This window comes from Apodemus sylvaticus, chromosome 6 (assembly GCF_947179515.1).
Source record: "Apodemus sylvaticus chromosome 6, mApoSyl1.1, whole genome shotgun sequence".
NCBI classification, from domain to species: domain Eukaryota; kingdom Metazoa; phylum Chordata; class Mammalia; order Rodentia; family Muridae; genus Apodemus; species Apodemus sylvaticus.
Window position 1 is genome coordinate 132,081,903 of NC_067477.1, and position 72,089 is coordinate 132,153,991.

General features: G+C 51.2%; 1 long non-coding RNA gene across 1 annotated transcript; it reads right to left on the reverse strand.

The window, feature by feature from the left end:
• Nucleotides 1-29,052: 29,052 nt before the first annotated feature.
• On the reverse strand, nucleotides 29,053-58,129 carry LOC127687661 (uncharacterized). Its single transcript, XR_007978457.1, has 3 exons — nucleotides 57,985-58,129; nucleotides 29,537-29,770; nucleotides 29,053-29,447 (listed from the first exon to the last, which is right to left on the reverse strand). It is a non-coding gene; the product is annotated as an uncharacterized LOC127687661 (long non-coding RNA).
• Nucleotides 58,130-72,089: the final 13,960 nt, after the last annotated feature.

The window sequence follows — 72,089 nt, forward strand, 5'->3', positions numbered from 1 at the left end:
GCAGTTCCTGAGGACAGACTATATATGAGTCTGGGAGAGGAACTCAATCACTCACTGACCCAAAGGTTAGAGAAAAACAAATGAGTCTGGGGTCATGGCTGACAGTTCAGAGATATGGGACAAAGAACTGCTCCTGGGGACTGAGTAAAGGGCAGAGGGAACAGGCTACCCAGATGTGTCCCCTTGGGCCCCTCCTCTCACCCACCTGGAGATCCTTCAGCAAGGAGCCTGCTCTTTACCACCTTCATTTCCCTGACCCCACCCCTCGAGCTCACTGTTAGCCCTGGATCCTGGAGCTGGAGCACCACAGCCGGCTTTCCAAGGGTTCTCGCTAGAAGTCTAGAAGCAGAGGAAAGAAGAGCAGGAAGCCACGGCCTCTATTCCACCTGTCCCAAGGAGCTAAGAGCTTCCGGCCTAAAGGCAAAGGGCCAGGAGATGCCCTGGATCAGAGCCGGGGGAGACATGGATGGCAGTCGGGGAGGGGTAACCTCCAGATGGTTGGGCCAGGAGCCTCCTGTGTGGAAGAGAGCGAAGGCTCTCCCGTGCAGCTGGGGTGTGTGACTGATCACCACAGCCACTATTGCTCCAACTGGCTCAGACTGGGGAGCCCCCAGTTGGCCAGCTAAGTACCAACCTTCATATTAATGCACCACAACTAGAACGGATGAGACCTTTGTGTTGATGACCGGACATAGAGGCCCAGAGAACACAGAGGCTGAGCCAGAACCCATGCAATCACAGGGGTCCTGAACTTGGGCCGTGCACTTGAGCCTGACCGTCCCAGTTCATGCTGTCTGTGGCACTGCATAGGCCGGCATGTCTGCACAAGAATCCACAGTGCCACGGACTCTCCAAGGCCAGAGCTAAGCTTGCTGTTCTGCCATCTGCATGCCCACAGATAAGTTACTGCCCAGCCAGGGGGATGCGAGAGGGATTCTCAGCTTGGAAAACATCCAGAGAACTGGGACCAGCCATCCCCAGAGTCCTTCCCTCCAGGACTTGACGAGGAGCCGGCTGGCTTGGCACCCAGATGGCACAGGTAGCTTCTCTTATCTGGAACTAGGGGTAGGCAATGCCTTAGACACCCACAGGGGTGGGGGGGGGCTAGGCTCAAACCCCACAAATTGCCAGAGGAAAAAAGTGTGATCCATCTATCTATCCATCCATCCATCCATCCATCCAGTCATCATTAAGAAAATGATACCCTAAATCAAGGAAAATAAAACTAGGAAGGAAAATATCCCCTCTAAGTCAGCGAACATCATAAGAGTGCTTTCAGGGTAGGCTGGGCCTAGTCTCTCTGTTACCCTTGCTGACCTTGGTTGGGCTAGACGTTCCCAGATGAGGCAGCCTGCTCCCTCCCCATGGCCTTTCCTTCCCACCATTCTCTCTCTGGCCATCAAAGTTGTTTCCAGGGTGACACAAGGAGCAGAGGAGGGCTGGGACAGGAGGCTGAAGGCTCTGAAATCCTGAACTAGGCCAGGGCTGGGGCAGCATCTCAATGAAGCTGCTGAGAGATTCCAGGCCTCCCGCCAGCTACAGGCAAGGCCTACAAGGAGGACCTTCGCCCCCTCCCCGCTCCAAGAGCAGCTGAGGCTGAACTGCTTGAAGGGCCTGCAAGACAGAGCTGGTTGGCGCTGACTCTGAGTGCAGGGCTCCTTGTGCTCTATGGGGGGTCAGCAGTCACTACAGAAGCAGCTGACTGAGCCCAGCCTGGAGGGGGCTGGTCCTCTTGTGTCTGCCTGCTCTGGTCCTACCTGCTCAGCCCAGTACACCCTAGGACCGGGGTCCTGCCTGCCCTTTGGAATCATCTTGACCTTAAAAGCAGCCCTGTTGGGGCCTGGCACCCACTCTGCAGTAACTGCGCTGGGTCTGCCGTGGGCAGCCAGGGTGGGAAGTCATTGGACTGATTAACTGTTAGAGGAAAGGGCCTGATACGCACTGTGCTTGGACAGGCCTCATATAGCTCCTTGCTGATTCACAGGTTATAAAGCATCAAAGGCCCGGCAAACAAACAAAAACCTCTTTCCCGTGAAAACTGTTCAGGGGTGGGAGGGTGCACATGCGCAATGCTGCTCCTATTTTAATAAACAGAACTTAGAATTTTCCTGCCATCATCTCCATGGTAAATGGCAAAGCATGGACTCAGATTTGGGGTTCTCGCCACATGTGCCCCCAAAACAGACTAACTTCTGAGTTATATCCCCAGAAACTGGAGCCTGGGTCAGCTGGCCTCCTCGCACACACTCACCTGGCCATTCTCTAACTCTCCCTGAAGCCAGTCCCCTGTCCCACCCAGGGGCTGCCCCTCCTGCTGCCCAGGGAGGCTCCCATGCACCTCAGCTCTCTAGGTGTTCTTTCTTTCCAGTTCCAAATCCTACAGTCACTGAAGACCAAGGCCAGTAATACAGTTTCCCTAGCATGAAAAAGTGGGTCCTTCCTTCCAGGTCTAGGCAAGAGCTGCCAGAGGCTAGAAAAACATCTGCCTTTCAGAGGTCAGGGATTCATATGCCCCATCAAAGACCCTCACAGCCCAGGAGAACTTCAGGCCCTCCTTCAGTGCTCATCTTGGTTTGAAAAGCTCTAATTTGAGGTCACTGTGTCCCTGCAGGCCCTAGAGTTGGTGACACCTGAGTCCCGTGGTATAGCCGGATGCAAAGCACTTCTGAGTTCTCAGAACCTGTACAAAGACCTGTGGGAAAGTCCCACTGAGTACATTCACTTTTCTCTGGCCAAATCTAATTAAGATGAAACCCGAGTTTTCTCAAGAGCCATCCTATGTCATTGGACGCTTCTTAGAAAAGCTAAAGCTCTTGTTTCAGCAGCAAAAATCCATGTCTCCCCACGAGATAGAGGGGAAGACTTCTGTTTCCCAGTGAACCTAATAAGCAAGAATGGCCACGCCACCCCACAGCAGGGTCTCTCTCCACTGGGTCACCTGACATTCTTTCTCATTTCCTAAGAGTCCAGACAAAAGGAAGCCGGAGGGCCCAGGGGCCCAGACAACGTTCTGGGAGCAAACAAGGCCAATCTCACAGGCAAGCTTTGGCTCTGCAGGAAAGGCGATGGGAGCAAGGCAAGGGTCGTGTGATGCAGTGGAGGGCCCAGCAGGCCCACATCCCAGAACCCAGAAAGGCTGAGTTTGGCAGAGAGACCATGCACCTTCCTTGGTAATGGCTTAGAACAACTGCCATTCTCTCCGTTTTCCAGATGACTTAGCCAAGGCACAGAAACGCTAGCTAGCTTGCGGAGAATGGCACAGTTCATATCTGGTACAGTCAGGATCCGAACTCAGGCAATCTGGCTCCAGGCTCACTTCGCCACCACACTACACTTGAGCACACAGAGGCAACCAAAGCCGGTCATTGGACGTTCAGATTGCCCTGCAAAACTCAGTAGCTTGATGCATCTTTATCACCTCATGAATCTACATTGGGCAGGTCATGGTAAGAAAGTGTAATGGTTTGTATATGCTTGGCCCAGGGGTGGCACTATTAGAAGGTGTGGCCTGTTGGAGTAGGTGTGTCACTGTGGGTGTGGCTTTAAGACCCTCATCCTGGCTGCCTGGAAGCCAGTATTCTGTTAGCAGCCTTCAGATGAAGATGTAGAACTCTCAGTTCCTCCTGCACCATGCCTGCCTGGACACTGCCATGCTCCCACCTTGATGATAATGGACTGAATCTCTGAACCTGTAAGCTAGCCCCAATTAAATGCTGTCCTTATAAGAGTTGCCTTGGTCATGGTGTCTGCTCACAGCGTAGAACCCTAAGAAGGGTTTGTTTCTGCCCCACAAGATGGTGACTGTGGGCTACTCATCTGCAGATGGGAGGATCTATTTGCAAGATGGCTCACTGGTTAACAAGTGAAGACTGGCTGTCAAATGGGAACACACTAGACCTGAGAGCGGGAGACCTCGTCCTCTGCACACAGGCCTCTGGGCCTCCACCAGCTGTAGCTGATCACTTGGACTTCCTCTCAGCATGGCATCTTTGTGCCAAGGGTGAGAAATCCTACAAGACTGGAAGCAGAAGTTAACAATTTCTAGGACCGGGTGGTGAGGGCGCACGACTTTAATCCCAGCACTTGGAAGGCAGAGGCAGGTGGATTTCTGAGTTCGAAGCCAGCCTGGTCTACAAAGTGAGTTCCAGGACAGTGAAACCCTGTCTCGAAAAAACAAAAAACAAAAAAAAAAAAATTTCTAAAGCCTGGGTCTGCATACAGCATCGCTTTCCTGTGAGTGTACTGGTCAACACAGCCATAAACCCCGGACTCTACAGGAGAGGACGTGAGACCCGTCTTTAGATAGAAGGAATACCAGAATATTTCCTCACCCACTCCCCTCTAAATGTCCTCCCCAAACAGTGAAAGCCTCAAGACACCTTGTTCTGTGGCACCTCTTCTCAGGCACAGACCTCCTTCCTAGACACTGCCTCCATGGTTAGATTTCTTAACCCTGAATCTTCTTTGACCCTCCCTGAAACACTGTCAGAGCATGCCCCGGTTCCAGCCATCTCAACCATGAGCAGAGAACAGCATTCCCACAAGGCCCCCAGCTTTCTACATGCAATTTTTATTTTGGTATAGTTTTACATTTATGGGGAGCAGTCACAAAAAATGGTGATTTCCCATCTCTCTCCCCTCAGTGTCCCCTCAAACTGACAGGGGCTCATTTGTCACACCCCATAAGCCAATGTGGACGCATCCTGATCAGATGGGTGATCTTACAATCAGCGTTACTAAAGAATACATCCACTTCCTTCTGTCACCTCAGCTCCTACACTTAACATCCTTTCTGTTCTGAGAGACTCGCTACCCCGAGTCATCACATCTCCTGAACTGTGACAGCCTCTTGGACGTCCCTTGTCTGGACTGTTTAGAGTACTGTAGATCAACCTTCAGCTAGAACTTGTCTAATTTTTTTCTCATGACTAGACTGGGCTTCTGGGTTAGAAAGGAAGATCACAGAGATAAAGTGTCCTCTTATGAACATGAAGCATGGACATGGTTATGTCACATGGAGCATACATTGTCACCACCATGTTAGCTCTGACAACTGGCTGAGGGAGGCCATGCCTCTCTGCCAGGATAAAGGTCTTCCTTCATCTTTGAAATCTGTGCTGACTGGAAGTCACGTGCACAGCCAGTTCTGAGTATCTACCCCAATCATCTGCAATTCTTCTGCACCAAGGGTTTCTTTCTTTTCTCCAGTTTATTTAGTCTGTCCTTCCTCTACGCAAGCACAGATGCTCAGGTGTTCGGTCTGTGCTTTGGGTAACAATCTGGTGCTGCTGCATTTTTTGACCGTGCGCATGCGTCCAGCGTCAGTCAGGGGCACTTCCACGGGACTCCCTTGTTCCTTCCCACACTCCCACTGCTTGTGTGTTTGTAATTCCATAACATTCCGGTACTAGAAGATGCTCCAGATTGTGTTTCTGAATCACTAACTTCTCCAGGAAGCTCTGGTTCCCTTCACTGGAGAGGAAAATTGGGAGTTTCATGCCTCTACTGACTGAGCTAGCCCAGTATCCCAAGACTGAAATCAAGAACCAAGATATGGACACCAGTGTGTAATTGCTACTGTCAATCCTACTAACTCTCAGCTGACAGAGTTTGTGAGTGAAGTGAGCATGCTAATTACTCAGACATACACGAATCCATCACTGTTTCTGTAGCCGCCCACCTGTGTGGGTGTTAAAGAAGCCCTGATCACAAGTGCTTCCACAGTTCTAAGTCATCGTCCTGGGAATCAGGATAGCCTGGGGCATTTACTTGCCAGCAGCCTGTCACTTCCACAGTGAGAGACCTGGCACCTACCACTCCCCATCCACTCGCCTGATTATTCAGTCCTATAGTCCTGCACACTGGCTTTTGACGATTTAATGCTTGCTCCAAGGGAAAGTCTTAACACATTTCACTCATTTTTGAGGTTATTTAAATCAGAATTCCCCCTCCACCCGACTCCACAAACACATTCACTTCTATACTTCTATGAAGCTGCCTCAAATGTGTGTGTGTGTGTGTGTGTGTGTGTGTGAAGTTAGTTCTATTCATTTCTGCAAACAATAATGGCATCATCTAACCATCTTAGTGGTTCTTGAAATTTGCACTCCTTGTGCTACAAAATACTGTGGGTTTTTTAAAAATTCACTTCATTTTTTTTTTTTATGTACCATGTGTGCTGGGAGGAGGGTTTGCGCCTGTGTGGAGGGTAGGAGTCGGTTCCCTCCTTCCACCATGTTAGTCCTGGGGATTATACTCAGGTCATCACGCTTCATGACAAATATTTTTGAGCCAATGAGCCACTGAGACAGCCTGATGCTGTGGGTTTTCACAGATGTTAGCAAGCATGAACAAGTGTCACATATCTACCAGGGCAAGATCCCTGGCCGCTGGAGAAATCCCTAACCTTCCTCTTCCCTCCTATACATTTGAACATATATTTCAGAGCCCTTCCTGTGTACAAAGTCTCGTGTGATCCTTAAAGCAGCCACAGCTGTTGGGAAAGCAAAGAGGCCTGGTCCAGAGAGGAGGTAACGGAGGGCCTGAAGTGCGGCAGGCTTGCCTCGTGCCACTTAGCCAGGAGCTCTCAGACCAAGCCTGCTGGGACATCTGAGCCCTCTCACGCTTGCTCTGGCATAGATTGACCGAGCAGCTATGAATTAAGCACTTCCCTTGGCTGGCTGTCTTGTTCCTGTGAGACACGGCGCTTCATAAGGCCAGATTCGTGTCTAGCTGGTAATGTCTTGCTTTTGGCATGGTGTTGACTTAGCAAGGAGATCTATCTGAAGAGACTCACCGGTAGGGAAGATGACTGGAGAAGTTGGGCTCAAGCACCTGTCAGGACCTGCAGGAGCAGGTCCGAGCCAGGTCAGTGGTGGGCTGCCCGCAGAGGAAGTGCTCGGTCTATATTTTCAGTGAAAACCAGAATGAAATTCTGCTGATCATGCTGCACACCTTTAATCCCAGCACTCAGGAGGCAGAGAAGGTGAAACCCTGAGTTCGAGGCCAGCCTAGTCTACAGAGCAAGTTCCAGGACAGCCAGGGATACAGAAAAACCTTGTGTGTGGTGATGGCAATGAAGGATTCTTGGGTCCTAAAATTTCTAGAAGTAACCAACTCATGACTTACCCAGGATTCTTTGAACATGGTCTCCCATTGAGGTCTAAACAATGTCCAGATTCGATAGTGGCTAGAACAGACTCAGACATCAGGCCCTCTCCTTGGCCACCCTAACTGAGGCTGACAGATTCCCTCAAGGCTGGGAATTGGCCACCCGACACAGACCCTCCAGGGGCTCTCAGCTAGCCTGTGCTCAGATGCTGCTGTGGAAGTCTGTGTGCATGCACACACCCTCCCAGCCCAGCCTGCTCACCTCAAATGCTTCCTTCTAACTTGGAGCTCCCCTTGCTAGGTAGGGCCAAACCTTCACCCAAGGCCATTTTAGAAAGTTGCCACACCCCTTACCCCCCTCCCCCTGCACCCCTGCAAAATTAGCTTCCCTCCTTCCTTCCCTCCCTCTCATGCTGGGATTTGAACTCATAGACTTATGAATGTTACTATTTTGTATGCCCTAATTCTCCCCAGAGCTTTCCCAGTTTCCTTCCATTTAGGATGAATCAAATTTCGGTGGTCCTCTGCAGGGCCAGAGGAACACCTAAGGCTAGAGCAACTGAAAGTCAAAATGGTGGGGCCTTGAGAGTGGATGCCCAGATTGGGGAGGTTGATCCTGGCCTGAGAAAGATTCAGGGGACAGACACATTAAGCCTCAGAATAGATAGCTGTAGATATGGACACCTAGGAAAACATAGATCAGGGAATGAGTCGGTGAGACTCATAGATGGGGCAGGGGGAGGAAAAGAAAACATAGATGGAGAGAGTAAGAAAATGAGAGCGAGCAGTGCGTCGGCGCTCAGCCAGACAAGGACAGGCAGAGGTCGTCGGCAGAAGACACGGAGGCCCAGGGTGGCAGAAGACACTGAATCGCTCTCTTTCTTTGAGCCGCACTGAGGGGCTTTCTTCACGGCCGTGGGAAAGTGGTGGGCGAGCGGGAGCCCCGACTGCCCTGTGGACAGTAATTAGCTGGATTAGGGCGGGAGCTGGGGCCCTGCAGGCCTGGCCCCAGGAACAAAAGGCCCCTTTGCCTGTGCAAACATGGGTCATGAGGTCACAGGGCAGGGTCCCCTTAGGAACGGGGGCAAGGGGACGCCCGTCTGCAGAATAAGGTCTCTGTGCACCTGCAGGGGAGCATGCTGGGTGGGATCTCCTGAGGCGGCTGCGGCCCAGTGTGGGGTTCAGACTTGGGGACTGAGGACAGAAGAGAAGAAGAGACATATACAAATATTGTGCACAGAGGGCAGGGACCCAAGCCACCTGAGCAATAGCTATCACGCTGTCTGCAATTTGGATAACAATTTATACCAGGTGCCCAACCCCCACCCCCAGCCACACCCACACCCACACTCACACACCGCACACACACCTGTAGTCCCAGTGCTCCAGAATGGGAAGCAAGAGGACTGGGTGGTCCAGAGCAGCCTAGGCTACCAATGAGATGCCCATCTCAATGTGACTCTGTCGTAGCCATGGATTTTACAGATGATCGAGGTGGGGTACAAAGAGGTCTGGAGGAAGGAATGTCTCACACCGCCACTGACGCACGGGAGGCATCCAGCAAGTGTGTTGGGTGGGCTACAGGGTTGGCAGTATCTGGAAAGCACCAGGATACACAGCGCCCTCCCTGGTTACCTCTAACCTGTGAAGTTTGAGCAGCGGATGCTTCCAGCATACATAACGTCTACTTCCTTCCTGGACAGGAATGAATCAGTGTTTACACCCACCTGGGGCAACGCAGGGACACCAGAGTCAAGAGATGGGAGGTGAGAAACAGGAATGGTTTTCTTTACACCCCTACTATCAAAGTTCGATGTCTGCAGCCGTGGGAGACAGCCGGCCCAAAGCACGGATGTAGGGGTCAGAAGAGGAAGAACACAGCCTCCCCCTCCTCCACCCCACGACACCAGATCTAGGGACACTGCAGGAAGCAGCAAAACTTGTGAATGTTTTGGATGCTGTCCTCTAGCTGGCCGTGAATCTCTCCTCACAGAAGATGGCGTCAGGCACGAGCACACACCTGCCCGTGGTGGCAGGGAGGTGATGGGTGTGGGTGTGGTAGGGATGGACAGGTGGATATGTGGTAGGCGATGTGACTCTGAAGGGTGCCACGGGTCAGAGTGGTCAGATTTGAGCTTTCTCAGAGAAAGAAGAAATCTGACTTTCTCAGGTGAGATGCCCTAGCAGGAAGGATGGTGTGGGGGACACATGAGCATAGGCGAAGTTGAATGTGCCTCCTTCTGTATTCTGAGACCGTCCAGGGCGCTCCCCCTAAATGTCTCTCGCCCTTGTCGGTGAGTGAGAGAAGGGTGTTGAACTGTATGATGCTGGATGTCAAGTCCTGGCCAGGATTCCTGCGCCCTGCTCTAGGCTGTCCCCGTGCAGAGGACACTGTAAGGGTTTACATGGTGGAAGGGCTTTGATGGGTCTGGGTCAAGGTGTACAATACATTATCGTACCATGCAACAGACCTCATGCAAGAGATTTACTGAGGGGTGGGGAGCAAAAGGCCACCTCAGAGTGGGGAACAAGACAGACAGACAGACTGAGAGACAGGCAGAGAGACAGAGAAAGAGACAGAGAGAACTGGCTGTGATGGTGGAGGCCTTTTAAAGGTACACAGGCGGGCCACATGTGGCGCGGCTCTGAGGAGCTGAAGTCAAGCTAAGGCTAACACAGTACCTGCTCCGGGATCTACAGGCCAGACAGTGTCAGACAGAAGGTATCTAGGTCAAGAGGATCTAGATAACTAGGCTCGTAGCCAGGGGACAGAGATTCTGACACCCAGCTCAGCTGAGGAAGCTCAGTGAACCATGGAGTGAGGTCTGTCTCCTGGGAGAGCATCTCAGGCCTCACAAGCTTATCCACTGCCCAGCCTTCCTCACACGCCAGCCTCGCCTCTCCTCATTTGGTCCCTCCATGCGATCTCCTTTTCAGACCTACACGTCTCCCCTGGCAGCTCTCTCCTCTACCTCAGTGGTCCTCAACCTTCCTAATGCTTTGATCCTTTAATACAGTTCTTCATGCTGTGGTGACACACACACACACACATACACACACACACCAACCATAAAATTATTTTCGTTGCTACTTCATAAATGTGATTTTGCTACTGTTAAGAATTGTAATGTAAATGCCTGTGTGTTCTGATATCTGTGGAAGGATCATTTGACCCTCAGAGGGTCCCAACCGACAGGGCTAAGAACCCTCCCTCTGTATCTGACTGGGTTGGCCTTGGGCTAGCAGTGGCTGAGAGGTGGTGGTGATCTAGCCCAGAGTCTTCTCTTCAAGGAGCCAGAGGCCAATGAGAGGACTTAACTCCAGCTCGCCTCCCCTCAGAAAGGAAGTTCCCTCCCACCCTCCCACCATTCTCGACCTTCTCACCCCACAGTGAGGAGGAAGATTGGAAAACTGAGCCTGAACTCTGTAAAGAAAACTAACAGAGAGGCAGAAGGGGCTGGACCACTGCACCCAGCAGCTGGTGTAGCCTCTGGGAAGGACTCCCCATCTCTTGTGAGGGCTCCTCAACTCTTCACTTCTCTGTAGCCCTTGACACTTTCAAAGACAGCCAGATCTCTAGTCATGGTGAATGCTTGCTTCCTGTCCCAGGCCTAACCCACAAAGGTGGGTACAGGAGTTCTCCAGAGAATGTCTTCTGAGAATTGCCTCTGTCCCTGATTAAATTTCCGAACTCTGTTCCCAGCCAGGCCAGGAACAGGGACACAACAAAAGGAGTCATCCCTCCCACCCCCCACCCCAGACTTTATTTTGCAAACAACCAGCAGGTAGCTCAAGTTCCCACTCTAGAAGCCCCAGGCTGCAGCCCAGCCCTTTCCTCCCCTGGAAGGAAAAATTGTTTTCCAAGACTCATGAACTGTGAGCACTTACCCAAACCGCTAGAATAATTCCCCTCCCCCTCCAACCTATCCTTCACCTTCTGGGTCACAGGTATGTTCCCAAGTCCTGGCTTAGATACCCTAAGTGACGCTGTGGGTTCACCAGGACAGGCCTGAGTGTAAGGAGGGTGGGGGCAGAGAGATGCTGACTCATCTGTTACTGAGATGTTGCCCTTGGACCACCTGCTGGAAGTGTGCGTTCAAAGCACAGGAGGCAGCAAATTTAGGCGGATCCAAGTGACCAGAGTGTCCTGCTGACGGGACAAGGACACCAGGGTATGAGGCAGGTCTCCTAACTGAACTCAGCAAGCCCTTCAAATCTTCCTCCACAACCTGAAAAGTAGGAGCGGTCTCCACCCAACGCCTCAAGGGACAGTGTTCCAGTCCCCTAGCAGGGCTGTGATTCTGTGCAGCTGGTGGAAGGCTTGCCTAGTAGGCACAAAGCCCTGCCTTTGCTTCCCGCTGTGGTTTAGACTTGATGGTAGTGGTCCATGCCTGCCATCTTCACACTCAAGGGCATCTTCAGCTACATAGCAAATTCGAGGCTAGATGAAATTCATGGGCTACATGAAACCCTGCCTCAAAAACCTGGCAGTGGGTTAGAGAAACGGCTCGTGGGTTAGTGTGTGTACTCTGCTTTTGGAGAACCAGGGCATAATTCCCAGCACCCATGTAGTGTGACTCACAACTGCCTATGACTATGACTCCAGAGGATCTGACTGACCACCTCATCTGTTCTCTGAGGACACTATATTCACAGGTACGTACTGCCTCCAACACACACACACACACAGAGTCACACACATACACATACATAGTCATATACACACACTCACATATACACTCATACACATAAACTCACACACACATACACTCACACATGCATACACACATAGTAATATACACACACACATACACTCACACATGCACATACATATATACACATATACATAGAGAAACAGAGAGAGAACAAAACAGATGGGTTTAGGGATTTAGCCCAGGCTGGCTACGCCCATGCTGACTCTGCTATTAAAGGTTCCTGTTGTTTTAAAATATCAGGAATTGAAACCAAGCTCATTGAGGCAAGTTCTCTATCACCAATTTATATCCCCACAACCCCCACTTTTTAATATACATACATTTTTATTTTGCAACATGGTCTCACTTAAGTTACCCAGGCTGGTTTTAAACTCATTCTATAATCTAGACAGGCCTTGAATTTGCAGTCTTCCTGCCTCAGTTTTGTGAGTAGCTAGGATTACAGGTGCCTGCAACCATGCCTATCTTGTGTTCATTTTTTAACACATCTTCTGACCACCTACATTCCATGCCTGTGGGACTTGCAGTAAATTCAGAGTTCTGAGCCCCTCCATCCTACTCAGTGAAACCCAGTATATGCATTTTTAGTACAGTCTAACACGACTGTAGAAACACGCTCAGATCTCCTTCCATGCTAAGCCCTCTTGCTAGGGCCTGCCCCTCTCGCAGCAAAATAAGCCTGACAAAAAAAAGAAAGAAATGAAGAAATGAAGAAATGAAGAAAGGAAGAAAGGAAGAAAGAAAGAAAGAAAGAAAGAAAGAAAGAAAGAAAGAAAGAAAGAAAGAAAGAAAGAAAGAAAGAAAGAAAACCAACATCCCCCACTGTCCCAGCTCTCCTCCCATGGGCGAGGATCCTGCCCCTATAAATGGCCTTGTCAGAGAAGATTTTAGAAGATAAAGACAAGCTAGCTTATAGCAGAGCTGTGATGGGGGCACTGGGTGAGGACATAGCTGAACTTCCCAGACAAAGAACAAGGCTTAATCATATTGCCCAAGGGCTATGATCCAGCTCTGCCCAAAGCCTTGAAGAGACTGAGAAATAAGCCATTTGTTCCTCTGTGGCGTGGGAAGAGCTCTGGTTAGAGAGGCAGCCTGGTCTGAGCGTAAGGCTCAGTGCAGGCCTCCCAGCTGTATGACCCTGAACGCTGACTTCATCCTCTCTGGTGCTCAGCTCCCCCTCCCTCCCCACCCCTAGACAGAAAGCATTCCTCACACAGCCATTATGGAGAATAGACACAATAACATAAGGACCGCTCTGGGTTGTTGCTTGTTGAATCTGTGAATGGATAAATAAAAGAGAATAGTGGGGGCTGGGGAGATAGCTCACCAGTTAAGAGTACTTGCTAGTCTTGCAGAGGACCCCAGTTTGGTTCCCAGCACCTACATAACATAGTTCACTATAGTTCCAGGAGAGATCCAATGTCTTCTTCTGGCCTCCAAGGGCGCCAGGCATACATGTGGTACACATACATCCAGGCACTCACACACATAAAACAAAATTTGAAAAAGTAGATGGATGGATGGATGGATGAATGGATGGACAGATGGATGGACATATGGCTAGATAGATGGAATGATGGGTAAATGGATGGATAGATGGACAAATTGATGAATGGAGGGATGAATGGAGGGATGGACAGATGGACAGATGGACAGATGCATGGATAAATGGGTGGATAAATAGATGGATGAATGGATGGATAAATGGATGGATAAATGGATGGATGGATGGATGGATGGATGGATGGATGGATGGATGGACCATTCCTTCTTTCTTGCAGACCATCATCCTCTACCTCTGAATTGATTATTCCCACCTCAGCACAGTTCTCTGACATCTAGCAGATGTCAGATGTTCTAATTTGGGGTTCACAGCATACCCTTGGGAAAACTTTACCTCTTTCTCTGTTCCAGTTCCCCCAATGTCCCTCTCTAAGCCACCATGCTGATGCCAAGGCATTCTCCTATGGCACCAGGACTCCTCCATGCAGGGTACCCATATATCAGGACACAGCAACAAGCTACTGGCTCAATGTCTGTCCACAGGCCTGTGTGGGAAATCAGCTGTGTGGGTGGGGTCCAGATTTAGGTCTTGAGATTTGGAGTCTAGGAAGAAAAGGAGGAAAGAGTTAGCAGGTGGTCACTGTTAGCCAAGAGAAAGCAGTCCTATGTGGGGTATCTGGAGAAGATTCGTGAAGAGGTGACAGCTCAGTCTTCAAGAGCGGGTGGGTTTGGACACTTGAGTTGGAGCAAGACTGCTCCAAGGAGAGAGAACCATCTAAGGCAAAGGCAGGGAAGGGGAGGTGGGGGAGGTAGGAGCACAGGTAGGGACAGGAGTGCAAAGTGCTGTGACTTGGGGAGGCCACGGTGCACATGGAATCGTGAAAGCAAGAACTTCTGGATGAGGATTCAAGCAGAGCTCTGAGCCTCTCCCACTCCCTTCACATCTCAGACCACAGCCACTTTCAGATCCCTTTTCTCCCTTCCCAGCAGGCATCGGTGAGCCCTTGACTAAGTGGAAGGAGTTATTTGCTGGCTCTTCAGAAATTCAGAGCATTGGGTGGTCAGTGCTTTTGGTAGCCATTAGTGTTTATAAAGCTACATGGACGTCAGTGACTAGAAAGGAAGAGTTGGGAAGTCCAGGCCTGTGCACCACACCCCAGCGAGGGCCCTGCTGGTGTCCACGTAAGGGCAAGATTCTCTCAGGCATATGCAGTTTCTTCTCTGGCCACAGATTCCCTTACTTCCTGCAGCCTGCAAGTGGCAGGTCTCACCCGTCTGCACTTTGCCCGGCTAATCCAAGCCACACAGGTCACCACCAGCCGCCAGCCGCCAGCGGGTCTTATTTCCCCGGAATGTTGGCACCGAATGCAAGATCGGAAATGAACTCATTATCTGATTATTTTTATTTATGAAAATATAACTGCTCTGGGAGAGGCCTTTCTTGAATAGTTCTCTGAGTGGATGAGTAATCCCTTCCCTTCACAGACACACATTAAAAACTTCAACTATTCAGAGCCCTTTTCATACACACACATCTATACTCTTACACACATGAACAAGCACACACACACACACACACAGAGAGAGAGAGCAGCTTCATGTTGCAGCAAGAAGCTGTCTTCAGGTGTATAGGCATCACATGGAGATGTGTTCTGACATAAGATAATCTCCTTTGAGGTCTAGGACTTTGTCTCATTTATCCACTGTGGAAACCCCAGGGGTACATAATAGGCAATTAGTAAATACTTGCAGAATGAATGAACAAATAGCTAAGTAATAGATGTTTGTATACACAGAGACATTACTCAGACACACGCTTACAAGCACACCCAGCCTCTCTCCCTTCCAGGAACAAAGGCAGAGAACCCCTAATTCCACAGCCTGAAGTCTTCATACCATGAACACAGTTAAGAGCGAGCCATCCAAAATCTTCTAGTAAAGGCGTCCACTCTCAGTTGCTAGGAGGTCAGGATAGTGCTTCTCCTGAGTCAATAAGGTCTCTCTTCAAGCTCAGAGTCGTCCGTGAGCACCCCGGCCGAAGACCAAATGAGCCAGTCTTGCCAAAGAAAGCCTAAGGGGGTTGTAAGGGAAATGATTTTCCAGGAACGTACTGTGAGAACAGCCCGCTCTCGCCTGTGCATGGCCGGCTCACAGGCAAGTCTTGGCATGGGTCTCATGCAATGCCAGCCCCTGAGGCTCACGCTTACTCCCCCACCCCTGGACAGGGCCAGAGGAAGGGCTGGAGGCGAGGGAGGCATGGGAGACAAGCCTATAGAGGAGTTATCTGAAGGCTGATCTCAGAGAACAGCCATCTAGCTATCCCCAGATGCCTGCCCCATAAAGCCAGCTGAAAGATCTCTGGATGAGAAGGCTGACTTGAGGTGACATTCCTGTTGCTCACATGACTTCAGACATGTCAATGGCTCTGGAGCTCCAGCAGCCTTCAGTATCTGGGACAGTTCCGTCTTCCTGTCTAGGGTTCTTCCCCTTCCTAGACCCCACTGCTTTCTGACTTCCTTTTCATCCTAAAATTGAGGAAAAGAATGCACAACTCAGCAGGGCCCAGTGGCTTTAACCCAGCGCTAGGGAGACAGAAGCAGGCAGATCTCTGAGTTCAAGGCCAGACTGGTCTACAAAGCAAGTTCCTGGACAGCCAGCGCTAAACAGAGACAGAGAAACCCTGTCTTGAAAAAAGTAATAATAAAAATAAAATGAAATCCACAACTCCTCCTAGCATATTTCAACCCTTGTCTCATGGCCTGTTAAAAAGATGAGAGCACTCGGTCTTGTCATCCAGTTCTTCACATCTGTCAGTGAGAGACTGCTACTTGACTGACCAAGAAGCTACACCTAGTGGACACTGAGGACAGTGCCAACTTGTTTTTCTAACACCACTCTGTCCCTAAGTTGAGCTAGCAAGAAGAATTCTGCTCTACATGTCCTGTACCCACAAGAAACACATGCATCCCCAAGTAGGTGTGGACACAAATGTTTTAATCATGGAGGTTCAAACTGGAACATCCCAAATACCTGTGCGCAGTGGGTGGTTGAACCAACTTCAATGCACCCATACACTGGAACACTCAACAGTGATTACAACAACAGAAAGCATCAGCCAGGGAGACTCTCAAAGGCACTGTGTTGAATAAAATAAACCAGACACCAAGCCACCCTGTGATACCATCTGTAGGAAGGTCAACAGCCTATGATGATAAAAGTCAGACACCGGGGTGGTCTTCTCTGGAGAAGAGCATGAGGTGGTCTTGAAATATTTAATACCTTTGTCTGTGCTTATACTGGCACAGACACATGAATGACAACCTAGCAGATGTGCAGCTAAGTTCAATAAACTCAATTGCATATAACTTACCATGAGGAATGGACCCGGTCACAACGGCTCTAACTCAAGCAGAACAGAGTTCTGGATTAAGGAGAAGAAGAGACAAGAGAAGCAGACAGTGGGAGAGCTAAGGCCCAGAACTGGTGGGCAGCACAGCACGGGGCTGGCCGTGCAGCTTACAGCCTAGAAGGCAAGGAGCTGCCAGAAGGACCTGGTTAAGTACCGTCAGTGGGTCTCCTACACAGGGCTGGCATCTTGGGAGCCAAGGTAGTACCTAGCTTCCAAGCACACTGTCTGCCCAGCTCCTTTTTTTCCTTCTTACAGCCGTGGAACAAAGAAGAGACTGTGTCCCGTGTCTGTCTTTTGTTCCAAGTAACAGCCAAGCTCAATTTGTCCAAATGTGCTTGAATAAAAAGATGTGGAGGAAGGAGGGAAGACATGGCTCAGTCGGTAGAGTACGTGCCTCGGATGTACGAAGACATGGGTTTAGTCCCCAGCACCACATAAACCAAGCACGCGGGGCACACGCTGTAATTCGAACACTCACGACATAGAGATGGCAAAACAAGAATGTTCAGGATTGGGGCTGCAAAGGTGGCACAGCAGTTAAGAGCATCCGCTGCTTTTGCAGAGGACCTGAGTTCAATTCCCCACACCCACAGAGTGGTTAACAAACTTGAGGCACTCAGAGTGCCTCAAGTGTTGCACATACATGGAACATGGATATGCATGCAGATAAAATAGTGGTACACATACAATTAAAATTGTTTAGAATCTTAAAAGTTCAAGATCATTCTCAGCTGAAGTGAGTTTGAAGCCAGCCTGAGCTATACAAGAGGCTGCCAACTACGAATAAGCAAACAGCATGTGTAAGGACTGAGTGTTGTTGGCTTTCTCTCAAACTGGACCTCTGGACAATCTGTTGTTTGAGAATATTCTAGAAAACTGCAGGGAGCCTGCCATTGTCTGGGCTCTGTTGAAGATGGTAGGTGAGCCTATAAACAGAAGAATGCATGTCTAGGTGTGTCTCCTGTGTGTTCTGTTCTTTACTTTGTGGGTCTTTGACCATCTCCACATCCCTCAGTGACTCCTCATCCTGGCCTGCTCCTGTGTGGCCTCACTCCTGACCTGTTCTGTTGTAACCTAGTCTTCCTGCTGTCCCTTGACCTCAGATCTGTGCCTTGGTCCTCAGATCTAAGTAAGCTTTCTACAACAATTCAGAGAGACAAAATGCTGATTTTTTTTCTTCTTAAGAACCCAGAGAAAGTGAAAATCAAACTTGAGGCACTGCTTTCAAGTGTCGAGGCAGGCAACTCCAGATCCAATTGTACTATTCATCCTAGAGTGTGGCTGGGGCTAATGGTGACCCTGGGGCTCATAATCAGAAAGCTGGGGGTCCCGTAGAGGGCAGAATTGCCATGCTGCCTGGGCCTGTATGAGCTGGCCAAGCTATGGGAGACTGTGAACCCATCTTCCGTACCATCATCCCTGGAATGACAGAGGACACTAAACGGCAGGGCGCTGGGACTCTCCAGCCAGCACAGAACCATGGTGACAGGCGAGCCAGTCACCCCCCAGGAGTTTCCCATCTTTGCTCAATCCCCAGGTGAGCAATCACTGACATCTCGGGAAGCACATGGCTGATAATCCAGTGGAGTCAGGATTTGAACCCAGCAGTCAGCCACTCCCCCAAGTCCTGACCAGCCCTGCTCTACAGCCTGACAAAGCAGCTCCCACAGCCTGCTATAGAGTGTGCTGACCAAGATACAAGCTGAGATCCAGACACCGGGGCTCATGATGCAGCCCCTTCCCTTCCTGAGGAGACTGCTAAGCCCATCAACAGTCTCTCAGTCCCCTCATCTACACCATCCAAATGGGCTGGCATTAGATGAGGCCCTCATTATTGCTTACACAAGTTCTTAGGAGCAGTCAGACCACCACAGACCCCACACTTGGCCCAATCAGAACATGCAGAGCTGGCTAAGTGTATGAGGGAAGGTGATCATTCACAGAGCCTGCTCCAAAGAGGGCCAGAACCAAGAGAACTAGGGTCACACCTCTACCTCTACACAACAACAACACACATGCACACATACATACATACACGCACACACACACACATATACATACACACACGCGCACACACACACACACACATATACATTCTCTCTCTCTCTCTCTCTCTCTCTCTCTCTCTCTCTCTGAGGACACTGAAGGCCACAGTTCCTGCTTCTCTGGCCCACTCTTAACTCCCAGCCTAACCCCTGCCATTCCACCATAGTCTTTCTTGAGTGAACACTCTCAGAGTCTCTTTCCTGGACCTCAGATATGAATTCCCGTTCAGAATGCGAGGACCCCAGGAACGGGGGCAGGGGTCTATTGTCCACATCCATCTTTCTGGAAGCCCCTGACACAGGCTGCTCCCCATAGCAGGCCTTTAAACCACCCTGAAACGAATGGGGTTAGATTTAGGGGCTTTAACAGTACAACTTCAATATTTGGTTTTTATAGAGGAAGAAAGGAGCTGGTGGTACGAGGCGTGGCTGCGGATTTGGAGACAAATGTATGCAAACCACTATGCAATGATATGCAGATGTGCATGCTGGATTTGTGCAAAGGGGTCCTGTGACGTCACAGTTCTGGTTCTGGCGGGCTTTGCCTTCTGAAGGGCTCTGTGCCTGCTGGAGACTTAATAATCTACGTGGCAATGGCAGAGATGACTGCCACACAGCATCTTGGTGCCAGTAGAATCCATGCCTCCGTGAAGCCGCTCCCACCCTACTTCCCCCAGGGCTGATGAGCTGGGGACCGAGGCCTGCCTTGATTGAGGGCTTGGGCCTAGTCCGAGCTGGGGACTTCTGGGTTCTGGAGACAGCTCTTGGGCAAAACAAAGACCTAGGCTGTTTTTAGGTTTTTAGAGTACCCAGTAACTTTCTGCTGAAATTCTATCAGCCCCACCATGCTGCCCACCAGTCCTGTGCCCCAAGCAGGCAGTGCACCACGGTACCCAGAAGACATAGGGACTTCCCAACATCGGTCACTGCCATGTGTGGGGCACGCTCTCTGGCCAGGTACTTCAACAGGTCCCTCAGCAGATCTAGGCAGCACTGATAAGATTCCCATTTAATTACAATTAATTAATTTAATTAGTTAATGAATGAAGATATAGAGGCCAAGGTCACTCAACACGGTGGGGCTGGAATCCAAGTTTAAGTCTGGAGGGCCTAGTGACTCACATCCTTATAATTCCAAGGACTCAAGATGCTGAGGCAACGGACAGCCTTGACGGCCTACACGGGCGGTGTCCAGACCAGCCTGAGCTGTAAAGCGAGACCCTGTCTCAAAAAAACAAAGAAGAGGGGCTGGCGCTGTGACTCTGCAGGTGAAAGCACTCGGCATCAAACCTGACAGCCTGAGTTTAATTCCCAAGACCCTATGGTAGGAGAGAAGGCTTCTTCTCAGGTTGCCCTCTGGGCTCCACAGATATTTTATAACACACACACACACACACACACACACACACACACACACGTTACTTTAAACCACACCAAATTTGTCATACTTCAAAAATGGCCACCTTAAGTGCTACTACCTGCCCTCACACAGTCCTTCAAAAGCCGCTGAACACCCAGCTCCAATGGCAGTCACTGAGGAGCGAGCCAGGTTCGAGTCCAGTGCCATGACTGGAGTCCCCTCCACGTAAGGTCAGCTGACATGCATTGAAACGGACCCATCCCCTTCACTAAATGCTACCCGCCGCCCAAGCACTGGAGTCTCATGCCTTTGGGACAAGCTGCTGCTTTCTGTCCCCTCCTATACTAAAACACAAATCCTACTGGAAAAACAAAGAGACTCGAGTCAGCAGAGGGTTCCGGGTGCCCGCGGACAGCAAGGTGCACAAAGAGTAGCTGAGCTTAACCCGCAAATGGCGCCATCAAATTCAGCGATGTTGTGGCCTGAAATGATTGCGCTGGGGACAAGGACCTTCTCGGGGCACCTCAAGCACTTTCCAGTCAGTCACAGCAAGAGACCACATGGATATTAGTTATTCTATAGCATCAGTAGGTGGGTAGTCCTAAGGTAGGGACGCAAGCCAGGATTATCATTCCATGTTGCTGTCAAGGAGACTAAGGTCCAAAGAGATTATAAGCAGTCCAGAAGGGAGGGTGGGTCAGGACGGAGCCGGTTCAGTAGGAGACGAAGGTTATGCCTTCCAAGTCATGCCAAGCAGGAAGAAGAGAGAGCAAGACCCAGAGCCAAGAGGAAAGCCCAGGCTCCTGGGAATCTTCAAGGGGCTTTGCAAGGCAGCCCACAAATGGGGTTCCCACAGTGGCAGGTGGGCACCAAGCAGGCCAGGCCGGACAGGGCTGGCACCGACCCTAGCAGGGGAGGAGGTGCCAGCTCTCAGCCGCCAGCCGGCCTGCCAGCTGGGAAAGCTTCATTAGAATTCCTCGGCCCTCCAACCCATTTCCTTCCTGGCATACAGGACGGCTAATGGCTTCTGTCGCCTGCTGCCAGGGTGAGCTAGGCTGGGCTGGCTGCTCCGGGCTGAACTGGGGGTGGGGGTGACCTCAAACAAGCCCAGAATCCTCCCTCTCCACTGCCCTGGAGTAGGGAGCAATCCCTAGTGTGACCTAATGCTTCCCCAAGTCAAGAGCCCACCTGCCTGCCTCTCTGTCCATCCCCCCAGGGCCCAGGAGTTGTTGAGCACAGATAGACAGACACAGGCTGTGGGAAGCCCTAGTGATTAATGGGTGATGAAAACCAGACTCCAGTAGGGTGGGGGTGGGGACAGAGAAACAGAGAGAGACTCTTTTACACTGGCCTCAGTTTTGAGCCCATAATTGCGGGTGGAGGCCACAGCTGAGGGCAAGGCCTGGCCCTGGCCTCCAAGTTCCAGCCTGAATAGAAGACCCTACTGTGGATACCAACTGGCATCACCTCAGACTCGGCCCTCAGGGGACTCTGGGAGTTAACCCCCACAGACCTGCAGTTACCTTTAAATGTCCTCTTTACCCTTAAATCCCTCCTCCACAGGTAAAAGGCAAGAACACACACCCTGTCCCTTCATCTTCCTCATAAGGGACAAAAAGCTCCCCTCAGCCTCACTCAACATGACAACTGCCATGACTTCCACGCAGCCCTGAACACTGTCCCTGGGGCCTACTGGGCCTTCACCTTGTAAACTCCAGGAAGCTTAATTAAAGTGGATTTCCCTTCCAAGAGAGACTGTGGCAGCAAAACTACGTCTAAGGCTCCCAGTGATGAATATAAACAGTTGAGACTACGGAAACCCAGGTAAGAGTGGGGCCCGTCACAGGAGTGCTCATGGGCCCAGCAGATCAGTCCTTGGGGGTCCCTAAAGCCTTACCTTCCTCTCCTCTACCTAGGAATGTCGCATTAGACACCTGTCCCGGAGCCTGGGAGGACACTGTCAGCCCTGGGTAACCCTCCACACTGTAACTGTCTTCCAGGGCTCTCTCACCAAGCCCCTCCCAAGGGCCTTGGGATCTCATCAGGAAAGCCTGAAAGAAGGAAGCAGCTACAGACAGAAGACATGGTTTCAGGAAGGATGAGAACAGAAGCACAGGCTGACTGAAAACGTTTGCTTCTGACTGAAGGCCTGCCTCTCGGGAGATTGAGAACTATTTTCTTCTTGTTAAAAACAAAAAACAAAAAAACAAAAAAACAAAAAAAAAAACAAAAAACAAAAAACTGACCCATAAATCCCAGCACTCAGGAGACTGAGGTGGGAACCATACAGACAGGCTAGCCTGGGCTACTTAACAAAAGCCTGTCAACAACAAAAACAAAAACAAAGCAAGCCCCATGCGATAAGGCCTGGGTGAGGACAGCCTTCTTCTCCGGTGTTTGTTGATTCATGTGACTCTCTGAAGATACTGAGGCTATCCACCCTCCCTCCCCCAGAGGAAAACAGCATAGGGAGATGCCAAGTCCGGCCAACTCAAACCCTCTTCTTTCTGAAACTCCACCCTGCTAGGGGCTGGGAAGAGAAAATCTATTCACCATCTGGGAAGTGTTAGAGAGTTCTAGAAAGGGTCTGAAGTGGGAATGAGAAAACCTTCGTTAGGGTCTTTTAATCAGTAAAGCAGAGACATAAATATAAAGCAAAAGCAGAGACAGAAACAGAAATTCCTTACAAATAATTCTGGATTCCCAGGAGACTCCTGATCATGTGCCCAGCAGTTTGTTAAGGAGGCAAGCACATGATTTATTACTGTTGTTGTTATTGTTGTTGTTGTTATTTCTTCATCACACATGTGTGTGTGTGTGTGTGTGTGTGTGTGTGAGTGAGTGTGCATGTGTGGTGAAGGGCGGTGCGAGATCCACAGATCTGTGTGGAGATCAGAGAATGACTAGTGTGAGCCAGCTCTCTCCTCCCACCACGTACATTCCAGGGACTGAACTCAAGTTGTTAGGTTTGGCAGTGAGCAAGTGCCTTTTCCCCCTGAGCATCTCCCTGGCCCAAACTCAGCGGTTTTTAAACCTCACCCGTCCTGCCCAATCAGGGAACTCTTTGAGCCAGGGTGGGGGAGGGGTGAACTTTACTGAGCTTTGGATCTCAGTTCCTGTTTCTTGCCTTCACAGAGCCCAGACTTGTCATCCGAGAGGAAGAGGGAGGCTGAGGGAGGTCACTCTCCTGCTCACAGCCCAGCTTCCCCCCAGGGAGGTAACTGGGCGGAGTAGCCTTGCACCCTGTACACTGTGGTCTGGGAGGAGCTGAGGGGAGGAGGGGTTGGAGGGGGAGATCTTAAAAAGAGAATGTGAGATGCTGAGGGCCCCCACCTTGGGGCAGGGGACAAGGCACCCTTGACCAGAGCCAGGGTGTGTGATACAAAGAATGCTAAAATTAGCTGGGCTGAGGCCAAGATACCTGCAAGTTGTCACTGTCCCATCTGTCCCCTGGGAATCCCCAAGCCTCCAGAACCTTTCTAAGAGACAGAATGTGGGCAAATGATCCCTTCCTGTCCATATAGAACAAATTACCTACAAGTTAGCCGCTTCAAACACCCGTTTATTATTCACAGCCCTGCAGACTGGCAGTCCAGGTGGGCCCGGCTGGGGTGGTGGCTCAGACGGCGAACAAGGGAAGATTCAGCTGCCTGGGGTGGTTTGGAGAAACGCTGAGCCAATCTGCACTGGACTGTGGCAGAAATCAGACCCTTCAATAAGAGGACAGAAGGTCACAGCTTCCTGCTGGCTGCCAGCTCCTAGGGGCTGCCTCTCTGAGGGCCTTCCCTCCATGTGGACCTCTCTGTCTTCAAATCACATCAGTGTTGGCAACCGATAACACCCTGCCTTCCTGTGAGACGGAGATCTCTGCTTCCAAGGGAGTGTGTGTGTGTGGGGGGGAGAGACAGCTCACAGCCGTAACCTTAATTACATCTTCAGAATCCCTTTTGCCTTCCGGTGTCCCTGAGTTATGGGCCTGAGATCTCACCTTGTCCTGGGAACAAGCTGGAAAAATCTCGGGAATCCTAGATAGAATTCTGCCTCCTGACAGGGGAACCAGAGTGCTGTCATGGCCGCAGTGCTAGACCAAGACTGTGAGCCTGGCTTTCCTTCACCCGCCCAGGAACTCAGAGGACAGGGTAGGCCCTTGATCTCTTCTCTGGCCAGCCTCTGGGCTCTCGATGACCCAAGAAGGAGACCCGCTTCAGCACCGGACGGCTCTCCCACATCATGTCTTCCTTTCAGAGTTGGAGCCCTGCCACCCCCAAGCTCCCGAGTGGGCTCTGCCTTTCCTTTGCACTCCCCAGACACCACACAGCTACGTGCATCTCAGCCATCCACTCACCTACACCCTTCCCACTGCTGGTGTCTGCTGCACACCAGCTCTCTCCCTTACCCTAGTGGGCACCAGACAGGCCACGTGTCCCAGGCACTATGGGGATGGCTGGAATGGAGTCTGTTTTGGACCCTGCTCTAGTCCCAACACTTAGTGCCAGGAGTGTAGCGGGCATGCTAACAAACTTATCTTGTGGGTTCTCTGGGTTGTATATGTGGGGTCTGTCCCCTGTCCTGAACTTGACAGCCTCCCCACTGTCCTTTCCGCGTGGAAAGTCTGGGTCCTCTCCCTCAGACTGGGAACAACGTGCAGCCCAAGGGGATGAAATGTTGCTGCATACCCTGCCTGGCCCCTGTGCGTCTCACATGCACAGGGACGCCACCCATTGCCGAGAGAGATCCTGCGTTCTTCTCGGCTTGTGGCTAGGAGGGCTACGAGGCCACAGCCTGCATCACCCCTGACAGACCTGGACACCTTCAGCTGACCTCTGTGAGTTTACTCCGCTGGCCTTTCTCCTCTCATCCCTGAATTTGGGCCTGTGTTCTCTCCCCAGTGACCCACCCACTTCCTCCTGGGAGACCAGCCCGAGAACAGTGAGGCTTGAAGAACATTTTAATCTCAGCCCTAAAGCTCAGAGAGAGAAAATGACTAACGGCTCTGGAATGCAGAGCCTGCTGCTTCCTGCAGGGCCTTCTGAATGAAACTCACCGAACCCACAACTGCAGTTAGACAAGAAGCCGCGGTGGCGGAGGGATGCCACCCGGGGGGATGCCACCCGGACCCCAAGCAGGCAGATGAGCACAGAGAGCGAGAACTCCTGACTAGGGCCTAAGGCCCAGCACCCTGGGGAGCGTCCTTCCTGCTCAGCTCTGAGGAGCCAAACCCGAGACCGACGCCAAGCACAGGTTATGTTAGTCTTATTTAAATGCTCCCCGTTCCCAACACCTAAGTGGATGGGGAGAAGAAGGAGACATCCCCCACATACCATCCTCACAGAGCACTCCAGATCCCGCTCTCTGTCACCCCAGAGCAGATCCCCATGTCGCAACTCAGCTAGGTCACACCATTTCAAGCAAAACACCAACATGCTTTGTCTCTGGGGAAAGTGGAGATACACACTGGTCTCGAAGGTACAGCTCTGTGAATTTGCTTAGGTATGTGCCCCATCTGTATGATGTACCCCCATCATCTGTATGACGTACCCCATCATCTGTATGACGTACCCCATCATCTGTATGACGTACCCCATCATCTGTATGACGTACCCCATCTGCATGAAGCACAGAAGGTTCCCTGGAGCCCCTCTCGTGGGCAACAGCCATCTCCCTCTGAGTAACCACAGGTACAGATTTTCTCTTGCCATCAGTTAGCTTTGCCTGGTTTTGAACTTTATTCCCGTGGGATTGTGGGTAGTAAATGTAGTGCTCCTGCGCCCGACTCCTGCTGCTGCATAGCTCAGACCTGCCTCTGGGCTTTCCACAACCTGAGTGAGGTGCCTGCCTCCGCTGGGACTTTGCCTCCTGTTCACCTTGACTTCCTTCCAGAACCGCAGCCACAACATCCCCAGGTCCCTGCCTGGGCCTGGGCTTCCGTCACAGTCCCTCGGCACAGTAAGTCTACGTGACTTTGGACACTTTCCTACTCCCTTCCGATTGCAGACACACGAACAGTCCTCTGGCATCTACTGTTGCCCCAGATGTTTATGAGGTCCACTTCCTGTCCATTTGATATCAAACTTGTTAAATCAGCAGTTCATTATCATATAGTGAGGGTATGGGCTGATCAACTCGGAGCACTAGGTCTCAGACGAGAAGGTTTGGGGAGAAGCGATTTGTTCATCTAGTTAGAATACTCACTAAATGGATCCTATAAACCAAGCTCTGCCTTCAGCAGTTATGCGGATGGGGTGTGGTATGTGTGGAGGTTAGAGCTTTGGAAGTTGGTTCTTAACATCCACCTTGTTTAAGGTGGGGCCTCTCTTTTGTTTCTACCGTGCCACATACTCTGGACTGGCTGGACACTGGATGGTTCTCCAGTCTCTACCGTCCACCCGGCTGTAGAAGAGCTGGGATTGCAAGTGTACACAGCAAGCACTTTTACTTACTGAGCCATGACCCAAGCCCAGCACTTGCTTCTTAATAATCTACGATTTTATGGCAAAGCACACTTTGACTTGCAAGATGGTTAGTGGGTAGAAGCATCAACAGGCAGGCCTGACAACTTTAGTTTAATCCCTCAACCCCAAAAGGTTACAAGAGGGAATGAATTCCCAAGAGTTGTCCTCTGACCTTCATATATTATACACACACACACGTATACACACACATACATACACGTACATATACATATAACACATGCACATACATATATACATATATACACAGAGACACAATATGTACACATATACATACTTACACATACAGATATACATACAAGCATGTATGTATACATACATACACACATAGACATGCATACATATATACACAAAACATATACATACACATATACACATATAGATATACACACATCCATATACACATACATACATGTACATAGACATAGACATACAAACATACATACTCACACACACATACACATATACACGCTAACTAAGATTTTTAAAAAGCAACGCTAAGTTCAATGTCTTAAAATTAGCCACAGATACTCATTGTCTCTCATGGCTTCCTAAATGGCTGAGCAGTTCTTCTACGGATCTCACTGGGAGCAGGGCAGTCTCTCGTGCCACTATAGGCAGACAGCAATTGCAGATAGCTAGAAGCTTGGCCCAGACTCCTGAAGGTTAGGCTGCGCCTGGATGAAAGGTTTCTGGGACTCCCTCTCTCCACAGAATCCTAAGGCCCCTCTCCTCACTCGGCCCTCCCAGTCTCCTCTCTATATGGATTTCTCCTGGAGAAGAGATAGGCTCACCATGCTTCAAAGGTGTCACTGGGACTGCCCTCCTGGACACCTTCTGTTGGTTAAGGCGAGTCCCAAGCCCAGACCGATGGGGCGCTGGAGAAGGTGTCAGGCGTGGACCAGCTGGTGCCTCTTTTCGTCTCCCACCTTTTTCCTCTTTGGTTTTCTGAAGCAGGGTCTTGCGTAGCGCAGGATGACTTCAAACTTGCTGTATAGCCAAGGCTGGCCTTGAACCCCTGATCTTCCTGCCTCCATCTCCCTGGTATTGAGATTATAGATGTGTACCACTACACTCAGTCTCTACTTTTTTGAAGTGGTTGCTATGTAACCCAGGCGGGCACCAAGCTTCCCAAGGACTCGGGTAAGGTGTGTGGCACTACACGCAGCCTCCAAGTGCTGTCTTAGAGTGACTTAGACTAACTCCCATTTCACATGAACTCTCCAACAGGGCAGCCACAGTTTTTTTGTGGCAGGGTTTCATGTAGCCCAGACTTGCTTCAAACTCAGAGGCATCCTCCTGCCTTCGTGTATTGTGTGATAATATCTGGCATTATAGGTATTAGCCCTACATCTAGTTCTGAGGTTTACACAAATCTTATCATTTAGCTCTGAGTTTTATTTTTGACCTGGAGCTTTTTCTTATTTCCAGCATATTTTTCCATTTGTGGAGGCTGAAAATGAGAAACAGATTCATTTCCAAACCCCACAAGTCCTTGGCTCTGCTATAATTTCTATAAATTTTATTTGAAAGTTAGCTTCCTTTTCAATGAATTGTTCCCCATCCTGTCACATGCAACTCAATAGTCCAACAGACACTTCCAAAGTGCATCTTAAAGTCTCTTTAGCCCTACTTGGGCACGGTGCCCACTAGTACTCAGGAGGCTGGGTTAGCCAGGTCAAGGGTCCAAAGCCAACAAAACCCTTTCAAAACAAACTCTCTGTAGCCCAACCAGCTAACTCCTCAGTGACCCAAGTCACTTCAAATGACAATTTTGTTAAACTTTCTTCTATTATCTAAAAATTGTCCCCCATTTGCCCTCCCCCATGGCTTCCAATGACATTCCCCTCACTTCCCTTTTAAGCCTTTGCCAGTAGGCTCCGAGAAGACTATCAGGTTTCCAATGGTAACAATAGACCTTCAAAGCCCTGAGAACTGCTGCCCACATCCCAGCCCAAAAGCCACAATTGGGTTTTATTAAGGCAGGCAGTCTGCCTCCAGGTATCAGAGAGTCTGTGCCAGCTCGTCTACTGTGCATAACACACCATGCCCAAACAGGGGCTCAGAACGATGGCAACCATTTCTTTTGTGTATGGATTTGGGTGTATGGATTTTGTGAATGGATTGAGTGGTGGCGCCCACTCAGGGTCTTGAGTTTGCAGTCAGGGACGGGAGAAGCTGAGGGCTTCTTCACTCACACATTGGAGGCTCCACCAAGGATCGGGGGCTCGGGCTGGGTGGCCGTGGCTATTTGGGTGTCTAAGATTCTGGGTAGCTGGCTTTCTCCTGTGGCAAGTGAAGAATCCCAGCATGATTGTCCTGAGCAGACATCCACTGGACGCTACATGAGCTTTTCTGTGAGATCAGAAGTTACTATGTCACTTGCTACATTTAGAGAACTTCTGGTGTACCCAAATCTCCATCCAGGTTGAGAAGAAGAAAAAAGACATAGTTTCTTTCCTTTTTATTTTTTAAAGTATGTATGTTGTATGTTTATGTGTGGGGGCAGGTGCACCACTTTTATGTGTGTTCCTGATCCCAGAATAAGGCACCAGATCCCCCGGAGCTGGAGGTAGGCAGTGGTAAACCATGCACCGTGGGAGCTGAGAACTGATCGTGGCTCTTCTTCCAGGTCACGCTCCAGACCCAGATCTAAGTCCTCGACGGTAGCGGAGCTGAAGAAACAGTGTATGTGCTTTCAAGGCCATAAGAAGTCGGGCATCATGGTGCACACCTCTAGTCTCAGCGCTTCCTGAGTTCAAGGCCAGCTTAATCTACACACTGAGTTCCAGGCCAGCCAAAGCTTCATGGCAAGAACCTGTCTTTAAAATTCATCTAAATAAACAAATAAATTTGTAAGAGGTTAGTATGTCCAGGCCACGGAGCTAGAAAGGGACAAAGCTGAGATCTGAACCCAAATGTACCTTGCTACAGGCTCCTGTCTTCAAATGGCTTCTTAGGTCCTTGTGCTGGTGCTGGGCTGCACTTTGCATTCCAAAGAGTCCTACCTGGGCTGGAGAGGTGGCTCAGCAGTTAGAGCACTGACTGCTCTTCCAAAGGTCCTGAGTTCAAATCCCAGCAACCACATGGTGGCTCACAGCCATCCATAATGAGATCTGATGTCCTCTTCTGGGGCATCTGAAGACAGCTACAGTGTACTCACATATAATAAATAAATAAATAAATAAATAAATCTTCAGTCACACCCAAGTCTCACACTGCCTTCTGCAGTTATAGATGCAGATACCCTATATGGTGTCCCCTGAAATGAGACAGTCGAGACTTTCTCAGGTCTATTTGGCCTCCCCCTGAAAACCTGAATGGCTCGCATGAGGGACTGTCTTCCTCTGGTGCTAAGGCTGCCTGGCTGTAAGAAGGAGTGTGGCCTGCACTCACAGCACTCCAGCTCCCTGGCCTTTCCCCCTATGGTCGTCAGTCCTCTGGGGGTGACTTCCATGCCACAGGCACCACCGAGTCAGCTCACCCCAGGACCTTGTCTGTGCTCCCTCAATTAGTTTTGTTCCCATGGGAGAGGGAAGAGTGTCTGTCAGATTAGGGGTCGAGCTTCATGATGGAGTGCATGGGGAGCAGGCATCTGGCCGTGCGCTTGACCCAGCACTGGCATGGGAGTGTGTCAGGAGCAGGTTTCCCCTGAAGCCACCCATCATGCATCCTGCATATCAGATATTCACACCAGGACTCATAACTCTAACAAAATTACAAAGTAGCAATGTGATAGTTTTATGCTTGGGGTTGGGGGTGGTCACCACAACATGAGGAACTGGGTTCAGGAGCCAACTTTAGGAAGGTTGAGAACCACTGCTCCAAAGCCTGTGAGTTGGTCATCAGAAGATTTAGAGCACTTGGGAGGCTGAGGCAGGAGGATCAAAGCCAACCTCTACATGAGACTCTGTCTCAAAACACCAATCTTTCATATTACGATGACACTTTGAGACAGAAGACAAAGCATCCACAAAACAAGTGGCTTGCAGGCCGGGCTGCTGTGAATGACTATGGAGCCCGTGCCCCGTACAGAGAGGCTTGACCACAGACGGGACTGGAGCGAGGCCTGAAACCCAGCCTCACAGTCTACCCACAAGCACTTCCGTTCTGATGAGAGGCTTTGTCTGCCACAGGAAAGCACTGCCTTTTCTGATTTGCCCACCCAGAAAGGGAGCTCCGTTCTCTAACTCGATGGAGATACCGTATTCTGAGCAGCCGCAGGGGAGAACTGCAAAATTACAAAATAACATATTAACCCACTTCATAGCACAAGCCATAGACATCAACCTGACAAACCACAACAACACATTCATTAAATTTCCAGGGGAAAAAAACTGAACAACTGGGCCCTTGCAAAGGCAGAAGCCATGGCAGGTCTAAGGAGCTAAGTACCTCTCCTCACTAGAACATTCCCATTAAAGCAAACACACCATCATTTCCCAGGCTCCGCCTCAGGTCAGCATTCCACCGTTGTGAGACGAAGACTCTTGGGGCGGGGGCAATACCACAGCACACGGCGAAGACCACAGAGCCTGGTGTGTGCTGTGAACCAGAGACACGGCCTGAAGCAAGGTATAAGTGAAGCTTACACCTGAAGTTGTCTCCTCCTTCACATATATGATGTGGTATGCAGACAGACAGACACACATACACATGAGTGCATACACACACATACATATACATGAACACACATGTGTGTGAGCACACACACATGCACACAGAACACTGCACGGAAACACTGTATCTTTTGCTTCCCTTCATCACGAATCACCTCACAACCTCCCCACAGTGCTTCAGACAGTCGTCTAAGGAGAAGACTCTGAACCTGAGTCTCTGCGGACTAACAACACTGTTACAGAAGAGCTTGGCTGAGAGGCAAATGTCTCCGTGGCTGCATCCGGAGGAGGGGTAAGACTGCTGAAGACCCAGGAATCCCCTTTGTGAATGGCTACCTCAGGCTGGCCCCCGAGGATTCCACGGGGAAACCACCTATGACCTGTTGGCCTTCCTGGAGACACAAATCCTAAACAAGTCATGGACTACTGTAGCCAGCGCTTGGAGCACCGCACAGCTCACAGTCAGAACCTCTATTTTGGGACCACCCTGATACCCATGGGGAGTTCTTTCAGAGAGTCCTGGAATTCTCATCTTATTCAATCCTGGCCTTTGCCTCCTCCAGGGAGTCCTCTCTGACTACCTCCTGCTGATTTCTCTCCCTTTTGGGAACTACAAATTTCATTTAATTATATCTTTTTTCCTCTTCTTCTCCCTCTCCCTCTTCTTCTTCCTTCTTTTTCTTCATTTTGTTTTGTTTTGTTTTTGAGACAAGGTTTTACTATGGATGGCCTGGAACTCATTACATAAATCTGGCTGGTCTTGAATTTACAGAGCTCCTGCCTGCTTCTGCCTCCAGAGTGCTGGAACTAATTGCATGCTGCGCTAATTATACCTTGTTATATCTAATTCTAGTCTTTATTATTCTCCCTAAATCATAATGAAGCCACAGTGAAGGAAAAGACTATCTCTAGGTTTTTTTTAAATTACATTTACTTTTATTCTGTGTGTGTGTGAGCATGTGTGTGTGTGAGCATGTATGTGTGAGCGTGTGTGTGTGTGTGTGTGAGCATGTGTGTGAGCGTATGTGAGAGCGTGTGTGTATGTGTGTGAGCATGTGTGTGTATGTGTGTGTGAGCGTGTGTATGAGTGTGTGTATGAGCGTGTGTGTGTATGTGTGTGTGTGACCATGTGTGTGTGTGAGAACATGTGTGTGTGTGAGCATGTGTGTGTGGAAGTGTGTGTGTGTGTGTGAGCATGTGTGTGTGAGTGTGTGTGTGAGCGTGTGTGAGCGTGTGTGTGTGGAAGCGTGTATGTGAGCGTGTGTGTGTGTGTATGTGTGTATGTGTGAGCATGTGTGTGTGAGCATGTGTGAGCATGTGTGTGTGTGTGTGCATGTGTGTGAACAGTGAGAGAAAGAGAGAGAGAGAGAGAGAGAATAACAACTTTCAGGCACTAGCTCTTCCCGTCTATCATGTGGATCCCTGGGATCAAACTCTGATCATCACGTTTGCCAGCAGCCCCCGTGACCCACCTTCTCCCACCATCATCTCCCAGCCCAACATGGCGCCTATCAACACTTGATGTGGCAGACTCAGAAGTCTAGAGAAGGCGGCCTGGAGATGAGTCAGCAGTTAGGTGGGCTGCAGTCTTTTCCGAGTTAGATTCCCAGCACCGACATAGCTGTCGTAACTGCCTCCAACTCCGGCTCCTAGCTTGCTCTGCTTTCTCTTGTGAAGGGCGTGGTGCACATAGAAGTGCTCTATAAAGTGGGGAGGGAGGGGCGGGCACACCTGGGTGACTTCTCGAGGACAGCCTGGTCTAGCCGGCTCTTTAGCTCGCCTTCCTCTTTCATCTACTTTAGAAATGGAGTGAAGTCTGGAGGGAGGTGGTAGCACACACCTCTAACCTCGGCACTCTGGAAGCAGAGGTAGATGAATCTCTGAGCCAGCCTCACCTACAGAATGAGTTCTAGGACAGTCAGGTGTGTCTGGGGAAAGCCACTGAGAAACCTCATCTGGAACAACAACAACAACAACAACAACAACAGGAATGGGGCAATTGGGGTAAAATAAAACAGGATGTTTGCATAATTAACCAAAAGCACGCTCAGCAGGGCGGTTGTTCTGGCAGGTTGTGTGTGTCAACTTGACACAAGCTAGCATCATCAGAGAGGAAAGAAAAAAGCCTCCACAAGACCCCACTGTAGAGCATTTTCTTAATTAGTGATCAATGGGGGAGGGCCCAGCCCCACCCCCACCCCACCCCACCCCCGTGGTGGTGCCACCCCTGGGCTGGAGGTCCTCAGTTCTATAGGAGAGCAGACAAAGCAAGCCATGAGGAGCAAGCCAGTAAGCAGCATCCTTCCGTGGTCTCTGCGCTGCTCCCGCCTCCTGGCTTCTGGGCATGCCTGTGAGGGATGCGGTTAGCTGAGGCGGGAAGACCTACCCTAAGAGTGGGTGACAGTCTTCGCTATGCTCGGATGTCGGACAGTATAAAAAGGGAAAGCTGAGCTGGCGTAGGTGGCGCACTCCTTTCATCCCAGCACTCAGGAGGCAGAGGCAGGAGGATCTCTGAGTTCGAGGCCAGCCTGGTCTAAAGAGTGAGTTCCAGGACAGTCAGAGCTACACAGAGAAACCCTGTCTCAAAAAAAAAAAAAAAAAAAAAAAAAAAGGAAGGAAGGAAAAGATAGGAGACAGCTGTCTAACATGAGCTCTGTTACTCTCGCTTCCAGAGTATGGATGCCGGGTGACCTGCTGCCTCACGCTCCTGCCTCCAGGAGCTCCCCACAATAAACTGTACCTTGGAGCACATCCCTTCTTCCTCAAGTTGCCTCTGTCAGGGTGTTTTATCAGCAATAGGAAAAGTCCCTCAGCCAGCATCCAAGAATGTGATCTCAAACCTGTTTGTGTGGTTCCTTAACCCAGGGGTGGGGATCCCGGGTGGTAAATGAATGAGGGGCATCCCATAAACAAATAAATAAATAATAAATACATCAATAAATAATAAATAAATAGTTGGAAAAACCAATAAGACAAGTAAGGGTGTTTGCGGGGGGGGGGGGGGGGAGAAGCACAGACAGAGGTACTAAAGGTCTGCACCCTGAGGGCCAAACCAAACAGGAGGCTGAAGCTAAAATCCTTCTTGGAGGGCCAGAGGGATAGCTCAGGCAAGGGTGCTTACCTAGCACGAGCCAAGTGCTGGGCTCAGTTCCCAGTACCTCACACACAGACAACTGCAACAGAAATGACAACCACACTTGGAAGTGTCACTAGCCAGCCACCTTTGAACAGTGCTGCTCCTGACGACGGTGGGGGTGAGGGAACAGGGAACAGGATACAGGATACCGCAGGATTTGTCTGGAGCTGGTGAAAAGCTAGCACCCCCCCCCCACAGAGGGGTGGGCATGGTCAGCATTTGTCACTGAAGGGAGGGGCTGTGTGGGCTCTGATTAGTTCTTTTTTGCACATTTTAAATATATCACAATATTTAAAGAATACTGTCAGAGTCTCAACCCAGATACTGCAAACTGAGCTGGGAGTCGCTCAGTGGGGATGATGACTTGACAGGCATGGTGACTTGAGTTGGAATCCCCAGCAACCACCCCGTGTGCTTGTAGCCCCAGTGTTGGGAGACAGAGACAGGAAGTCCCCCAGAGCACACTTACTGACTGCCCAGCCTGACCCAAATGGCCAGCTTCACATGGGTGAAAGACCCCCTCTCAGGGGAATTGACAGAGTGATACAGGACGACACCTGATGTCCTCCTCTGGCTGTCACACACATGTGTGCATATACATCACACACACACACACACAGAGTCTTTGGAGCTCAGGCATTAAAATCTCCTGCTCTCCTAAAGAAAAAACCTACAGTGAGATTCCCTGTCACAGCAGTTAGAACAGCTGAACTCAAAACATTGACAATGCCAAGTGCTGACACCGATGTAGAGAACCTGGAATGCAGATACACTTCGCGTGCGCTATGAGACGCACAGAGTATAGATGCTTGAGAAAGAAGGCCGGCTGCTTTCTCTTACGACTGAATGCCTTCCCCATGATCCAGCATCTCTGCTTCTAGATATATTACCCATACCATAAAAACATGTAGACAGAGTGATCACAGCGACTTTTCTTACAGCAGCGGCAACGAAGATGCTAAATGTCCATTAACCTGCAGATGAACTGTTTAATAAACATATACATATGTTTCCTTTATTATATATAATCTGCATATACACTGTACGGATTTCAGTGAGAAATCAGAGGTAAAGCAGCACACACTGCAGGACTCTGTGGGTCTGCAATCTTAAGCCACATAAACTTTAAGGGCTATGTCACCAGCAGCAGATCCTGGAAGGATGATTCTGGCAGGAGGATTCAGGGAACAGTTCTGGACTGATGATTGTTCTGTCAATGTGCTGCGGAGAGCACTGGGCGCGCTGAGGGGCTGTGTCATAAAGAGCCTTCGAGAACGGTCATCAGCCTTCTGCCACTGGTGAGCCTTCAGAGCCGAGGTTAGTCTCCCAGGATCCACATGGTAGAAAGCAAAAACAGACTCCCGTAGTGGTCCTCTGACCTCCATCCACATGTGCACAGCGTGACAAGAATAATAAATCTCAATGCTTTTCAAGCAACTTTAATATACACATTTTGTTTCACTATTCCACACTAGTTTTGTTGTTTTGTTGTTTGCTAGTTTATTTGTTTCTTGGTTTGGTTTGGTTTTTCGAGACAGGGTCTCTCTGTGTAGCCCTGGCTGTCCTGGAACTCACTCTGGAGACCCGGCTGGCCTCGAACTCAGAAATCCACCTGTCTCTGCCTCCCAAGTGCTGGGATTAAAGGCGTGCGCCACCGCTGCCCGACTTCCACGCTAGGTTTTTAAAAATTGTTATCTGTGGTGCTTAAAGGACACTCCACACTAAGTCAGGGACTCCTCTGGGTGAGGCCCAGGAATCTGCACTCTCAACAGGCTTCCAGCTTTAGAGCCCCTAAGGCCCAGGTCCCCAGGGGTGGCACCCACTCGCCCCTCCCCCACTCCGGCCCCTGACACTTCCAACAGGGCAGGCTTAGCGTCCCCACTCCCTCCAAGCTCCCAACCCCTCTGCCTAGTCGCCCCTAGCAACCAAGAAAGGACTTGCAAATCCTCAAAGTGCAGCCGCCCCGGAGAGGGGCGGCGCGGTGTCAGCGAGACAAGAACACATCCAAAACGCAGGGTAATTGCCGGGCTGCTAATGCGCCGCCCTTTGTGCGTCGGCGCGGAGCCTGCAGCCGCGCTCCCAAGCCCTAGCTTTTCAGGGCGCGCTGGGGGCCGGACGGCCGCGCTCCCGCTCTCCGTGGCGCATAATTAATCGGCCTTCACCGAGTCGGAGACAAAGGCGCCCATTCACCCCACCGATCCTCTCTCCCCGGGATATTGTTATTGCGGAAAAACTGCAGCCAGCTGGGCCGCAGGGCAACCTCAGCGCCATGGGAGAACTGACCGCAGCAAGGAGACCCGAGTTCTCCCTCTTCCAGAGACCCCCAGGGGGATCAGGGCGGCCAAGAGCCAGGGTGGGCCGGACACAGGGTCCCTTCTGCGGGCTGTAAGATCCTGAAAGCCTCGAGGTTTCTGTCGGGCCCCCATGAATTGGAGCTGTGGAACTGGGAACAGCACGTGCCTACGCGGGTTCCTAGGAGAACTTAGATGGACTTGCATGCCCTATGCGGCAGACCGTCCACAACACCAAGAAGAATGGGTCTGTAGTTAAAGTCAGGATCCCTGAGGAATGTTGGGGGAAACTTGCCTGGATCCACTGCACCCTTGTCAAATCTATGAGATGGTTCAGTGGACCAACCTGGAGACCTCCACTTGATCCCTGTAACCCTTACTAAACATGGGAGCAGAGACGTCTACATATGTGCATCTCCCCTGAAGCATATTCCCCCACCCCATGGTAATGATAAACAAAATTATTATTATTATTATTATTATGGTTTTTTGGATTTGGTTTTTTTGAGACAGGGTTTCTCTGTGTAGCCCTGGCTGTCCTGGAACTCTCTCTGTAGACCAGGCTGACCTCAAACCCAGAAATCTGCCTGCCTCTGCCTCCCAGAGTGCTGGGATTACAGGCACGCCACCACCGCCCAGCAACAAAATTATTTTTAAAGTGACACGGTAGCCTGGACATCTCTCTGCATTCTCCTGATCTTCGAGCCCTCTGAAACTCTCTGAGAGCAGCTGCAAAGTGGCTCCGCCCCGGCCCGCGGGTGAGAAGACAGCCTACAGAGGAGGCCTGGCTAGCCCACCCTGGGTATTCTGGCTGTGTACAAACAGAAGAGTCTAGAAGGTGCTGGAAGTCCTTCCTCCAGCCTAAGCCCTCCCTGACTTCAAAGCCCTGGACCAGGCCTCCTATTAAAACCTGACCTCTCTTTGGCATGTTCTGTTCATGGGACCTCTGGGGGTTCCCCCTACCGGCTCCATCGGGGGTGTCTTTGAGACCAGGCCTGAAGCCTTCATGGCTGTGTCAAGGCCACTGCCCACCAAACCTTAGTCTTGGCTGGTCACAGCAACAGACTCTCACCCTTCAGAGGCCCTGGCCTGAGGGCTCCATCCCTCCTCAAAGCTCAGTGTCCCCCCCAGGCCCAGCAGAGGCCTGGGTTCCAGGCTGCCAGGGCCGGGCCTCACCCTTCCCACTGAACCCAAGGCACTAGGCACCGGGCCATTCCTCCCCCTCAGAGCAGCAACAGTTGTGACCCAGCCGCCATGGCTTTCCAAAACCTCAGTGTTCTGAACAGCTCCCAGAACAAGCAGGGGGTTTCCAAAGCCCTGCCTGCCTGGCCCCGCCCGGCCCCGCCCAGCGTGGCCTGGCCCATCTCCTTGAAACATTCTGTCCCTCAGCTGTGCTCTGGAAACTGTTTCCTTTGCCCAAGGCTCCTGGTCTTGAGCAGGACAGAGAGCCGTACAGCCTCCATCTTCCTGGCAAGACGGAGATGGGAAAGCTTCCTCGTTAGCTAAGGAGTCCATTCTGACTTCCAAAGCCCAGAGGGCCCCCAACCAAGCTAGTTCTGTAGCCAACATACCATGTTAGACACTGGAAAACCACTGTCATATGACAGTCACGTCTGTGGGTGGGGAAATGCACAGAAGATTCTAGAACAAGGTGGAGGGAAACAAAATGAAACGGAGTTCAGCCCAGGCCCAGGCAGGCCTCTGTGAGCACGGACCAGCTGTCCAGGGCTCCTGAGGGCAACACAGACGAGGGCAGCCTAGCTGACGGCCGCAAAGGAAGCTGTATTTACAACCTAGGAGAGCTCGCCAGCGTCTCGGATAAGCGAAAGGAAAGCAGACTATATAGAAGAACATCCTTGAAAATATCCCCTGACGTAATTAAAGGGAAAAGGTCAAGACGGCTAACTTTTCCTCAGATGTTTTCAGAAGCATAAATGAAGGGTGACTCTGGGGAAAGGCACTTCAGTGGTCCCTTGTTCTAGCATCCTGGGGACACACGTGCACCACAGGGCTGGCATCCCACAATCAGGCACCGTCCCCACTTGCCTGTCACCTGCAGCCTCGTCCCCTAACACGCTCCCGCCCAGAAGCACCTGTCACTGTCTTCCATCAAAGCACTTTGGAAACCCCAGACTGGTGTGGCAATCCTTAAGGGAATCACTGCCTCTGAATCTGAGTTCAGCTAACAGGATGCTTTGTGAACACTGACTGTTCCCTAAACCTGGAATCCAGCCGTCTGCCATGGATCCCAGCACTGAGGGGGGGAGGGGTAAGGACAGAGAAACTATCAGTGCAGAGACTGAATTGAGAAAAACAGGAGAAAGCCAGGCGGTGGTGGCGCACACCTGTAATCCCAGCACTTGGGAGGCAGAGGCAGGCGGATTTCTGAGTTTGAGGCCAGCCTGGTCTACAGAGTAAGTTCCAGGACAGCCAGGGCTACACAGAGAAACCCTGTCTCGAAAAAGAAACATAAATAAATAAATAAATAAATAAATAAATAAATAAATAAATAAATAAATAAGAGAGAGAAAAAAACCAGGAGACAGGAGAAACAAACGAACAGACACCAGGTGTGGTGGTGATAACCCCAGGACTCAGGATGTGAAGGCAGAAGGGTCGAAAATTAAGGGTAAGCCTTAGCAACATAGCAAGTTAGAGGGCCAGCCTGAGCTACAAGAGAACTTTACTCAAAAAATAAAAGAAAATGACAAAAGAAAAGCTAGTGGAGCTCATGTAGATTTTACAGTCTACATGTCAGCACTACATATCAGCATTACATGAGTACCCCATGTCAGCACTACATGTCAGTACATGTCAGCACTACATGTCAGCACTACATGTCAGCATTACATGTCAACACTACGTCTCAGCATTGCATGTCAGTACTACGTGTCAGTATTACATGAGTATCCCATGTCAGCACTACATGTCAGCACTACATGTCAGTACTACATGTCAGCACTACATGTCAGTACTACACGTCAATACTACATGTCAGCATTACATGTCAGTACCACATGTCAGCATGAGTACCACACACTCAGGCTGGAGCTGATGGGTTTCTTCTTTAGCCAAGGCTAGTTAGTGAACACGCAGTCAGGCCCTCTTACAGAGCCCCGCAGTCTGGACCTCGCCATGTGCGCTTCAACAGGTCTGTGACTCTCAAGCACACACTTCTTCACCCTTTCATCTGAGTTATCAAGCCGATGGTGACCACTATTTCCTCAGTGAGATGAATACGATAGAGGCTTGCTAAGCCTTCACCTGGCTGTGCTCACAGCCTTGGAGAAACCCTGACCCACCGGTAAACCCTCAGGAGACTCTAACCCCATGAGGAAAGGAACGGCATTGTCTACCGCTGGCACTTCGCAGGGTCGCTGACACACAGCTGGCACGGGGTCCTGAGTTGGGTGAGGTCAGCCGCTGTCCTCAGCGGGGCACACTGAGCGGGCTGTCTGACCTCGGATGGCCAGTGGCAGAGTGAGCACCCAGAAGCCCTTAGCACCCATCCTCCGAGCAGGCCCTTCTTGGTTGGGGTCTGGTTTCTGTGGCTGGTGTAACACATGCCCCACGTTGGGATGGGGTCGTCTCCTGGTCCTGGGCACAGGAACCCCTCTGGAAGGGCGGCTCTACTCAAGCTCATCACAGTTCCAGTGGGGGCAAGACCTCTGTAAGAGTGTTCCTGGTTAAAATCACAGCTGCTCTACCCTGCCCAGCACTCCCGGCCCCCAGAGCTTGGGCAGTGAGCATCAGCTGTCAAGGAAGCACCTCATTTTGGGTATTTTATTCTGCTCACCAGAGAGGACTGAGGCAGAGGAGTCTGGCCACATTTTGGGGAGACACCCAGAGCTTCTCCCTTCTTAGCCTCTGTGCTATCCCTCTGTCCCCTAGGGGCAGCCACCACCTGCGCCCCTGAGGCAGTGGGGCATGGGCCCAGCACATTCAACCTTTGCTTCCAGCATAGACAGGCCAGGCATTCTGAGGGGGGAGGGAAGCGCTCCTTCTCCCCCCTTCCTCCCTCCTCTTCACTCTGCCCAACAAGAGCTTCCCAAGTGATGACATGTCAAGCCTTTGTCCTCAGGCCCTGCTGAGGCCTTTCTGGAGGGCTGCCTGCCTTCCTCCCTGAGCACCTCCAATCAGCCGCCTACCTCACCCCCACCGTACCCCACCCCCACCTCATCCCCACCCCCCGCCATTCCTGTTTGTAAACAGCTTTCTAAAATACAGCCGAACTTCCCCTCTCTGTCCGTGGGGCCTACAGAGTAGCTGCAGCAGCCCAGTGCCTCCACAAAGGTTCTTTTACAAAGTCTGGCTGAGACCCACTCGCCAAGGTTTCCTCACGCAGCCTCTGGAGGAAACTGGGCCCTCCCAAAGCAGTCAGTACCCTCTGCCCATCTCAGCCAGAGAAGGGCAGAGTCTGCAGACAGACCGAGGGTCGGGGATGACTGGGTTGTAGCCGAAAGCAGACCAGCAGTTGACCTGGCTTCTGCCTGCCCCTGCCTCCCTACCCCACACACACACCCACACACCCGCCCCTGCTGCAGTGCTGTGAGTCCCTAGGCGGTTACCCGGTCCTTCTAAAACCCTCTTGGTTCTGGAATGAACGGCTAGTTTAGTACATTTTCCTGGCCCCTTCTCTTTCTTGGACATTTCTCCTCAAGGTGCTCTTGTCCAGTGCCTGGAGGAACTGGGTGTGGCAGGGACACTCCAGTACCAGAGAGTAGTCACCATTCTGGGCTCGTGCACTACAAGTGCCAGGACAGTGTTCTTTCTGTGGTACTCTCCCGGCAGGAACACAGTTCTCTCATCCTGGCCACAAGAGTACAGTCACCCGGGGAGATGCTACAGCCTGTCCCCAGCCTGTCCCTAGGCACACTTCATATCAAAGAAGTCAGTCTGTCTGGGAAGGGACAAGGCTACCCTGATGGAGCAGGTCAGGGGTGAAGGCCGTTGCAGAAAGGCTCCCAGAGGCTAAGACAGTACTGCAAGCCAAAGGTAACACTGCCGCCTTCTCTGCTGAGCGAGGAGGGGTAGGAAAAGAGCCCTAGTGTGGCATGCATGTCTGTCGTGAGTAGTGAGGTAGGCCGGGCCATATATTTGCCACCTGGTCATGGAGGCCCAGAAGCCCTGCTCTAAGAATGTGGTAGAGGCCAGCCTTCAGGCTGTGGTCAGCAGGGAGGGCCTTGTACAGATTGAGAAAGGTTAAATAGAGACGGGAAACACAACTGGGGCAGAGGCTGTGGGGGGGATCAGGGGCAAGAGGAAGGAGACTGACTGGATGAAGGAGAGAGTCTGTCAGCAGCATGTGGACACCAGAACCCCTCAATCCTCCCTCACTGTCTCCCCTTCCTCACTCCTCGAAGAAAAAAAAAAGCACTGAGCTAGCAGGCCACAGGGCATAGGATACAAGACCCCCATCAGGATTCAGGACATGTTCCACATCTAAGCCTGAGAGCCCTGTGTGTCCCCTCTGAGCCAAAAGCCCCCATACACACACACACACACACACACACAGAGAGAGAGAGAGGCTGCCAGACACCCAGACACTGAGAGATGCCTCAGTACACCAGAACCACAGCCTCTTGCAGATATTGAAACATAATAATTTAGCCATTCCTGGGCCAAAGGGAATGTTAAGTCAGAGTTCAGAGGCTCCAGGCACCACGCCAGGGGACCCAGATGCTGCGGTGGTTGACCTCTGACCTCTCTCTCATGTCTCATCTGCCCTCTGCAAGGCATCCTGGCAGGGAAGGAAGGCCGAGGACTCTGCTGCTAGCCAGCTCTGCAGCTGCTCCCTCACCTATCCAGTGAGTGGACAGACACGATAAAGGAAGACTACAGAGGCCACGCCCCTGGAAGAGACCACTCCTCTCAACTCTACTATGGCTGCCTTTGGCAAGCCTAAAGAAGATTTAACCATCATAGAAAACATATGGAAAGTGTAGCTGAGGGGCAGAGTAATTGATTAGCATGCTTACATGAGGCACCACAGGAAGGAGGGAGGTAGAGGCAGAGAGAGAACTGAGCGGCAGGTGTGTGCAGAGAATTATCGGAGCCGAAGGGATATATGCGTCTTGGAAGCTATGGCGGAAGCTCGCCTGAGAGGCCACCATCAGAAAGTGAGCTTGGGGAAAGATGGGGACAGCAGGAACGCTGGTTCTCAGTCAGGGGGCTTTTATCTTCCTCCCCTCAGAGGACATGGACAATATCAGACTGCATTTCTGGCGGTCTCCATGGGGCTGTGGCTACACGCAGTAAGTGAGACCAGGAAGGCTGCTTAGTGTGTTACACTGCACAGGAAAGCCCCAGGCTTTGAAACGTCCGCTGTACAAAGTGACGAGACTACAGACTAGATAAAGGGTAAACAGATACCGCACCATGTAAGTTGTCCTCTGACTACACACACACACACAAACACACACACACAAACCTTGCCCTTTGCATCATATGCCTCAGTAAAAAACAAACTTGTTTGGTTTTTTGAAACAGATTTCCCTGTGTAGCCCTGGCTTTCCTGAAACTCACTATGTAGACCAGGCTGGCCTTGAACTCACAGAGATCCTCCTGCCTCTGCCTCTCAAGTACTGGGATCAAAGGCATAAATGCCAGCACACCCAGTGTTTTATTTAAAAAGAGGGAGTCTTGCCTGTAGTGATGAGGGTACATTAGAAACTCAGGCATAACATTAATTAAAACAAATGAAATGAGAGGGCAGCCGGAGCTGCTCTTCCGGAAGGCCGTGGGGTGTGCCCTCCCTGTCTGGACCTGTGGCTGCTCGTCTTGGGCCCTCTCTCCTCAGGCTCTCTCCCCAGCACCTCTCTGGGGTCTGAGGCCTGCCGGAGGGAGCCCTGCCTCACCCAGAGACGGGGAGTGGCTTTTGTCTGCTGTTCACAGCTGCCTCTGCAACCAGGTGAGGGGACAGGAGCCGAAAGAGATGTACTCAGAGAGAAGAAGGGCGGGTGCTGGTGACTGGGGTGACGGGAAGAGGAAGAGAAAGCGGTGCTGCAAGCTCCAGTGTTTCACAACGCAACAAAAATACCAGACAGCCTGGGGGTCACAGGGATGACCTCGAGTTGAGCAACAGCTGGACTCCTGTTTCTAATCTATGGAAAATTCTCTTTTCACTAGGGCCCCTGCTCGAGCGAAGCCAGACCCTTCATTACCACCACAGTGACTGAGAAGGAGACATTTGTCCCATAGTCACCAGGCCCCTCCTTGCTCTCCCACACACCCAAGCCAATGCTCCACCCTAACTAAGCTGCTTCTCGGGATACCAGTTACTGTTTACTACCCCCACTCTGGCTTCCCTGGACTCCAAAAACAGCAGCAGGATACCCACAAAAGCATCACTAAAACGATGGATGCGTCTGGCTAGTATCTGAAAAAAAGCTATTTCCTTCAGATGGCAGCGCGCGTGGTCCTCCAAGTCTTAAGGTGTACCTCAAGTTTGCCTGTAGTTTCCTGGCAACCTAGATGAAGAAAGAGTTGCTGGACAAGCCTCACAAGTCTTGGGGTCCACACATCAGAATCCCCTGCCCCTAGCTGGTCAACCGATCCAGCGTTTTTGCTGGAAACCAGAGCCGAAAATGTCTTGTGTTCATGGTATGAGGAGAGACCATCTACAGAAGAGTATCCCAGAGTTTCCAGTACTGGGGGGCCGGGCTCCCCAAGCCATAGGGAGAGGTGGATAAAGATTCTGTGATGACCAAGAACAGCTCAGTGTCCTGTTCCTCTGAGTGGCTGGAGATAAGCATCTGAGAGAATGGATGGAATGCGTGGCCTTTAAGTGACCCCCCCTTGAACTGTATTTCCCTCAACTGAGCTTTTGATAAAACTCAGAAAAAGCAGAAGGAGGGAGCTGGAGGGTGTAGCCGCTGCCAATGCTCTGGCATGGGTACCCTGGCATGAGGGAGGCTAGAGTCATGAGATCACGGCACCTGGAGAGACATCATTCATGAGCTAGTCACAGACTCCCAGGAAAGCCCAACTCATTCTGCTCTGGTGAAGTGTCAACTGAGTATAACCTTAACCCTAACCCTAACCCTAACCCTAACTCTAACCCTAACCCTATCCCTATCCCTAACCCTATCCCTATCCCTAACCCTAACCCTAACCCTATCCCTAACCCTAACCCTAACCCTATCCCTAACCCTAACCCTATCCCTAACCCTATCCCTAACCCTAACCCTATCCCTAACCATATCCCTATCCCTAACGCTAACCCTAACCCTATCCCTAACCCTATCCCTAACCCTATCCGTAACCCTAACCATATCCCTAACCCTAACCCTATCCCTAACCCTAACCCTATCCCTAACCCTAAACCTATCCCTAACCCTAACCCTATCCCTAACCCTATCCCTAACCCTAACCATATCCCTAACCCTAACCATATCCCTATCCCTAACCCTAATGCTAACCCTATCCCTATCCCTAACCCTAAACATATCCCTAACCCTAACCCTAACCCTATCCCTAACCCTAACCATATCCCTATCCCTAACCCTAACCCTATCCCTAACCCTAACCCTATCCCTATCCCTAACCCTATCCCTATCCCTAACCCACCCCTGAGCTCCCATCTCACTTTGGGTTGTCATGAGGGTAAAAAGCACCCTGGCTTTACTCTGCCCAGACGCCGTGCCGCTGTCTCCAGTTAACCTTCACAAGCAAGCTATCAGCCCGATGCTGTGCTTGTGTTCATTGTGCAGAGAGCCCTCTGAGGTTAAGGGCTACCTGAGAGACCCTAGCGCACAGTAGAAGAGATGAAAGGGACAAGTGTTGGGAAAGTGACAAGGTAGCTAATTGTCAGGATGAGATGAACCCAGAACTCTCGAGAAATAGTGACTGGGGGGGAAGGGATTGGAAGCCACAAAAGTCCCGCTTCCACCTGTCCATTCTGGTTCCCGCACTCAGAGATCCACAGGTGGGAGCCGGAGCCCTGCTTGGAGGGGGGCTGCCTGACCAGGCAAGCATCCTAAACCTTCAGGAGGAGCAAGGGTGCTATGAGCACACTAGGTTTTGGAGAAATTATGCTATAATTAATAATAATAATAACAACAACAACTTTGGCAGGGGTTATGGTTTGGGTAAGAAGTGTCCCCCTAAAAAGACTTGGTCCCCAAAACCATGTTCAGAGGTGGGGCTTGCAGGAAGTGGTTGAATCTTGATGGTGCTACCCTCATCAGTGGGGTCTCCATTGACGGATTCCTAAATGAACAACCTGCAGGAGACGTAGGAACCGTGGGGCTGAGCTTACCTATGAAGACACTGCTGAAGATGTGTCTTTGCCTCAACCTCTTCCTCTGTCTTTCTCTCAGACCTGGCTGCTGTGAGGTAAGTTCTCCTCCATCGTATCTCCGCCTTGTCATAGATTTAAAGGCCAGGGAGCCACCGCTCATTCCTGTACAGCATCCCTTCTGCCTACAACATCCTAATCTCCTCAGATCTGCCACTTCAAGAACTCATCCTGACCTTCCGGACTAGGTGGCCGGCTCTGGTGAAGTACGGCACAGTGTACCACTACGCTACGCTTGCTTACATATCGTGCCATGAGGGAATGTCTCCCTCCCAGGATAGGGCCTGTATCCATTCTGCTCACATTATGCCCAAAGTCTTAGTCTGTGTCCAACACATAGCAGAACCTACATGAGAAAGAACACGGGTATCTGAAGACTAGAACTAGAACTGAAGTCACCATGGTCCCTTGAAATTGTTGTGGAGCTCATAGCATGGACAGTTCTTGGCTTACGAATTTTCAACGATGGTGTGAAAACAACATGCATTTGGTGGAAATCACGCTTCGAATTTTGAATTGGCTTATTCTGGCCACCCCAGCTGAGGGTTATGAAGATACTCTCCAATGATACCTGCCAGCCTGTGATGGGTAGATGTGTGTACGTGGTATGTGTGAGTGGTGTGTGTGTGTGTGTGTGTGTGTGTGTGTAGGCCAGCAAAATTTGAAACTTGCAAGGTTAATGTCTGTTTAGTACAAAGTAGTAGACTGCCACAGAACCAGGAAGGGCTGACATCTCAGTCTGAAGGTTGTCTGATGGGGACTTCTCCCATCTGGGGTTAACCTTCTGTCCTACTCAATCCTCCCACTTACTAGCTAAGTCCCACCCACATTTTGCAGAGTAATCTGCTTGGAAAGGTTTAAATGTTAATCCTATTAAAAAACACCTTTATAGAAACGGCCAAGATATTTGACCGAATGTCTGGGTACCCAGTGACCCTGTCAGGTTGACAGAAGCAGAACCGCACAGGAGTCACAAAAGAAAGCAGATATGACTGGGGCTTACTAAGTGTTGAAGGCCTGTGAGCCACTGCACAGCCTGGAGTTAGTCACTCGCTCATTCCAAATGCATTTATCAAACGTCCATGACAAGATTCTTGGTTCTTATTGCTGTGTAACAAACCACTCCTAAACCTAATGGCTTAAAATAACACGGCTTTATTTGCTTATGGTTTTATAGGTCAATAATTTGGGAAGGGCTCAGCCTTGTGCTCCTTCTGTTTCCGGTCACAAGTCACTCCTGCACTTGAGTTAGCTAGAAAAGCCCACAAAGGCCACAGTGAGTGACCTAGTGTCCGCACTATGTGCTGAGTGATCTCATGAATCTACAACTCAGTCTTCTCACAATGTGGCTGTCTGCCCTAAACAAGTTCCCGGAGCAGAGGTATGAGGAAAGGCGAGGCTTATCACAACTAGCCTCGGCTGTAGTTGTCATGTCACATGCTCATGGAGGAACAGAACTATACAAGACATTTGTATCAAAGACTGCAGCTTGCCGGGCAGTGGTGGCGCATGCCTTGAATCCCAGCACTTGGGAGGCAGAGGCAGAGGCAGAGGCAGGCAGATTTCTGAGTTCAAGGCCAGCTTGTTTACAGGGTGAGTTCCAGGACAACCAGGGAAACCCTGACTCGCGGCTCGCTGGGGGCCCCTGTGCAGCTCTCTGCCCCAAGACACAAGGGACTCTGTCCTTCTCCTGTTCCCCAAGAATCCTGAGTTCCACCAAATGTCAATACCATGCATGCAGCAAACAAGCGCTCTGAGTGCTCCTAACATGTTCATACTCTGTGAGCGCAGGTTGTGATAAGAAACAGTAATCATAGCTTGTCATTTTTTCATGTAGATGTCTGATTTTCCTTCAAAATGTTAACTTAATTTTGCGACAGAGTCTTTCTTTTGATTTTCATTTCTTGGGGTTTGTTTTGCCAGACAGGGATTCTCTGTGTAGCCCTGGCTGTCCTGGAATTGAACTCAGAGATCTGTCTGCCTCTGCCTCCTGAGAGTGCCAGAATCAAAGGCGTGCACCACCATACCCGGAGTAACTTAATGTTGTTGTTATTAGTGTTGTTTCTAAGTGCATGTGTGGTGACTCATGTGAGATGGTTCATGTATGCTGGCTCATGTGTGGTGGCGTACGTGTGATGGTTCATATCACTTGTAAGTAAGTCAGAGGACAATATCAGTTCTCCAGTTCTGCCTGTGCACAGTTCCAGGTATTGAACTCAGATTGTCAGGCAACAGAGAGTCACCTACTGAGCTGTCTCACTAGGCTTCAGAACAGTTCTCCAAAGCAAACTGGCACTGCTCGTATGGACTTGCAGGAGAATACCTAGAGATTAAATGTTCTCAGTGCTGCTTTGGGAAAAAAAAAAAGCTGGTGGCAGTGGTGGCACATGCCTTTAATTCCAGCACTCAGGAGGTGGAGGTAGGCAGATCTCTGTGAGTTCTAGGCCAGCCTAGTCTACAGAGCTCCCAGACAGCCAAGGCTACCAGAGAAACCCAGTATCAACAAAACAAAACAAAACAAAACAAAACAAAACAAAGAAGCAAAAAAAGAGGAAATCGGATTCTGCTTCCTGGTGGGAGGAGGCAGAAGAGGAAGTTTAGGAGAGAGGCAAGAGGCACAGATTTCCAGAAACTTCCTCATAACTTCCTCCTCAGTACAGCTCGTCCTGTCTCGCCTACCCTTCAGGGTAAACCCAGCTCTGCCTCGCCCACAGTTTTCTTTCATGCCTTCTCTCAGAGGCTTTGGCCTGCCCTGGTTAGGTGCACAGTGGGCAGGAGGTCTTCTTTTCTGCTTTTTCTCCTCTATGCCTCAGGTCCCAGTCTCAGGGACTCTGGGCAGGTACGGGTGCTTGCCGTGCATGCCTGATACCCCGAGTTGGAACCTGTCCTCTTCCTAAAAGCTGCATGTGATGGCTCAAGTCAGTCTCAGCACTCCTCTGATGACACAGGAAGCAGCAATGGAGAAGTTTGTGGGCCCTTGCCCTAGAGAGGAGGGGAGAAGGAGAAGAAGGCAGGAGGAGAAACAAGATGGACGGAGGGTGAGAACAGACTCCCAACAGTCGTCCTCTGGCCAGCACGCGGGCCCGCTGGGTAAAGGGGCCTGCCACCAAGCCTGACGACCTAAGTTCAATTCCTGGAACCCACATGACGAGAGGAGAGAAGCAAGCCCCGAAACACAAACACACACACTCAAAATCTCAACCACACACACACACACACACACACATATACACACTAAATTAAAAAGAAATAAACTGTGAAGTATAATTAAGAAGCACCTCAGGAGAAGGGGGCTGAAAAGATGGTTCAGTAGATAAGAACACCAGGTGCTCTTGAAAAGGACGTGGGTTCAATTCCCAGCACCCACATAGTACTCACAAACACATGTAATGCCAATCTCCGGGCATTCCGTGCTTTCTAGGTTCTATAGGCACTGCCTACGTTTAGTATATGGGCGTGCATGTAAGCCAAACACCCAGACATATAAAATTATAATAAAGATTAAAACCTTTAAAAAGAAGCCCTCCACCACTCTCGGAGCTGGCTGCCTGACTGGGCTCTGTGTCTCATTCTCATTGGTCGCTTTGACAGCCCTGATTTGGTTCTATGTGTTTAAGACCTTACTCAGAGAAGGACCCACAGTTCTCCCCAGATCCCATAGGGTCCAGAGTATGCGGAGGTCAAATTCTAGGTTTGTACAGTCAGCATACAAAGCCACACCCCTCTGAGAGTGTCCTCTGATCCCTTTGCCTTTCTGACAGAGACGAGGACAAGCCTCAAGAGCTGAGAACGGTTATGTAACACTGCTCTCTTGGAACAAATGTGCACTCGGTTTACGACGACAGCAGGGCTCGTAAACCAGGCCAGTCTGCTTGCAGAGCCTCCTGGAGCTACCATACCACTGCTCGGGTTCACAGAGTTAGAGTATGTGGACCCACCAGGCACACGCCACAGTGAGCCTCAGTGTGGGCCACGCCTAGCCTGAGCCCCAAAAAACACAGCCAGTGAGAGAGAGACAAAGAGAGAGAGACAGACAGACAGACAGACAGAGAGGAGTAAAGGATGCTTCCCAAATCAGCACAGCTTCTAAGCGCAGAGCTCCTGGGGGGCAAGCCTGTGTGACCTCCGTGGACTCCTTCACTCCACTGCATGCCCACAGACCTACAATTCTGTCAGAAAGGACGCAGTAGCCAGTCCCTCAGCCACACAGAGCACATGTGGACACACCCTCACTGAGGGAAGTGAGGCCATCAGACTGTGAGATGTACACAAAGAGCCAGATCCAGGCCCACACACCCACACCAATGCCCCCGATGAGCTTGCCACAGCCCCACCCAGTTACACGCTCGTCTCACACACACATGCTCAAGCAGGTCATGAACCACAGTCGCCCACCTGCACACACTGACACACATAGTCAAGCACCCTTAAGGTGACAGGAACCTAGTCAACCCTAGCTGTATCCCCAAGATATGCCACACCTATAGTTTTTATCCTGAACCCAAGTGTCTGAAGTGTTTCTGGGGTGCATCTCTCCTCAACTGCCACATCTCAGGGCTCCCAGAGAAAGGGCCTCACTTTCACTCTAAGATAAAGAGATAGGGTGCCTTAAAACTCCATGCCAGGAACTGAAATGGCAACTGTGAAGATTATAACACTAGATTATATATAATATATGTTACTATATTTAATGTATTATAATACCACATTTGCTAGTACCTATTGAGCACCAGCTACACACACACACACACACACACACACACACATACACAACTATGCTAAAACCTTCCAGTACCTTCCCTCCAACTCTCCCAACAACCTAGAGCATAGGAAGTGTCAGTAAACCCATTTACAGATGAGCAAGCCAAGGCTTTGGGGGAATTAAAGTTCTTGTTTCCTGTATATTGCAACATCTGGCTCCAAGGCTGGCCCCAGAACATTCCCTGACCCACAATGCCACAGGATAAGATCCAAGGATATTCCCATGTCTATTCCCATGTCTCCATGTCTCACATATGTGATTACACCCGGCCCTCAGGAGATCTGTGGGGCCTAGCTGTGGAGAATGTGAGAGCAGAGTAGCAGAGCAGCAGGGAGTTGGGCTTCCTGCTCTCCTCAAAGCCCTGTCCTTTGCTTTGTCAGGTTGGGGCCCTGGGTGTGGACTTGGATGTGGCCCTTTGAAAGGAAAAGCAGGCTTGAGCCCTCACAGTGCTCCAGGGAGATCTCCAAGGCTTGGGAAGGGGAGAGAGCCTCCCTCCCCACACCCTCACATCCCTGCCCCTCCTTCAGAGCACCACCCCCAGGAAATGGGAGCCAGACCCCTACAGAGTTCTCCACAGGAGACAGGGGCCTCCATTCGGGCACCAAGAACCCCAGACTGCCCAAGGCCACCTAGAATTGTGCAAAGGAGGGCTGGCTCATGGTGACTAGCCTCTGGGACATTCCTGACCCCAGCTCGAGGGGGATGCCTTCCTTGGCTCCCAGTGCTGCACTGGGGCCTGGCCAACAGCTGTTCCTGGCTGAAGGCTCGTTCTGTCCCACCCACCCAGTCAGTTCCTAGGAGACATGCGAGCAGCTTTGATGAGCTTGTCAAAGAGTTCTTGTTCTGACAGCTGTTTCCCAGGAGGGCAGTCACAGCCACAACCGCCTCCCACATCTGGCTATGGGGATAGTGCCCCACCCATCAGCAGACAGAAACGCAGAGTACACAGGGACAGCTGAGGACCTCAGCCCATTGGGACTAAAGGGGTCACTCCATCCCCATTTATAGCTGAGGTCAGGTGCTCTCTACCCCTGAGGGCTGGCTCTACCCAGAGGACGCTAACTCCAGTCTGGATCCTCCGCCTTGGCTAAGGCCCACCTCCATTTGCACAAGCCACATTCAGACCAGAAAAGTGTTTCAGGGCACCCAGAACTTTAGAGGACAAAGAAGGAGCCGTTAGAGTCGACTCAGGCCTTGCTCTGTCCTCTCAGGGAGTCATCATGTTGCCTGCGGGTCCACCGGGTCACTAGAATGAAAACATCACATCTGAATGTACTTCAGTCAGCATTCACAACCTGGTCACTATTCTTTGTGCCTTGTAAGACAATTACTGTATCTTTGACATTTACTCTAAGATGCCAGTAGCATCCAGGCCCCATCCACACCCCCAAACATTATCAACAGATATCGCCAGTGTACCCCAGGGACAAGACCACACCCATGTGTGTATAGCTGATCTTAAAATCACTTTAGTCCCAGCACTTGTGGGGCTGAGATAGGAGAACAGTAAGTGCAAGACAGCCTGGGCTACATAGTGAATGTGAGGCCAGCCTGGGCTGTGTGAGACCCTGTCTAAAACAAAATGACATGCATGTTCTGGCCCCTAGACCTTCCCAGGCAGTTTAAGCCTTCCTGAGCATCTAAAGATGGGGTCAGACAACATATGCACAAGACAGTGAAATATGTGTGAGAAGTCTGCAAAGGCCTGGAGCCAGAGAAAATTGCTGAAGCCTGGGGCCATCTAGGAAGGCTTCCTGGAGGAGGGGGAATTTTTTATTTGGCTAGATACAAGCAGCCTGGAAAGACAACAGTGTAGGGAAAGTCTCAAGAGCAGTAAAGGGTGTTCATGGTGGGGTTGAGTTTGCTGGTTTTCCCAGAGATAGTTGGTAAAGCCACAGTTGTGGAGCGAGGGTCTGACACAGGATATGCAGACAGGACTGAGGGCCCTGCCTCCTGCTTCTGGCGTCTGTGGATCTGATGAGGGTCAGGCTCAGGGTAAGCAGGGAGAGTTCCTCATTCCTCAGGCCTGCCCCTGTGTGATATCTCCCACCAGTCTGCGTGGGCTTGGGCTGGCGGAGACTTCAAAGACCCAGGGGCCTACTAAATTCTATCCTGAGAACCCCGGCTCCCCAGCTCCACCCCTAGCCTGGACTTCATGCTGCCTAGACGTTCTGGGGGGCACTTTGATTTAAAATGGGCTTCCAGAGGGCAAGACCCCACCCGGGGTCATAGTGAAGGAATGTAGGGTTCAGGCTGCCCACAGGGAGAGGCTTAGAGAGCCTGCCAGCAGGGGGCGCTGTGAACTCAGGCACGCGGCCCAGGCTTGGGGAGTGAGGTGGAGGCCACATGGTGAGGCCTCCAGACTCCAGCCTAGCTCCACCCCAGGAGCTTGCCGGCTCAGCCTCCCTTCCCCCTCGTCTGAGGAAGGAGAAGCGACTGTGCTGACCATTTGGCAGATGATGAGACCAAGGTCAGAGAGTGCAAAATAACAACGGGAGTCGCAGCAGCCTGCAGCAGATGCAGGTTGACTGCATGCCAGTGTGTCGGACCCATGTGTTTGGGGCAACCCTTGGGCCTTCTTGGCAAGCCTACCTTATCCCCAGGCTGACACTGCATGTGGCAGAGGCGAACGTGGACAGCCCCACGTCGTGAGAGGAAGTGCTGGCCAGGGGGACGAAGTACCTGCTCAGGCCCAAGTCTGGTGGAGCAGAGTGTAGCCAGCACAGCAGGCAACAGGGTGTGACAGGCAGGACACTGTCCTATGTGAATTCTCAGCAGCAGCTCTGACAGCAATGAGCTACGGATGCCATAGTGGTGCATGTATGGGCGTACACACACACACACAGACACACACACACACGTCTGAGAAGCCCATCTGACAGGAAAATGAAGGCTCAGTAAAAGTAGCCTTGGAGAGTTTCTGAGGTTTCCAGGAGGAAAGCAGCACACCCCAAGTCTGCCTGGCACTTACCTGTGCTCCCAGAGCTCTTGGTGGACCTGGGGGGAGAAGGGGTGCGTCCTAAGGAAAGAAAGTGTGGAGCCCAGCCTGTGGCCAAGGCCATGGCTGAATGTGGCTGAGAAGGAGGCCACTGAGGATGGACAGGAGATAACAGGACCTCCTGGAGACCCAAGGAAGGAGCCCAGCAGGCCAGCTGACTGTCTCTAGTCAGAGACACTCCTGGAGGGGGAAAGCCTTGAACAACAAGGCTTGATTCCCAACAGCCTGGACAGAGGCAAGAGATGGATCGGTTCACACCAGCCGTTTCCGCGGGGCACCTGGCTTGCTGGTGTCCACCAGCATCCAGGCCTGACTAGAGAGGAAGGCAGGAACTGCCAGGAAAACAGGGTACCACATACCTGGGGAAGGGACATCAGATCTGCGGGTTCTACTGGCAGTTCTTGGTAGAGCTGACCTACAAGCTGTCAGGAAAATGGGGAGTTGGGTCTGGAAGCACCCACCAGTTTTTCTTTACTCAGGAGGCTGAGGCAGGGGGAATTCTGAGTTTGAAGAGCGCTTGAACAGTTTAGTGAGAAGTCTTCTTAAGGCAACAATAGAATAAAATGCATTTTAAAGAAGAACTAGGGATAGCAGACATGGTATTATACACCTACAATTCTATAAAGTAAAATTAATGTTTGCTTTTGATTCTTAAGAGAAGGGAAAGAATTCAAAAGACGGGCAACTCCATGGCGTGCTCTTGCCAACCAAGACAACCAGGGTTGAGTAGAATTAGAACCAGGTCTGTGACCAAGGAAGGGGTACAGGGGAGGCCAGGAGAGCTGGCTAGGGTATGTTCTAGAACCTGGAAAAGGATCCAGAGGTCTAGGCAGACCACAATCAAGAGTTCAGCTGTGGTGACAAAATCTAAAGAAGTGAACCTCTTGATTGATGAGAATTCAACTCAGGGCAGAAGGGGACTCAAGAGCTCTGAGGCCTGGTCAGGGGCCTTAACCCAGCTAAGGAGCAGGCTCCTTTCTAAAACTCCCCAAGAATCCCTGCCAGGGACTGAACCTCTCTATGATCACTACAATGTGTGCCTAGCAGTGGTTCTGTGTGACAACAGAGCGCTGGAGTCAGGGAGACTGCAGCCTCCTGTGGGGCCGGTGCAGCAGCAGAGTCAGGAGGCTCCAGTACACCGGAGGCTCCGGGGCTCTGCTCTACAGCTGATGGTGACGATGATATGGTGGGGGATGGGGCTGCCTCTTATGCTCTCTTCCTCCTCTTGCTATCCAGCTCCATGGACAGGTGGGAAGACAGGTGGGAACCCGCCCAAAGACCCGCCCTTCCATCCTGACTCTGTCATGAGGTCCTATGTGCTTATGGCCACTGCTCAGTAAGTAGCCTCTGGTCCTTCCGTATAGCACTATCCACAGGTCACCTTTAAGAACAAGGACAAGAAGGAAACAGATACAGGGCTGACCCCAGCTCCCAAGAGGCTGCTGGCTTCACAAGGGCAGGAGAAGCAACAGGAGGTCCCCAGTAGAGTGACTGTGCAAAGGCCAGCAGGATGCCACAGTCTGGGTCTAGGTGAACTAAGAGACCCAACGCCCCCATCCCAGAAGCTCCAGGGATACCAGGCCAATGACAGGCAGAAACTGGGGAACCCAGGCCCCGGCCACAAGGTGTAAGATTCAGGACTTCCACCCAAGAACACAGTTGAGCATCCTTCTAGGAGATATTCGGCTGAGGAAAGAGAGAGAGGGTGTAATCCCTATTGGTAGACATGCACCTGCTCAGCAAAGCCAGGCCTGATCTGAGCCTCCAAGAGGCGCTGGACCTCTTAAGGCCAGGATGGAGATGCCCTGGTGGTCTTACAGGCCAACTCTCCCGGGATACGCCAGGGCATTAGGCTATAGTTTGGTGCTAAGGAGGAGAAGACAGAGGTGGGTGATGTCACCCAGGAATGAAGCAAGCAAAGTACTGATAACATCGCTCACTGTGGGCAAGGTGACTCATCCAGACAGCCACAGCCACCAGGACATTGTTGTTGTGCCCAGCCAGTAGGACTGGCAGGAGTGGCTCTTGTAGCTGGGACAGGTCCCCACTGAGGCCTGTTTGGTGAGACCTCAGAACACCGTGTCCCCAACCTCCATTACCCCACCAGCTCAGGAAATAGCCCTCCCAGTGGCGGTTACCATTATCTTGGTCCCCAGCATCTGGTGGGTGACTGTGGGGCGTGCTGGTGATTCCCCTACCCGCCCACTGAGCACAGCAGGTTCCAGAGATTCTAACAGCACACCCCCTGGGTCAGGCAATTGTCTTTGGAGACAACACCGGATGGCAAACAGCTAACCATAACCACGTGGTGCCCTCACGGAGGGTACAGCCTGTTCTGCTGAAGACACCTTTAGGCCCGCCCCTAACCCCTGCATCCCTGCCACCTCAGAGCCTGCTGAGGCCAACGTCGTCCTTCCCCACCTGTGGGGAGTACCACGGACTGCTGTCCACGTTGAAAACTCAACTACTGCAGAAGGTGCCGTTGAGCTTTGAGGTCACATGACTATACGTGGTGGCCCTGTTCCTTCTCGTTTCTAAAGTACTCCTTGTTCTTCTCAGCTGCCTAGAGTTATCTACTTGGCTTGCCTTTGGTAACTTTATCCTCCTGCTGAACTTTCCCCCACTTAGCTGTCGTCTTCTACAGCCTGAGTTTCTTCATTCTTTCATTTATCCATCCCACTAAAGAACAGCTGAGCGAGGTACCCTTCTAAGCAAGGAACCAGACACACCAGGACCTTTGAGGGTCACAATCTAGCTGGGAAATGACTAATTAGCAGATTAACTGGATGTATAGACTAAGTAGACAGCCCTGGTGGCACAGGCCTGGGATCCCAGCTACCTGAGAAGCTGAGGCAGGAGACTGGACTGTAGTATAAACTCAAGGCCAGCCTGGGGAACCTATGGAGAACTTGTAATCAAATGAAAACATTAGGACACCCCGTGTGGTGGCTCCCAGCTTAATACACACACACACACACACACACACACTCAGGAAACAGAAGCCTATAGAAGTTGTGTTTGAGGTTGGCCTAATCTGTATCACAATTTCCAGGCTAGCCAGGGCTACCTAGTGAGACCCTGTCTCAAAAGAAAAGCAACAACAAAAGTCAAGAAAACAAACAAAAAAGGAGCCAGAAAATGTTGTTTAAAGGCAGAGGGTTTGCTTGCCTGGCGTGCGCGAAGCCCGAAGCCCGAAGCCCTCGCTGTAAGTGGTAGTAACAGCCAGGCAGAGGGCAGGAGGCCGCGGTCCCTGCTCTGCCCTGGCCGCCGGGCTTCCGCGAGCCCTGGAGGCTGTGGCCGGGAGCTTTCCCAGCAAAGCCCCTCCCACCAAGTTCCCTGGCCAAGGAACGTTCTCCACCCCAGCGCGGTTCTGCCAGGAGCCCAAGGCTTAGCCTGGGGCACTTGTTTCCTTCTCAACAAACAGGAGGCCTCTCTGAGGCCTCCTCCAGAATGAATGAACTCTCTTACCCCGGCACACACCCGGCCTCAAGGAGGCCCTCGGGCCCCAGGTGGGAAGGCCCGTTCTGCCATATAAGCTACACAGTAGGCAGGGATCTAGCATCTCTGAGATGACTTTCTTACTTGGAAAGGATGGAGCGGAGCAGCATTGAGGCTCAAACCAAAGACTGACTATGAAGTTACCTCGCCCACAGTGGGTGCTAAACAGCGTTTCCCAGGACAGCACGTGGGGGAGGGTGGTCATGATTGGGGAGGGGGGAGTGATACAAATGGGCCTGCTGGTCATCCAGAGCTTCAGTCAGTACAGCCTGGTGCCTTGTCACTACCCACCAGTGGCTGGGAGTGGGGGTGGGGAGGCACTCCCCATGACGTCAGCAGGGTAGGAGCCAGGCAGGAGATGCGTGAGGCCCCGGGACTGTCACACCACAACCCAGCTCCGCCTTCCTCTAGGCAGGGCACCCAGCCTGTTCTCCTTCCTTCTGCATTCGGAAAGAGCTACCCACCCTCCAATCTAATGCTGGGCTGGGGTCTGGCTCCCAAGACCCAAGCAAGGGGGTTGGGGGGCAGCATGCTCAGGTCCCGGGGTGGGGGAGGGGCGGGCAGTGACAGCCTCAGTACTGTCACCTGGCATTATCTGTGCTGTGGGGATCCCAGGGCTTCAAGGAATTCAGGCTGTGAGCGCTGGGCAGCAGGAGAGGAGCCTGGCTTGGGGAGGGTGGAGCTGGGGCCACAGCAGCAGGACCAGCCTGAGGCTGGGTGGGTTCCTGTCCCGCGGATGATGAGATAGAGAAACTCTCCCTGGCACTCACCCCTGCAACACCAGGGTCCTGTAGGGTACTAGAGCCTCCATGGAGTCCCCAGTGTCCTGAAGATTTGCTGACTGGGACTGCTAGGCCAGAGCAGAGAGGTCACCGCCTGTCCCTTCTAAGGCAAGAAGCCAGACAGTGCTGACTGCTGTCTCTGCACTGTAGACTTTAGGGGAACTCACAGAGCCCTGCCAAAAAGAAATGACAAGGAGGGGCCAGGTGGCCTACCCCAGGTCCTGCACAGCTGGCACTGAACCTGGACCCCAAGTCCTCCCCTCCAAGCCAGGAAGGCCGGAGCAGACACTGTAGCCTGCAGTGCGCCTCAGCCGGGGGTAGTCGAGCAGGTAGCTCTCCCAGATGGGTGACTTTCTGGGCACATCCTCAAGCCTGGCCAGCAAGGGTGCCGCGCCTGTTGAGCATGGAGCAGGCAAGCTGGGCCCCACCGAGGGTGGAAGCTGGCCTATGGGGAAGTGGTTTTGACATGAGAAGGCAAAAGAGCCATGCTTCCCCCCAGACAAAAGCTGATAAACAGCCGGGTACCCTCTGTGAGGCCCAGAGAACCAAAGGTGGAAGTTCAGAGGCAGGAAGGTGCCCCACCGCTTCCTCCACCTCCCTGCGCTCCAGCTCAGTTGAGTGCAGGGTGCTGGACCTGGGCCCAAGGTGTAGATGTAGCCGGGCCACACGTACGCCATGCACATGTGTGTGCTGGACTATGCAGGAAGCATAGGAAGGACTGCTTCATATATGCATGTGTGTGTGTGCATGTGCGTGCGTGTGTGCACGCATGTGCGGGATCTGCTCTCACCCCCACCTGCACCATAGCCTCTGAGGACAGGACGCTCTGTCTTTGACTCAGGTTTACTCCAAGGGCTCTAAACCACAACCCACGTCAGCAGCACATGCAAAGTGTCTAAGAGGTGGGGCCACCTCCGCAGGGTTCATAGCTTGGCACCAGCATGCATGCACAGGGTAGTATGCAGGACAGTCACACCCCATTCTCCCCCCACCCCACCCCCGGCGCCCCGAGCCCACTCCTGAGGTGTCGCCAGGGCTTTGGGAAGGGAGATCTCCATTTGTACACAGCAGCAGACTCTGGAGGCTCAAGGTTCTAGATACCTCGTGACAGCAGGGGACAGCAATGTTCGCTGAACTCAGGCCCTGTTTATGTCAGAGTCTAACTGGGCAGAGACTAGAGGGGCCAAGCAGCAGCAGCAGCAGCAGCAGCAGCAGCAGCAGCAGCAGCAGCAGCAGGTGGCCCATGTAGCCCATCATGAAAGCGACATTTCAATACCCTGGGAGAAGGAGCCTCACAGGGTCTGAGGAGGATGTTCCTCCAAGCCTGTGTTCTAGACCGCTCCTCTCTTACCTCCTTTCCTCCCTCTCCCTGCCTCTAAGGGGCCCACTGGTCTCCCAACACCTGCTGTCACCCTCCTTGCTCCTTCACTAGGACCGACTCAAGGGGAAACCTAGCAAAACCTAGCAAAACGTCCAAGCCACACCAGCCAAAGACAGACAACCCATGGCTTCCTTAGCTTCCTTCACCCCGACCCCTGACTTACTGTATATCAACTATTTCTCTAAAAACAGACTCTGGGACAGCAGCAATGGTTGCTGTCTATGATCTGCTATGATCCCTGGCTTCTGGGATAGTATCTGGGTCAAAGGATTCAAGAACTGTAGGATGGATGGATGGATGGATGGATGGATGGATGGATGGATGGATAAATGAGTGGGTGGGTGGATGGATGGGTAGGTGGGTGGGTGGATGGGTGGGTAGTTGGATGGACGAGTGGATGTATGGATGTATGGATGGGTGGATGGATGAATGGGTGGATGGGTGGGTGGATGGACGGGTGGGTGGATGGACGGGTGGATGTATGGATGGATGGATAGGTGGGTAAGTGGGTGGGTGGATGGATGGGTGGATGGATGGATAGATGGATGGATAGGTGGATGGGTGGGTGGATGGATGGGTGGATGGATGGGATGGATGGGTGGATGGATGAGTGGGTGGGTGGATGGATGGATGGATGGGTAGATGGATGGATGGGTGGATGGATGCAAGCAGGTAGGCATCTACAAAGCTAGGTCAGAGGATGGGAGTAGAACCAAGCCTGAGCAAGCCATCTCTGTCTTGGGATATGTTGTCCCCAACATTTCTTTCAATCATACACTGTACCTCTAGTGGGTGAATAGAATGGTTTTCATTCTACAGCTAGAAGCCTGAAGATCACACAGGTCATGACCTAGGGTTGCTGGGCTGACCCAGCCCTCCTTCCCCTCTCTGTGAAGAAGGCTCTTCTTTCTTCAGAGCCAGCATTTGTGTCTCCTCCCTCATCCCATCCCCCACCCGCACTGCAAGGCTGCGGCCCTTGACCTGCTGCGGCCAATGGAATGTGGCACTTTCCATCGCTGCTCAGTACACAGGGTGTAAGCCAGGCATACACACAAGAACACACACACCACATACTCACGCAGTCACATACACGCTCATATACACATATTCACATATACATATAAGCACACACATATGCACACATATACAAATACAAATGCACTCATAAGCACACACATACATGCTCATATATACACATACACTCACATATACATATATACACACAAGCACACACACTCACATGTACATACTCACATACATGCTTACACATACACATACAATGCACACTCACAGGCATACATACTCACACAAACATGCTCATATACACACATATACTCACATATACACACAAACACATACACACACAGATTATTGCTATCTCATAATATCCTATATAAATTATATTTTTTAATACTCCCATACTTACAATCTCAGCACTTGGAGGTAAAAGCAGGAGGATTAGGAATTCAAGATAATCTTTAGTTATGAAGCAAATTCAGGGCCAACCTAGGACACATGAGATTCTATCTCAAGAAAGAAAGTGGGGGGGGGGGGGAAGGAGGGAGGGTCAGAGAGAGGGAAGAACTACTTAATAGCCTGTGCGCTGTCCCCTTCAGCTTTGTCTACACCAGTGGCAGGGTTTGGTTGGTGGCACTGGAGTGTGCAACAAGAGCCTGACACCCTCTGGGCAAGGGCTCCACTCCTGAGCTGTACTGAAGCCATTTTTTATGTTGTATTTGAGACCAGGTCTTCCTAAGACCTGGCTCTTCAGCCCAGGCAGACCGTGAACTCTCAGGCCTGGCTCAGCCTCTGTGTGTCCTCCAGGGATCCGCGGGGACACAGTGACCAGCTGCTGAGCCCCCTTCTTCTCAGTGGGGTGGCAGAGCCCCATAGATTCCTGCCCTGGTCTGTTCTTATCCATCTACTTCCGGATGAGGAACAACTGAAGGAAGAGGCGGAGACTGGGAACAGGTCTCCCTCAGTTCTCACCGTCCCCTGCCCCATGAGCCTTCCTGAGACGCACCTCCGTGTACAGACTACAGGAGCCGTCCTGTCCCCCAAACCCTGCCCAAATGCCTGAGACGTGAGCAAATGAGTTCCTCTTTTGAGCAACTAAGTTTGTTCTTTTTCTTTTTTAATTTTGTTAATTTGTTTGTTAATTTTGAGACACAGTCTGGCCTCAAATATAGCTGAGGATGACCTTATACTTTTTCTTTTTAAGATTTATTTGTAAACACTCAAACACATGATAAAAGAAATGAAAGGGTGCTTATGAGGTGCCTCAGCAGTTAAAAGATTTATTTATTTTTCAGGGAGAGGTGGTGCATACTTTTAATCTCGGTATTTGGGAGGCAGAGGCAGGTGGATCTCTGTGAATTTGAAGCCAGCCTGGTCTACAGAGTGGATTCCAGGACAGCTAGAGCTACATAGTGAGACCATGTCTCAGGGGGAAAAAATTTAATATATTTGACTTTTTGCTTAATTGTGTATCTGTTTGTGTGTCTGGAGGAAGTCAGAAGAGGGCTTCAGATCCCCTGGAACTGGAGTTATGGATGATTGTAAGCTACTGTGTGAGTGTTAGCAATTGAACATGGGTCCTTTGAAAAAAGCAGCCAGTGCTCTTAACCACTGAGCCATCTCTCTAGGCCCCAGGTACTTAAAAATATATAAAAAAAAATATTAATTATGCAAGTGTGTTTTGTTTGTTGTTTTAAAACAAGGTCTTACCCAGGCAGTGGTGGCACATGCCTTTCTTTAATCCTAGCACTTGGGAAGCAGAGGCAGGCAGGTTTCTGAGTTCAAGGTCAGCCTGGTCTACAGAGTGAGTTCCAGGACAGCCAGGGCTACACAGAGAAACCCTGTTTTGAAAAACTAAGAAAACAAACAAACAAAAAACCAAGGTCTTGCCATGGCTAGCCTGGGACTCATAGAGATTCACCTGCCTCTGCCTCCTGAGTGCTAAAATGAAAGGTGTACCCAGCTTGTGTGTGTGTGTATGTGTATGTATGTGTGTGTGTGTGTGTATGTGTGTACGTACATATGTGTTTATGTGTGAGTGTGTGCATGTATGTAAGTGCATGTGTGAGAATGTGTATATGTATATATGTGTATGTGTGTGCATGTGTGAGTGTATGTGCATGCATGAGTGTGTATATGTACATATATGCATGTGTATATGAGTATATGTATGTGCATGTATGTATATATGTGTGCATGAATATGAGCATGTGTGTGTGCATGTGTGAGTGTATGTGTGTATAAGTGCATGTGTCTATCCATGTGTGAGTTTATATGTATGTGCATGCATGTGTACGTGTATGTGTGTATGTATGAGTCTGTATGTATGTGCATGTGTGTATATATGTGTGTGAATATGTGCATGTGTGTGTGTGTAGGTGCACATGAATGTATGAGTGTGTGTGGGGGGGGGGGGAGAGCAGAGAACAATCTGCAAGACTGGGCTTCTTCTACCACGTGAGTTCAGGCTTGGCAGCAAATGGCTTTCACACATGGCACCATTTCTCCAGCCCCAGCCTAGAATTCCTGATCCTCGCGCCTCTGCCCTCTAAAGTGCCGGGTTATACTTGAACTACTCACTGTGCCTGGTTTATTTGGTTCTGGGGATTGAACCAAACCTGGACTTAATGGTGTGCTAGGCAAAACTTTTGCCACCTGAGCTACGTCCCTAGCCCTTCAGCTACTAAGACTGTGACAGTTACCCAGCAGTTGGTGGCTGACACAGGCCTTAGGAACTCCATGGCAGAGCAGGCCTCATTCGAAGGTGTTTGGTCCAGTCAGTCCCCAAGTCTACACTCCTATCCCCAGCTCCCAGGGGGCTGTCACTGAGTCTCTGCTTCCTCTGAGGCCTCTCCCTGGTGACTTTATAAGTCTGAGGTTGAGCTAAGGCTAAATGTTGCCAGCTTTGACAAATCCAAAGGATTATTAAAACATGGAGACAGCCACAGCTGGGCCTTGACATGGGGAACAGGGCCTTGTTGGGAGGGTCAGAGCTGGAAGCAGGCCCACTTCTGTCCAGGCTGAGCCTGGGCTCAGCAGGGTTCCTGGGTATCTGTTTTCTCTCCTGATGCACTGATTGAAGCCCCTCCCCACAGTACCCCTACCCTGACCCCCACCTTCTCCTCTGCTGACTCCACAGGAAATAGGTCAGAAGTCTGGCAAACAGGGTGTGCGCCCCTCTGAAGGGGTAAAGGAGAGTCTGGGTACAGAACCACGCTGGGGTGTTCTCTTCCCCTCTGAACCGGCAAGGAAAGGCTACTCAAGGCCTCCCTTGGAGAGAGAGTATGACTTTCCTCAGCTAGTTTCTGCTCCTACAGGAGCTTGGGTGGTGGTTCTCCTGACTCCATCTCAGGCCTCAGAGATGTTTTGATGACAAGAAACAGGAGCTGCTAACCAGGCAGTGGTGGCGCACGCCTTTAATCCCACCACTTGGGAGGCAGAGGCAGGCGGATTTCTGAGTTCAAAGCCAGCCTGGTTAAGAGTGAGTTCCAGGACAGCCAGGGCTATACAGAGAAACCCTGTCTCAAAAACAAAACAAAACAAACAAGCAAAAAAACAAAAGAAAAAGAAACAGAACTGTCGACTCAAAGTCCTTAGACAAGTCCAGAGGAAGCATTGCTTTCAAGACAGGTTGACCCTGCGGCTCAGCATCATCAAGGGTCCAGGTTATTTCCTCTTTCCCTGCCTTCAGCTGGCCACCTTACCCTTGGCTAGCTCACTTCAGAGTGACAAGATGACTGCCACCACCCCAGACATCACATCATCATCACCCAATAATATTCACAAGCAAAACAAATAGCAGGAAGCATCTCACCCTCTGTCCCACTATAAGAGTAAGGATGTCTTTTTTTCCCAGAAGCACTCAGGCAACTGACCTGCCTAGACACTGGCTAGAACAATGCCACATCTCAGGCCAGAACGTGTTCTGGACAAGGGGGATCTTGGTACGATGGCTGCTTCAGCACTGATCGTTAGCTGAGGAGGGAGACAAGCCTGGCACAATGTGGACACTTGGACACTCAGGAGAGTCCCGTGGGCGCAGGGGACACTGGGGAGCCCCTGCCAGTCTGTGCTGCAGGCTGAGGAGCAGCAGCAGAAGACAGGCTTCTACACAGGGAGTCCAGCTTCTGCCTCCCAACAGCGTTTCAGGGCTGCGCCCTCCTGAGGGACGTGAACCCTGGGATGAAGGATGATGAAGTATGGGGGAGTATAGGGGTTAGGTGAGAATATAGGTGAGTTAGGTGAGTGTGGCTAGGCGGCGTGGGGGAAGGTGTCCAGGCAGGCCCTTGCCTGGGCACCTCTGCCCCTAAGGGACCACACACACACAGTCATGGTATAGAATAGTTTATTCAGAATAGGGGATGGGAGTTAGTGGAGGGGGGGAAGAGCCCCAGGGGCAGAGAGGTGAGAGTATGTGGGAGAGCGGAGAGCAAAGAGAGAGAGGAGGGGCAAGTAGCCCCTCTTATAGTGGGCTAGATCTCTGGGGCGGGGCATACCTGGCTATTGCCAGGTAGGTATGGGGTGGAGCTTACACAAAACCCCAACAGTCCCCAATGTTTGGTTTATTAATAAAAGAAAAAGAAAAAAGAAAAAAGAAAAGAAGTGACGGCGCATACGGCGAAGCAGGAATAGGGTCGATGTTGTGATCTGGCTGCTTCATGCTGACATTGGGGCGGCGTGTCTCTGGAGAACCTAGAGAAAGGGGTATGGGGGGTGATTGTCCAGTCCCAGGAGGACTGGCTGTTTCTTTGCTGTCCAGGATTTATAGAGCCATTTGAAGATAGGTCAGGAGAACAGGTCCAGTAGAAGCAGTCTGCGTCTGGAGAAGCTGAGAGGAGATTGGAGCATCTGAAGGTTGCTTCTCTGGAGCTGCGATTTCAGGAATGAGTTATTTTGCCTGTGAATTCTGACCCTGTCCTTTTCTGTTCTTACTTTTTAGATATGGGAGTCTTGATTTGTAGCCCAGGATAGCCTTGAATACAGGATTCTCTTGCTTCTGTGCGCTGAGTGCTGGGATTACTAGAAATTCTTTAATTATTCTCTACCACCCTTGCTTTGTATGAAAAATATCCAATTAACCAGGCACAGCCTTAATCCCAGCACTCGGGCTGCAGAGGCAAGAGGATCACTGACTCAAGGCCAGCCTGGTCTATAGAGTGAGTTCCAGGACAGCCAGGACAACACAGAGAAACCTGTCTCGGGAAGGAAAGAAGAAAGAGAGAGAGACAGGGAGAGAAAGAGACAGAGAGACAGAGAGACAGAGTCAGAGGAAGGAAGAGGAGCAGGAGGAGGAGGGGGAGCAGGAGGAGGAGGAAGGAGGAGGAGGATGGCAGGAAGGAGAAAAGGAAGCAGCTATGACCAACTCATTCTGGCATTTGACTTGCATTTCCCAATCCACAGAGCAGGAATGGGCGGCCCTGGGGAGAGCCAGCAGTCTGCTCACGGTGGAATCATCAGGATCCAGGAATGTCCTCGCTCTGAGCCCAGTTCCTTCTAGACCACCATTCTGTCCCTGGAAGTGTGGCTGAAGTCCTGAGGAGCGGGAGGGCCAGGCAGGTCTGGACGAGGTGTTGGCCTGGGCCCCTCTGCCCCGCCCCTCAAGGATGCACTCCTTTAACCCTCATTCCAGTGGGGACCTTTTAAGCCAGAAATGATGGCCACGAATTGGTCCCTGAGGCTAGAGGTGGCAGAGCACCCGCCTAGAGGGTGACAGCTGCAGGCCTGGCTCTGTCAACAGCACTAAGAATTTCTTTCCCTCCCACCCTCCCTTCCACTCTCCCTCCCCCTCTGTCTCCATCCCCTCCCTCCTTCCTCCCTTGTTTAGAAGCAGGTCTCATTGAGTAGCCCACGTCCACTCATGCAGGAGAGTTCAGGCTCTCCTGCACAAACCTACCAAGTGCTGGTAACTCAGGCCTACACCACCATATCCAAATTCAGGCTATTTTAAAATCCTAAATATCTCTCTCTTTTGCTATAAATCTGGTTGATAAATTAATAAATACATATGCAGTAGAAGAAATTAAAACCAATGGTAAAAAAAAAAAACCAATGGTAGAAAGGATTGATGGATGGATGGATGGATGGATGGACAGGTGCCATCTGTTAGGAGAGACTTTGAGGGAGGAGACAGACAGACAGAACCAGGATTTATGGGAGTGTGAGGGAAGGCGTCAGGAGGCTCCCCCAGGAAGCCTGCAGCACTCAGAAGGCCCAGTAGAGGGAAAGGTGGGTTGATGGTTTCTGACCTGGGAAGGTGGGCTCTGTCTATCTCTGTCCCCACTGAAGCTCCTCCCTAGAGTATATTTCAAACCTGGAAAGCCCCAGCTGTCAGCAGGATACCTGTTGTACCATGGTAAAAACAAAACAAAACAAAACAAAAAAAGGATGGATAGATGGATGGACACAGTCACCAGTTAATCCCAGACCAAAGTGTCAGTCACACCTTCTCCCCAGAAAGCTCCCTCCAACTCAAGATCAAATAACTCCCTAGGCTGCCCCATCCAGCTGTCCAGACCACTGCCCAGTGCCATGCATGGTCATGTGAATAGTGCCTCCTAACATGGGGGATGCGGTGAGGTTACAAAACATGGCTTCTTCCTCTTCGCAGCTCAGGGAAAGCAGAATCACATTCAGAAGGAAAGGGGTCAGTGGGAGAGCGCCCCCCACCCCAACACCATGGGCTCTTCCTGACCTCGCTGTGGTTTCTAAAGCACCAGCCTTTGCTTCTTTCTAGTCTGGATTGAGCTGGTTTGAGGGTAGCAGGCCAGTCCCCTGTTCCTAGACTCGGGTCCGGAGTTTCAGTCTGATCTTGGGTGAGCCCTGCCTAGGACATTGCTGCATCTCAGTTTCCTCATAAGAGAAAAGAATGAGAATAAAGTTGACCATTGCTTGTCTAGCATGCAGGAACCCCCGAGTTCCACGCCCGCACCAGGCCCCTGAAACACCCCCACCCCCACGCCTTCCAGCCACAGAGCAGCGAGCCTTTTCAGGGGAAGCAGTGTGGTGAATGCTAGGATGTGGGGAGTCAGTGCTGGGAAAGACGGAGTTGGTGTGATCATACCAGGTGGGGCAGGTTGAAGGAAGAAGAGACCGATATAGGAGGGGAAAGGCCAAAGCGTCCCCAAAGACACTGTCAAACGGTTAAACAGATGGTTTCTTGCCTGTTTTCTTCACTGTAAAAGGAAACAGCTCATTGTTGGAAGAGGTAAGATTAGGGAGAAGAACAGCACTGATGGGTTCAGGACTAGGGGCCATGTGCCTCCTCCACATCTGCCTTCTCTCCCCACTCCGCAGCCCAGAGGAGTGTCCCATCACCCTCCTGCTTGGTGGGCATCTGAACCTGCTAGAATCTGTACACCTACTCTGTTAGTCCCCTCCCACATTCTTTAGTCTCCTCCCACATTAGTTAGTCCCCGCCCACACTCATGTTAGTCTCCACCCATACTCGTTAGTCTCTGCCCACACTCGTGTTAGTCTCTGCCCACACTCATGTTAGTCTCCTCCCACACTGGCTAGTCTCCTCCCCCCACCCAGTCTTTATATATGATTTAGCCCAAAGGCAAACACAGCCAAGACCTACGCAGTCCGAATCCCACCTGTGTGTTGTTCTAGCTAGATAATCATTGTTCCTCTGAGCTCAGTGTCTCCATTTTCATAAAAAGTATAAAGAAAACAAGGCAGAGAGACACACTTTCAGCTCCACCCCTAACGGCTGGACCTAACTAACTAACCCATCCTAGATCCTCTGACCTCTCTTCTCAAGTTTCAAAGAGGGAAACTGGCTTGAGCAGAGCCTGAGACACGCACAGGAAGAGCGTGTCCTGGCCTGGCTGAGGGCTTCCTAGAAGGGGAGTTAGAACAACTACCTGTCGTAGTCAGGGCTACTACTGCTGTGACCAAAGCAACTTGGAGAGGAAAGTCTATTTCACTCACGCATTCATATAACAGTTCATGATCCAGAGCCGTGAGGGCAGGAGCTCGGGCAGGGACATGAGCTCGGGCAGGGCAGGAGGCTGGAGGCAGGAGCTGAGGCAGAGGCCTTGGAGGGGTGCTGCTTCCTGACTTGCTCCTCATAGCTTGCTCAGCCTGCTTCTTATAGTCCTTCTCCTCCCTTCCCCCACTCTCTAAAACCTCCAGCCACACCTTTCCCCTCCACTGCCCAATTACCAGCTCCAGCCTTTATTTATTTGACCTGTTAGAATGGGGAAGAAGGTTCACAAGAAATCACTTGAGTACCAGTCAACTCCTCCTAGGGGCAGCCCCTCCTGAGGAAGCAAAATTAACATCAGAATACTAGCAGCTCCGGGGCAACCCGCTGCCGCCTCCTCTACTGAAGAATGCCCATAGCTCTGGATAGGAGAAAAACAAGCTTGAAAGGCTCTTTGGTGGCTGGTTTTTACATCGATTGGACACAAGCTGACATCTCTGGAGAGGACGGGAACCTCAATTGAGAAAACACCTCCGTAAGATCTGGCTGCAGGCAACCATTTTCTTAATTAGTCTTTGATGGAGAAGAGCTCAGGCCACTGTGGGTGGGGCCATCCCTGGCTGGTGCGTCTACAGAGGAAGAGGTAGAAGGAAGATGGCGCAGAACCACGTGGCCTGGAGAAGCCGCACGTTGCAGAGATCTCATAGCTGGGGGATAGAGCAGTGTGGTGGAGATCTGCCCGATCTAGGCGTGCAGCTTATACATTTAATAGCTGAGTTGTGTGTTTTTACACGGGCTTATTGGGGTTGGAGGTTTATTGCAACAGAGGGTCCACTGTGTGGATTCTGTGTGTCTGTATTCTGTAGGAAAGGGCTTCTGGACATAGCTCAGCTCTGCCAAGCATCCCAAGACCATAAAGGCCCAGGACCCAAGGGACTAGGGAGTCCGGGACAGGCTAGATCTCCTTTGTACTGTCCTCAACGGAAGGGGGGATTGGAGTCGCAGTCTCACTACACATTGCGGGGATTTGGATCAGGAAGTCTCCAAGCTGGCCTCAAGGAATATTGTTAGGGTTCACAGGCATGGTGCACCTGCTGAGTCCCAGAGGGCTCCACAGCTGGGTCTCCCCCGAGGCACCGAAGCCTGGGAGATTGGAGGTAGACCTTCAGATGAGAGCTGGGATTTCCCCATCCGATCAGTAAGCAGAGCAGCAGAGCTGTAGCCCAGCCCACCCAGGTGAGCTAGGCCTGGAGGCTACTCCATCTGAACGGAGAGCCTGCCTGCGTGCCTGGCAGAGGCAGCTGCACTGGCCGAAACAGGTTCCCTCTACAGGCAGCCCTCCTGGGCCCTCTCCAGCAGCGGGGCACCTGAGCAGGTGTGGAGGCGGGGGCTACAGGCCGACACTTCTAAAAATAGAGCCCCAGAGCCTGGGAGTCAGACAGGTGTGTCTGCCACCTAGCCTTCCCTGCACAAACACCCGGTACAAATCCGATGGCGCAGACCTGGGTATGGCCCTGCTGATGGTTAGGCCTCCTACCAGAACGCTCTGTAAACAGCCCCCGAGGTCTCCTGAGGACACCAGCCTCCTGAGGTCAAGCCTGATGCCTTCTTTGCAGCCGCATCTTCTGCATCAATAGTGGTGCTGGCGCACCGAATGCTTGGGAAAAGAGCGTCTGCTCAGTGACTGCCGCAAGTCGTGCGCGGCTTGTGTGAGAGACTCTCTGCTGCTAACGCACACTGAAATTTCACCAGCAAGGACCATGATGACTCTGACTCAGCAGGTGGAGTACTTGTCTAACGTGCACAAAGCCCTGGGTTCGATCCCCAGAGCTACAAAAGGCCAGGTCCCGAAACTTGGAAAGTCAGAGCAGGAAGATCAGAGGTTCTGTGTCATCCTTGGCTACCTAGAGAATTTGGAACACAGAAAACCTCATCTCGAACACATTGAATCAAAACTAGTATGTGGGTCTTTCAGATCACACCATGGGACCAGCAACAATGGGTCCATGGCTGAAGGCACTCGCTGTAAAGCCTGAGAACCTGAGTTCAGTCACCAGGAGCCAAGTGGACAACTGACTGCTAAAACTGTCTTCTAACGGACACATTCCAACTGTGGCAGCAGCGCGCACGTGTGTGCGCACACACACACTAAAGAAATATAATTTTCAAAAAGTATTGCTTATGTTCATGAAGGTGTTAGCTGCATTTTGCAAAACATCAACTCTCCAGAAGTGTCTCCATCGCTGCCACTTACCTCCTGGATCCCAAATGTGTCGCTATTCCCTGTGGACTGGCTCCTGAGACATGGCACACAACTGTAACGGCGGCCTATAAGACCCTTCAAGGGTCAGAAGGTCACGTTCAAGACCCTCCTCAGTCACGCTGACTTCTAGGCCAGCCTTAAGCCACGTGAGACCCTATCTCAGAAAAAAAAAAAAAGAGGCTGAAGAGATGGCTCAGCAGTTAGAGCACCCGCTGCTCTACAGAGGAGTCTGATTCTCCTCACCCACACTGGGTGGTGGTACCACACTGTACTGGGTGGTACGTGACCTGTAACTCCAGCCCCAGGGCATCCGACACCTTCTTCTGGCCTCCACAGGGTGCTGTGCTCATGTGCACAGACCCACACGCAAGTAATCCTGACTATGCACAAATAAAAATAAGTCTTTTAAAACAACAACAGGAGTGCCTGTGGAAGCAGGAACTAAAGCGAGGCCTTGAGGAGCGCTGCTCGCTGGTTTCTTCTCCGTGGCTTCCGCAGCCCTGCTTTGCCATACAGGAGCCGGGACCGCCTGCTTAGAGGGGGCACAGGCCAGTTATCGATTAGTAGTAAAAGAAAATTCCTAACAGACTTGCCTACAGACCAGTCTGGCAGAGTCATTTCCTCAAATGAGGTTCCCACTTTCGTGATGACTCCAGCTCGTGTCACGTGGACATACAACAGAACAAAATAAAAGCTCACCAGCGCATCGTGTTTGGAGTTTGCTTACAATATAAGTGTGTATATGTATGCATTTGTACATAGCTGTGAGCACAGGCACAAGCATGCCATAACATGTATGTGTGTGTATACACACACACACACACACACACACACACACACGCAAGCCAGGGGACAGACTCAGGTGTCCTCCCTCACCTTCCCCTTTGTCTAAGAAAGTACTCACTCCATGCTGAGCTAGCCAGCATGACTTCCAGAGACCCTCCCATGATGTCCCCTCCCATGTCCATCCCCTGTCCTCCCAGAGTGGCCCACTGGGATTACAGCCCCTGCACCTGCTACGCCCGGTTATACATGAGTTCTGAGGATCAGAACGCAGTGTCAGGGTTACACAGCAAATGCTCTATTCACTGAGCCATCTTTCCTGCTTCCTGGCCAGTGTGAGGTGCTTGTCTCTCTGTACTGCCAAGCCCTCCCATCAGGACAGACTAAGATCTCTTGAGACCATGAGCCGAGGTAAATCCTTCCTCCCTGAAGTTTTCCTCACACACTTGTTAAAGCAAGTGCACAGTGACTAAGACAGGCAGAGGTAAATTATACACACACACACACACACACACAGCTTCTCTGTGTGACACACAACTGGGCCTCCAGAAATGTTTGTTGACCAGATGAAATCATTAGAACCATAAGCCAACTATGAACGAGCCTGAGAAGTTAGTATGAACCAGAGGCCCAGGCTTCAGTCAGTGCAGGGAATCCCCACAAGCACCCCCACGTCACTACAGTCCACACCCTTAAGCCTGTGCTCGCTATAGAAATGGGGC